Below are 62016 nucleotides of genomic sequence, written 5' to 3'. Positions count from 1 at the left end.
CTGAGGTTAGAACCGGGTCTGAGGTTAGGAACCGGGTCTGATGTTAGGAACCGGGTCTGAGGTTAGAACCAGGTCTGAGGTTAGGAACCGGGTCTGAGGTTAGAACCAGGTCTGAGGTTAGGAACCGGGTCTGAGGTTAGAACCAGGTCTGTTTCTGCTTCATCTGTTAGAGATTCTAAGGGTTTTATTTTATTTCATTTGATTTTTTCCAAACTACTTTGAACTTCTGACCACTGGATCATTTCTCTGCAGGGTCCAACAGAAGAACCCGGTTCTGGTCCGGTCCGGTCTGACGGCAGAACCTCCACTCTGTTAAAGAGAGCAGAAGGTTCTGTGCTGATCGGGGCCTCCTTCCTCCTCTGAATGAGCAGCTAATCCCTGATGTGGAAACATGCCAGAGGATCAGAGCGTCTCTGAGCGCCCTCAGCTCTCACGCTGTCATTGATTGGCTGCAGTCAGCTGATTAGGCTGAGCTGGAAAATTCCACCTGCGATCAACGCAGCGAGGCCCCTTCCAGTCACAGCTCCCAGTTAGAGTTCCTGGTTAGAACTCCCAGTCACAGCTCCCAGTCACAGCTCCCAGTTAGAGTTCCTGGCTAGAACTCCCAGTCACAGCTCCCAGTCACAGCTCCCAGTTAGAGTTCCTGGCTAGAACTCCCAGTCACAGCTCCCAGTCACAGCTCCCAGTTAGAGTTCCTAGTTAGAACTCCCAGTTAGAACTCCCAGTCAGAGTTCCCAGTCAGAGCTTCCAATCTGACCATTAACTTCACGGAGGCTCTCCAGCTGACTGGCTGTGAGATTAAGGCAGCTTAATGCGCTGAAACTGGTTCTCCAGGTTTTAGTCTGATCCCAGTCATGCGGCTATCATGAAGAATATGAGGATTGGGGGGGGGCTGGGGGGGGGGGTTTGGGTGGGGGGAACTGTGACACGAGCAGCAGAGCGGCGGAATGTCACTGGAACCAGAACAGGAAGTTAGATTTCATGTTAGTTTTTATGTGTTTGTAACTGAACTGGTTTGTATATAAATGAACTGGTTTGTACAAAATGAACTGGTTTGTATATAAATGAACTGGTTTGTACAAAATGAACTGGTTTGTATATAAATGAACTGGTTTGTACAAAATGAACTGGTTTGTACAAAATGAACTGGTTTGTATATAAATGAACTGGTTTGTACAAAATGAACTGGTTTGTATATAAATGAACTGGTTTGTACAAAATGAACTGGTTTGTATATAACTGAACTGGTTTGTATATAAATGAACTGGTTTGTATATAAATGAACTGGTTTGTACAAAATGAACTGGTTTGTATATAAATGAACTGGTTTGTATATAACTGAACTGGTTTGTACAAAATGAACTGGTTTGTATATAACTGAACTGGTTTGTATATAAATGAACTGGTTTGTAAATAAATGAACTGGTTTGTACAAAATGAACTGGTTTGTATATAAATGATCTGGTTTGCATATAACTGAACTGGTTTGTATATAAATTAACTGGTTTGTATATAACTGAACTGGTTGCCCTGATCCTAGCTGGATTATCTAGATGTAAACACGAAGTGTAGGAGCTAAATCAGGACACACTTCCTGACTCCTGCTGCTCAGCTTCAGACACCAGGCGGTTCTGATCCGTCGGTCTCTTCCAGTAATAATTGATCATGTTTGCATCACATGCAGCTGCAGAGCACCGTCCCTCCGGCTGCGGAGCTTCAGTATCTCAGCTCGGCTGAACTGTTGAATAAAACTCATAAATCGTGGCTCTGCATCACACTGATAACACCAAACTGCATATTTGCAGCAGATATCTTTGTCTTTGCACGGCTCTGAACTTATCAATGCGCACCATGTGTTTCTCCCACACTGTTTAAATTCAATCACTGCTGCACTTTATGGAATGGAAATGTTCATTTCAGTGCTAAGCTGCTCATTCAGTCTGAAAGCTGTAAAATGTTTTTTTTACAATAAAAGTTGTCTAAGTCTAAGTAAACATTGATCCAGTCAGTCACACAGACTGGGGAACCAATCAGATGGCAGAATTAAACCAAACTAACTACATCATGATGTCCTGTCTGTCATCGTCCCTGATGGGGGGAGCATCTATAAAAGTCCGTCACAGACTGATTCTGTTGTCTACTGTGATGTCATCAACACAAATAAAGTTTTCATTTCTTTCATTGAAATGTGGCTCAGAACAAACCAGCTGGTTTCCGGCTGTAGACCTTCTGCCCAGTCTGCGTGGAAACGCTGCTGGTTGCAGGATGGCGATCAGGCGGGTTTTTCCTTTCAGCCTGTTTCTCTGTCAGGCTTTTGTTAGCAGCAGAATGAAAGGCAGCTGGGCGAGGCAGAGGATCGACTGATTCATTGCGTCAAAGTGATGACAGAGAGTTATTTTTATCAGACGGTGATTGTTGGAAAGGAGAACGGAAGAATGCAGACTTAAATTAGACGTGTTTATTAAATGTCAGATGGTTAAGAATGTTCATTAAAGCATAGAGATTAGATGAAACCAAACATCGAAAGCAAAACAAATCCAGGAAACAGTTTCCGGCCTCGGCCTAAATCCCCCCATCAAGCTGATGCAGATGGAAGAGGAAACAAATAATATTCAGCTAATATAGTGAATGAAGAGGAAACATTAGATATTCAGCTAATATAGTGAATGAAGAGGAAATAATTAGATATTCAGCTAATATAGTGAATGAAGAGGAAATAATTAGATATTCAGCTAATATATTGAATGGATCTACAGTCACTGCAGTGACCTACTTCCAGCTTCAGCGCTGTCCTCTGCAGGGAGTGGAAAATTCCCTCTGCAGGAGCCAAACAAGCAGCGGGGGCTGCAGAAGATTAACCACCTTATCTGAGGAATCCCACAGCTTTGTCTTTACAGGCAGCAGGAGGCAAAAGCTCCTCTGATAGGAGCTCCTCTGATAGGAGCTCCTCGGCCTGCAGCCTCTCCTGCCGCCTCCTCTCACCCAAACAGCCCGCTGTAAAAAAGTCATAAAGGGACAAAGATAAACAGGAAGCTAAAAATAGGACCAGAAGGAGCTATTTATAGTCTGGAAGAAATCCCATCATCCATCCATCCATCCATCATCCATCCATCCATCATCCATCCATCCATCCATCATCCATCCATCCATCATCCATCCATCCATCCATCCATCATCCATCCATCCATCATCCATCCATCCATCCATCCATCCATCATCCATCCATCCATCCATCCATCCATTCATCCATCCATCATCCATCCATCCATCCATCCATCATCCATCCATCCATCCATCATCCATCCATCCATCATCCATCCATCCATCCATCCATCATCCATCCATCCATCCATCCATCCATCCATCCATCCATCCATCCATTCATCCATCCATCATCCATCCATCCATCATCCATCCATCCATCATCCATCCATCCATCATCCATCCATCCATCATCCATCCATCCGTCATGATGGGTTCTCTAATGGAGACCCAATAATGCAGAACACCACTGACGGACACGGGGATGAAAAGTTTAACAAGTTTATTTCGCACAACACACTGAATGTACAGATGACTGGTTCGGGCCTGGGTTCTGGTTTCACCGGAGTCTGCGTGAGAGACAGAGCGGTTATGGACTGCTGACAGGATTTGATTTCCAAGGAAGCACTGATTGTACCTTGAGGGTTCTTGAGGTTCTCTTTGGGAGAGTCACTGTTGGTTCTGGAGAAGAGTTTGTCAGCAGAGTCCGTTTGCTGCTTCAGCGTCTCACGTCTAATTTGAACAGACCTTGGCTTTGGTTTCTCAGCTCTAGTCCAGAGCTGCTTGGAGGTTCTCAGAGAATCTTCAGGGTTTGGCTCAGAGGGTCGGCTCGGCAGGTTAGCTCTTCCTGAGCTTTCACGGAGGAGACACGGGTTTCCTGGAAACACAGAGAAAGTGATTAGAATCCAACCTGGATTCAAAGTCATGGAGATAACACAAAGATCTAGGCTTTAGCGCTGACCAACTGGAACAACACTGCGGCGTTGAGGCAAGGTCTGAAGACAGCTTATATAGTGGATCCTCTGATGATCTTGATGAGCTGCACCTGTGCAGGAGGCTCCCTCAGAGGATCCACGGCGGACTCTGCTGGAGAAAGATGGGATTTTCTCCAGCTCCCAACACCATCAGGACCAGCTGCGGTTTAATGTCTCCAGCCTCCGTTTCCCTTGTTAATCATTATCTGTCAGAATTCATTCCAATGTTAGAAAATGAACTGTCACTGTAGGCAGGTGTGCTTTGACTAGGCCGTTTGGCTTCAGCCAACTGGACATCAGTCTGGTGCTAAATGAGGAGACCAGCGACAGCAGAGATAAATCCTGATCTCTCAGTTGGACCTACTGTTGGTTTTAAATCGCTGTTTGTTTCATTTTCCATTGAAGCTTCTGGGAAAACCAGGATTAACAGACAAGATGGTGGCGCTTTGTTTGCTGAGCTCCCTGCTTTCCATGCAGGTGTCCATAAAATTCATAGTACTTAGATCATTTAGCAGGGTTTCTGACATCAGCAGATATGTGAGCTGATAGCACAGACTATTTACACCATAATACAAACAGTAGAACTTCTGAACAGGATGGAGACACAGGAATATTAGCGGCTAGGAGACAAAGAAGAGTTAATACCTGGAAAATAGGAGCTGGTGCAGAACATCTGATAATGAACAGGATCAGAACAAACAGGTCAGAGGCAGCTGAACTAAATACAATACTTCAACTTTAACCAGGAAAGAAACCTGATCAAATGTGTTTAAACCAGACGAGGCAGAGAAGGAAAGGTTTGCTAAAACGTTTCAGAGGAAAGTTTTCCACTTCCTGGATTACCTCATCTGTATGCAGGCAGGCTGCTTCCTGTCTGATGCTACCATGGTAGCTGTCATGAGCAATGTGTTTCACCCACTGATCTCTGCTGATCGCCTGATTGGTAGTACGGGGTTAATATGAAGCCACCGGCCGCCATATTGGTACTCCCTAGTTAGACCGGTCTCAATGTAAACAATCTGTGCGCTACAGCATCGAACAACCATGATGGTCTCATTTTCAGGGGGAATTAAGACTTTTGAAATAAAGATAAATTCATCCCTTTGACACAGACTGGCTGTTTCATAGCATCAGTAGATTAACTTTAACTTAGAATTAAAAAATAGGCCCATCGCATTGCAGTCATTATGAAGTCAATGACGTCTATAAATCATTTAATCTAACATATTATACAAGTTCATCATAATAAAATGAATGTGTTAATGGAGCAGAATAATAAAAACGCGCTGTCAGGATTTGGTTGTGGTTTGAGGACCCAAATGCAGAGGCAGGGAGGCAGAGGTGAGTTTCTTGTAGATTTAATGAAGTGTTTTCAAACAACTGAGGCAAGAATCCAAAAATCCAAAAAATCAAAACATGAAAATAAAGTCAAACAAACCAGAAACCATGGAGACATCTGGGGAAAACATTCAGGAGGAGGAGGACTCAGCGAGACGGAGTTGGAGGAAGTTAGACGAGGAACCAGCAGCTCCTGCTCCTTTAGTTCGGCCTGGAAGAGTTGGTTTAACCTTGGAGGACTTTAACATCTGTGATGGTAACAAAGTTAAAACCAGGCTTTGTTGGGCTGCTGATAAAACCTGGAACTAAACGCTATTTCTGACATTTTGAATTGAAAAATCTTCCTGGATGGAAGAGAAACGTCTTCAAACTTGGAGACAAAGTCCAGTGGATTGATTTTAACTTTGGTGGAATAACGAAGTCGACTGTATTGCTGTGATTTGACTCTGGTGGAGCAGCGGGTTGACCTTTGACCTCTGGAAGCATTACATGTTGTTAACTTTGAACCTCATTACTCTGCTGCTCCTGGAGGTTCTCAGGGTGTCCCCTGGTCAGAAGGAGATCTTCCTCTGCAGATGGACCTCCAGAGCTGAATTCTCCTCTGAGCTTGAGGAGCAATGGATCCAGCTCCTCCTGGATCATGCAGCTTCTTACCGGATCTCTCAGAGTCCAGCCATCCGTCAGAGGAAGCCTGCTGACATCCAGGAACTGTTGCCTTCAAGGCATGGAGGAAACAGGAGCATAGATGAGGGAGGATGGAGCAGTAGATCCAGAGCTTCACCTTTCCCCTCCACACACTATAGCAGGTGATCCATCCTGCTCCTTCCTGTCATCAATCAGAAACACCTGAGGGATAAAACTGTGAGCTCCGTCCGGTCAGAGCGTTCCTCCAGCTCTGATGATCTGTGGTTTCAAAGTCCTCACAATCTGAGCTCAGTTTCCAGTCCAGCTTATTTCAAACGTCTACCGTCTCTTTATCTCACTGTCCTCTCTTTCCTCGTCCTTCCTGTCATCATGAGGTTCCTCTGACCCTCTGAGATGTTCTGCATCAGCAGCTCTTCAGTCTGAAGCCTTCTAAAGGTTTGCTTTGAAGCTGTGTTGATTCTGTGACTTATTAATCACCCTGACCTCATGGAGGAAGCGGAACAAACACCTTTATAACCTGCAGGTGTGATAAAGCAGGACAGAAAACAAGAACTCTGCAGATCTGACAGTAAAATGCGAACCAGCAGAGACCCATCCCTGCCTTCTGCGCCTGAATGACTCGTTTGATTTGATGCCTCCTGAAGGAGAATTATATAATCAGGAGTGGAGTTATGACAGAGCCTCAGGAGGACTGAGTGCTGGACATGAAGACAGAGCCGAGGCCAAGCCATCCTACAGGACAGTGGTGATTTGATTACTGGGTCAGAGCTGTTATATAAGCAGGAACATGAGCATCTGAGGGAGGAGCTCAGAAGGTGCATTTAATCTGCAAAACATCAGACAGAAGAAAACTTCTGCAGATGAGCTGAACGTGGAGGCGGAGCTGAATCTGTGAGCTCATGAATCAGCGTTAAAACCTGACAGCACACACATGCTGCGACCTTTTCCTGTTACACAACGCAGACACCAAACAGCCCGGTTGTGTAACGCGTTTCATGTCCTGCAGGTTCTGGGATTTACATGTTTAAACAAATGACGCTCCTCCAGGCGCACATCTGTCATCAAACAGTTTATTGGTATTAATAATCAGACAGAGCCGCCCAATGATAAATAAAACTAAAACACAAACAGATCAGCTTCAGCTTCATGGGTCCTAAACAGCAAATACATCCCAGTAACGGTTATTATCTGCTGGAGCAAAAAATATCACTGTTACAATCTTTGTTCTGTTAAGTTTCCTATTGAGTTTTCAGTTCAACTTTGATTCGTGTTTTCTAGTTTTATTGGTTTAATTCCTATTTTGTTGTGTTTTTTGGATGTATTTGAGTTCTTAGGTTTTTCTTTGTTGCCCTCTTTTGTGTTGGTCTCCTTTCCCCTCGCTCCCTTCTAGACTCCTCTGTTCTCACCTGCTCCCAATCAGCTCATTAGTCCCGTCTTTGTTCAGTCTCCCTCTCCCTGTGCCGTTCCTCAGTGCTGCTCCCTCTTCTTTCCTTCATGCTTGTTTTTCCCTGATGTCTCCAAGGTTCTGTTTTTTTTTGTACTTTATGTTGGATTTTTGGATTCCTGCCTCTGTTGCCTGTAAGAACTCTCCATAAAAACTACAAGAACTCACCTCTGTTTGGGTCCTCAAAACCTCAACCAAACCATCACTTGGACAGACAGACGGACGGATGGATGAATATTTAGTTGTTGAAGCTTTTTAAAGTCCAGTCGGCAGGAATAATCATTAGATCATTATTTATACCTAACACTAATATGTTTGTGGTCATTTAATGAATTTAGCTTTATTCAGTAAAAAAAAATAAAAACAATAATATTCGTTTTGATAACTGAGTCTGGGAGCGGCCATTTTTGCCCAAATATAGTAGCCCCTCCCTCCTGCCATCTTCCAGCAGTGACGTCACGGTGCGGTAAGCCTAGCGCCATTCTCCCCGCTTTCCAAGCTAAATCAATGGGAACTACTAGACACATCTGCAATCAACAACAATTATTGAAGATTTCCAGAGGACTTCACCATTGAAATTCACCAGAGCTATAGTGAAACTGACAATGCCCACGTGCATGGCAGCTGGATGCTGGAATACATCGGGTAAAAGGGAAATAAAGAGTTATTCCACCTTTCTGATTCCTGATCCTCCACGGACGGGTTGGTCGTTGGATCGCCAACTTGAAGAGGGAGGATTTGCCATCGAACTTCTGGCCAGAGAAAAAACCCGTAATATGTAGCCAACATTTGGAAGAAGAATGTTTTCAAGATGACTTGGATAATAGCGCGTTGTGACAAACACCAGATACAGCACTGGGACTTGATCAACAGCCGATACCGCACCGTCACTAACCAGTAGGTGGCAGTAGTGTTCTTTGACAAACATGGATGCCTCCAGTAAAGCACATTCACATGAAAATTACTCTGAATTAAAAACACTGATCATTTAGTGAACAGGATGGAATCATTTCAGATTTAAAGAACTTTCAGACGTTTGAATTCTGAATATGAGCGACTTTTCCTTTAAAGGTGATAACCTTTAACTCCTCCCGGCCTGCAGGGGGCAGACTGATGATTGATTGCTTTCATTGTGTTGTTTCCCAGGTTCTGCTAACAAATATTTAGCTTTCCAGGAGGAAAGCAGGAATCCATCTGAGCCGCTTTGCTTCCTAAAATCAGCACCAATTATCTACATTTTTTTGCTCCTTTTTTGTTTTTTGATTTGAATTGAAGTGACTCAGAGAAGAAGCCATTTCTAAGCTCTACCCTGAAGCTGCCTGAGCTCCGTGTCACATGACTCCAACCTAGAGCTCCCATTGGTGCAGAATCCATTGTTGTCAATGTTGGCATTAAAACCATATTATATATTTTGTACGCGTCAGAATTTAGAAAACAATCATTTATAAATATCTTGTAGCCCTGACCTTTGACCTTGTTTACTGTCATTGTGGACTTAATTGATTGACTTTATTGATCTGACAGTGGAGAAATTGACTCATTACATCAGCTCAAACAGTCAAAGAAGAAGAATGTGCCAAAGCAAGAAAAAGGTGTATGGGATATATACAGTATATTCAATTAGATTCTATTCAGTTTATTTCTATAGCTCCAATTCACATCATGTCATCTCAGGTCACTTTATAGATCCAGACCAACCAGATCATCCAGTCAGATTGATTCAAAGTTTTCTATCCAAGGAAAACCAGCTGATTGCATCGACTCATTGACTCTTCAGCAATCCCTCACACTAAGCATGCTTGTAGCGACAGTGGAGAGGAAAAACTCCCTTTTGGATCTATAGTGCGTCCACATGTGACAACTTTTTTTTGATAGTAGGATTTTTACACAGGGTGTTTACATGGGTAATTATATAGATGGATATTTATATGTATAGTTATTGCACAGTGTGTCTAATAGTAATTACTCATTCTCCATTGCAGCAGTTATTGCGGTTGTAGTGTCTCATTGTAGAGTCTGGTTACAGCCGGTAGAGCTTCTTTTTCCAAACAGGCTGTAAAAGTCTCTGACTAAAGGAGCTGCTCAGCTGCTCTCCAGTCTGCTGCAGAGGGTGGAAGGTGGCGTCCTTGGTTCTGGTCTGTTGGGCCTTGGCAATAATTTTCTTTGTAAAAATCTTCTGCACGACCAAAAACCACAAGTCAAACTCAGCACTGAGAGGTAGCTGATGGGACTCGTCAATCTGGAAGAAGAAGAACAAGAAAAAGAAGAACTTCCTTGTTTGCACATGCGCAGCGCTGGAGGTTCTGGTAAATCGGCTCATAGTTCTGCTTCAACAGCACTATTTACCCACGACCGCCTTAAGACGGCCGACTGAATTTCAAACACGTTTGATTTTCTCCTTACAGTTCCTGATGGGGAGGTGGTCGTTAGAGGCTGATCGTCCCTCGTTACCCCCCTACCCCACGCACCATCAGGCTGCCACTTGCACCGATCAAAAAAATCCCCCGACGATTGGAGAATCATAGATACAAATCACACAGATTATGCCCGGAGAAACAGTCTAATTCATGTTCTTCTGTCATAGTTTAAAAATACGTTTTATGGAAGAATCAGAGCCAAAATGTTCTGGACTTGAACTCTGAACCTTTGAGTGCACGGCGTGTTTTTTTAGGTTTCCATCTGGGGATTAATGACATCTGCAGCAACAACAAAAAATCTGGTTCAGAAATCCCCGGCGGACAGACGGCAGCTTTAATCCTGCACTAAAAGCTCCATTAAGACACGTTATTCATGACTCCCATTCATAACCAGGGAACCAAAGTATCATCCATGATCATGTCAGACCTGTACGTCAAACAGGTGAGAAACCTCTGACAGTCAGCAGTAACTGGCCCTGGATCAGCTCCATCTCCTCCTTCATCTCTGAGCTGCAGCAGCATTAACCCAGTTACAGTCAGAGAGAAAAAGCTCTCCTCTTATGCAACCTCTGTCTGCAGAGCGGCGCCTGCAGCCTCCTCTCTCTGCAGAGTCAGGAAGGAGGACGGAGGAGACGAGAATCATCTCAGTCATCCCTGCAGGATGTTTAGATGAGAAAGCCTCATCGTTGAGCGTCAGGCGTCTGAGGTCAAACATGCTGGCAGCTCCGCAGAGAGAAGCTAACGAGGTTTGGCCTGTAAGCAGGATTAATGTTTCCTCGCCTTTATGTAAGAGAAGAGCCTGAAATCAAGCTGCATGACGTCAGAGCTGTGAAATACAGACTGCAGCATCCATGCTGCTGACTGAACCATCAGCGTCTGATGTCCTTCTGAAGCATCTCGTAATCATGAACCTTCTCCTCAGACTTTTATATAACTCAGCGGCTCATTTCTCTCCTTTCATTCTCAAGTCTTTGCAGAAATGATTCCAGTTGCATAACATCCTCCATGTCAGTCGCTGGCGGTTCACTGAGCTCAGCAGGTTCACCAGAACCAGTCAACCTACTGAGCTATTGGCCACTTTCTTTATTTTATCCAACCAGTTTAAACCCAGGATTTCTAGGATTTCTGTTTGGAGATCAGGACAGAAACTGAATGTTTTAAAATTTGTTCACAATTCCATTTATTTATTTATTTATTTACTTATTTATACATTTATTTTCATGTCCTCCTATATACAATCGACTAGCAGATTGGCCTTCCTAAGTAGATATTATTGGTGTTCCCATGAGGCTCTGCTTGGTAATTCAGGATGAGGTTTTATTAGAAATGGTTTAAGGAATAAAATCGTAAGCAAAAGATACAGGGATGAAAAAGGATTTCAGAGAGATGATAAGTTTTAACGGGAGACAGACAGACAGACAGTCAGAGAAATGGGGGGCGTCACGGTCTCTAGGTTTTGCTGTTTTTCTGGAACAAGTGAGCTTCCTGTCACAGAGAGGATCTTTACCTACAGATCCAGGCTAACTATAAGCGTTCTTTCAAGGTGATTCTTTTACCAGACAAAGATAATCTGATCAGGTTTTCAAATATTGACTTCATTCACAAAGGAAAGTAATCGACTCAAGGCCACCTGTTCCTGTGTGAAAAAAGTATTCCCGCCCTGATAACTGTCTCTTCCTTCCTCTCCAGCAGCTGGAAATCTGATGGATTTGAAAAAAAAAAAACCTGTCTGATGCTGAATTAATGTTCCTCGTTATAATTTGATAGAGATTTTAACTGTTCTGAGTCGCTGCAGAAGCTTTGGGGACGAAGGAGGAAAAAAAATTTGATGTGCAGCTCAGGTGCAACAACCAGAGACTGAAAGCTGCATAGAACTGGTTCTACAAACTAAACTAAAACAGAAAGCAACGTAAACCATAAAAGAGACGAAAGAGCAACATTAACCACCTGGAAAAACCCTGGAAAAATGAAACCAGGGCAGGGCATGAAATACACACAGGTTTCTGAAAGGCACACGAGAAACGTCAGAGGATGAAGACAGTGAAAACAAGCGTTTGCATACAGGTTATTGACGTCAGTGTAACCTGAGCAGGACTCGGGTATCTGGGGCAACAGGTGAGTCATGCTGGGTTGACTGTCCTGTCAGCTGTTCAGGTCTGAACCCGGATCTCCAGCTTTTCTTCCCCCGTTTCTCAAATCTAGAGCAGTCAGAGCGTCCGGCCGCGCTGCTGATCCTCATCCAAACTCGTTTCCTTCTGTAAGAATCTACATGTTTACCTAAACCCAGAGGCGCCGTATGGGGGGGGGGCAAAGGAAGATTTCAAGGGCCCTTGACTGGGGGGGCCGCAAAAGAAGAAAACATATGTCCCACTAGAAATAAAGAAAAAATAGGAATATATATTCAAATTCCAAAACCTATTTTCTTTACATGTGTACATAGATAAATCTATTTCTGTTCTAAATAAGCTGCTATTATTTTGAGAGGATTGTTTTTAATGTAAAGTTTAAAGTTAATGTATATTTAACTTGTAATTCGTCTGAGGATAAATCTAAATGTAAATGATGCTCTTCTGTCTTCATGGCAGTTTTAAAGCTTGCCTAATTTTTTTTATTTTGGGGAGAATTTTAAATACTTTTTCTTTCAAGTTCCTGGTCGCGCATCTGCCTAAACATTTCCCATCATATCTATTTATATCTGAAGTACCTGAGCACTGGGAGCAACATGGAAACAAAGGTAAATTCCCTGTCTGAGCAGGACTGGTTCTGACTGGGAGCATCAGCAGGAAGCTGCTGCTGCTGCAGACGTTCTGCTGCTGCAGACGTTCTGCTGCTGCAGGGTCTGAGCTTGTAAGCAGGATTTAAGGCCTTTGTTCAGCTCAGAGGAACTCGTGATCTTTTAGTTTCCCAAACTAAAAGATCACGAGTGATGACTTTCTGTTTGGGAAAACTGCTTCAGGAATGCTGGACTTTAAAGCGGGCAGTTCCAAAGAAGTCATTCCAAAAAAGTTAAAATCAATCCACTGGTCTTTGTTTCCAAGTTTGAAGACGTTTCTCTTCCATCCAGGAAGCTTTTTCAATCCAAAATGTCAGAAATAGCGTTTAGTTCCAGGCTTTATATAGTAGCATTGCAGGTTAATAAAAGAAGCCAAACGACCCCCATTCCAAAGGGGGGGACCCGTTCATCCGTTTCCATTTGCATGTTTTCTAACCTAAAACCAGGCTTTGTTGGGCTGCTGGATAAAACCTGGAACTAAACGCTATTTCTGACATTTTTAATTAAAGTCCAGTGGATTGTTTTTTAACCTTTTTGGAATGACTCTGACCTGGAGGTCTGAGAATCTCCAGCAGCAGATTCATAAAAGTCCAATCTGCAGGAGAATTGGTTCCGGTCACACAGGAAAAAAAATAAAAAATTCAGAAATCTGTGATGAAATGAGAGGTGGAACCGCTCCGACCTGCTTCTATCAGTTTAATGACGTCGGTTCTCCAGCTGCTGGTTTCTGTCCGTTCGCCTGAACTCTGACCTTTAATGTTGCTGAACAGCATCAAAGCTGCTGACAGTCACATGTTCACAGCTGCTGTTGGCAGATTGTTGAAAAGGTCAAAAAGTGTCTGAAGAAGGTCTCCTAAAGCTTTATTCTGAATAACGCTCCCATTCAAAGTAAAAGCAGCTTCTAAGCAGGCGTGACGATGAGGGCCTGAAACACGGGAAGGAGACCAAACACATGCGAAGAGCGCGAGCCTGAATGACGGCGTGAACGTCGCACTCAGGCGTCCTGCTCTTCCTCTTTTCAAGCAGAAACATTTGCAGACAGAAAGCAAAGCTCATCCTGATAATCAGTTCGCTCCGCAGACTGAAGCGCTGACATGTAGAGAAGATGTGGTTTCAACCCAATTAAAGATGTTCTGATGGAGGATCTGAGATTCTGATGTTTATCAGAAGTTCGTCTCAAACTATTGAGAGAAAAACGCTGCAGGAATCAGAAGTTTATTGATTTTATCTTTTACTGGGAAAGTCTGCGGCTTCTTTAGTAAAAACATCCAGGAATCGGATCCTAATCTTTAACCTCAAAACAAACATTTCACATTTTCCTGACGGCGCCAGGAGCAGCGAGCTGATTGGTCCATTAAGCAGACGTCTCTGTCCCAGTTTCTCTCTGAGTTTATTGAAGCCTTTTCATTTCCCAGCTTTGGGTTCTGCTATCAGAGAGGAGCTGCAGGTTCTGATCAGAGTCACTCTGGACTTCGACACGTATTCAAATCCTTTCATGTTTCCTGCTTTGCATCCAGGTTTTAATATGGCTGATCTACTTCTCTGGAAACGTTTCCAGGATTTCCTGAACACAGCAGGAAGGTTAGAATGAGCAAAACCATGAGATGTTTTATTCAGGAGGTCAGGAAGGTTTTCACCACAAGGAGATTCTCGCTCCATGTCACTCTGAGCGGCTCCCAGTCTCTCCAAGTGGCTCTGAGTGGCCCTCAGGTTCTCTTAGTGACTCTGAGTGGCTGCAAGTCGCTTTCAGTGGCTACTGGTCACTCTGAGTGGCTCCAAGTCGCTCGGAGTGGTTCAGAGTCGCTCTTAGTGGCTCAGAGTCTCTGCAAGTGGCTCTGAGTGGCTGCAAGTCGCTTTCAGTGGCTACAAGTCACTCAGAGTCGCTCTGAGTCACTCTGAGCGGCTCCGAGTTGCTAAGTAAGTCAATCCGTTGTTAAGGGGGGCTGGGGGTCCAGTTAGATCCAAGCAGTTCTATAATCATCTCTACCTTCTGATGGAGCCCCTCATCAGTGGTTCATTAAACCAGGAGAGTTGAAGCAGGGAAGCATCTAAACATGGAGGACACCAGACTCCCAGCTTTCAGCCATTTTGTTTTTAACTGTGGTTTAAGGTTTTGGGGTTACTTTGTCCTTCAGTTGATTCCTTTGTTTCCATTTTCACTTATTCTCCCTGTGGTCCTCATAAAGTCCATGTTCTCCCACAGCGGCTGCCTGTCCGCCACCACAACCCATCACCCTGGGATATTTACCACCCAGCTTCCTGATGCAGATCCTCAGCAACAGGAAACAGGCGGTGCTTAGACACCCTGTCCACTTTTAAGGCTAGGCTTAAAACTTTCCTTTTTGATAAAGCTTCTAGTTAGAGTGGCTCAGGTTATCCTGATCTATCTCTATAGTTCTGCTGCTATAGGCTTAGACTGCTGGAGGACATAGGGACCCCTTTTTCATCATTCTGCTTCATTCTATCTCTATTCTCCCACTCTGCAGAATCTGTTAGTTCAATCTCTAACGTTCTGCTCTCTCTGCTTTTTCTCATAGTAGCTTCATCTGGTCTGTTCCTGTTTGGCTGTGACTCCATCCTGGAGAGAAATATCAGCTGTGCTGCTGCCATCAACACCTTTGTTTCTAGATGTTGGAGCTTGGCCTGTTTTCCAGTGTAGTCCTGTTTCTCTGACTGTGACTAACTGGATGTGCTCTCTTCATCCTCTGACATGGGAGCTGGCTCGGAGCTCGTCTGCCTGGCTGTGTGTTTCCTGGACGGGACCTGGGATGACATGATGTGAATTGGAGCTATAGAAATACACTGAATAGAATTGAATTAAACAACAACGTGTTTTCAGTAAAAGGTTCTCCAGACTCACTGACTGAAACGGAGCAATTCCTGCTGCTTCCTTCAGATTTCAATTCACATTTCAAGCCTTGTGTCACATTGGAGACGAGAGAACTTAATGAAAAGGTTTAAGTTTTGGGGAATTTCTTAAAGCTACAAAGTTCTGCATGTCAGGCCTTCTCAGAAATCTCTGTGTTAAATGAAATTTCTCCTGGTTTTAGGATTTTTTCTAGAATGAAACTGAAGCCATTGGAGCAAATGTTCGATGTTAAAGTCCTGATGCAGATCCTGTAAAGATTAAGGATAAAACTGCAGCATCACCCTGCGGAGCGCGGTAATCCATGGTCCAGTTACACGTGGGCTCAGCTGAGGAGGGATTAGTTGGCGTCATGGCGGACAGTCAGGAAGCTGCTGAGAGCTTAGAGGAGGAATATTACATCAGCTGGAGCTGAAGGTTAGAAATGCAGATTGGAGAAGAGGAGCAGGTGTTGACCTGAGGGCAGAACGGTTCACTGAACATCTCCCTCAGAAACACTCTGGAACATTTATATAACGGCTCAATATGCTGATAAGGATGCTCTCATCTCACAGAGATTCCCAGACTTATAAACTCTTCATATCAGTAGCTTTATGCATCTAATTAGGAAATATCAAGAAGAAAAGAAAAAGCTTTTAATGGTAATTCCTGGTTCAGTGAATGTTTGTCTCATTAAATGTGAGGACAGATTTTTTTCCGGGACAGAACGCTGATATTCCTGATTATTTAAATCATCTACTGCGGTTGGTCTTCCAGAATCACTCACAGCCGTTAAACCGAATTAAAAATTAACTCTCTGCCCAGAAAAACCTTTATGAACCAAATGATCCATAGAAACCAGATTTTCACAGCTGAGTTCTGCCTGTTAATCTGAACCGCCTGGGTTCCTCCGCCTGGTTGAACCCAGAGCCATGGCTCCTCCCTGCGGTTGCTACGGCAACATTAAAAAACAGAATCAGCTGGCTCTTCTGAATAAACAATGACATTCAGCCGTTTGACTGTGAGGTCATTTATAAAGGAAATATTTCAATGCCTTAACATGAAGTCATAAATCAGGATTTTTGTTTTTAAACTTTTTGGTTGATGTCTATAGACTTTTAGTCTGGATTCTCTACAGTGTGACTAACGGACAATAACGGGACAGAACCACTGAAAGCATTTTAATTCTATTCAGTGTATTTCTATAGCTCCAATTCACATCATGTCATCTCAGGTCACTTTCCAGTTCACCAGATCATCCAGTCAGATTGATTCAAAGTTTTCTATCTAAGGAAAACCAGCTGATTGCATCGACTCATTGACTCTTCAGCAATCCCTCACACTAAGCATGCTTGTAGCGACAGTGGAGAGGAAAAACTCCCTTTGAACAGGAAGAAACCTCCAGCAGAACCAGGCTCAGTGTGAGCGGCCATCTGCTGAGGCCCACTGGGGTTCAAGGAGACAGAAGCAGACATAGAAAAAGAAGCATAGATACAAAAGGCAACTGTCAACCAGCTCCACAGGCGGCCCCGTCCAGGAAACACACAGCCAGGCAGACGAGCTCCGAGCCAGCTCCCATGTCAGAGGATGAAGAGAGCACATCCAGTTAGTCACAGTCAGAGAAACAGGACTACACTGGAAAACAGGCCAGGCTCCAACATCTAGAAACAAAGGTGTTGATGGCAGCAGCACAGCTGATGTTTCTTTCCAGGATGGAGTCACAGCCAAACAGGAACAGACCAGATGAAGCTACTATGAGAAAAAGCAGAGAGAGCAGAACGTTAGAGATTGAACTAACAGATTCTGCAGAGTGGGAGAATAGAGATAGAATGAAGCAGAATGATGAAAAAGGGGTCCCTATGTCCTCCAGCAGTCTAAGCCTATAGCAGCAGAACTATAGAGATAGATCAGGATAACCTGAGCCACTCTAACTAGAAGCTTTATCAAAAAGGAAAGTTTTAAGCCTAGCCTTAAAAGTAGACAGGGTGTCTGCCTCACGGATACATTTTAACACATTTTCTCATGATGCTCATGATTGCTCCTTTTTTTTTATTTATGAAGAATTTATTGTTTTTCTACATTGTTTCTAGATGAGTTCACCTGAAGCTGACGCTCAATAAGGACAATTTTATGTTTCTTTCAATGATCTGAGTTTATTTCTACATTACGGAGCATCGAGGAGAAACCAGCGAGTTCAGAGAAAATCAAGCAGGAAGTTCTTCCCAAACAGTGGGGTATCTGTTCTGCTCACCGTGCTCACTAGTCTGCACCTCTGCACACAATCATATGCAATAAGAGGAAGCGGTGAAGGAGGGGGGCGGGATAGATCAGATTATCCCTGCTAAGTGCCTGCTGTGATGTCATCTGTTTCATCACTTCTTTGGACCCATTAAAGGATAAACTGAGGCCTTCTGGGAAATGAATACAGATGTTCTTTATTTTCGAAGAAGCTGCTGCAGAACCTGCTGGTCCTGCATTGAATGCTGGGAAGCCTCTTCCCAGAGGGCAGCAGGGAGAACAGTCCATGGTGGGGGGGGTGAGGGGTCATTGATGATGTCACGGGACACGCAGTGCTGGGATTAAATGTCTTTAATGGAGGGAAGAGGAGCCCCCATGATCCTCTCTGCTGTTCTCACCTTCTTCCAGTCTGAGGCGCTGCAGCCTCCACACCACACAGTGAGACAGCTGCTCAGAACGCTCTCTATGGTGCTTCTGGAGAAGGTGGGGAGGATGGGGGGGGCAGGAAGTCCAAGCGCTTCTGGGCCCTTTGGACCAGTGAGGTGGTGTTTCCAGTCCAGGTGAGGGTGTCTGTGATGAATGTGGTGCTGATTCCTCCAGCTTCTCTCCTGACATTTGACCTTATTTTGATTAGAGTTCAGTCGCAGAATGACAGGGAGGTTCAGAAGGAGGAGAAGGTTCTGCTTATCAGCTGGATCCTGTTCCTAAGGAGGGCCTGATGCGTTCGATGAGCCTGATGCGTTCGCTGCTGACAGGAAAACATGTGATTCTCTGCTGGAAAGCCAGGCCCCCCATGTTGGCTGAGTCAGTAAACTCCTCGGATCCTCTCTGTCATGATGTTTGGGTTTTTCTATGAAGTTTCTGTCCTCCTCTTTAGGTTTTGCTTTATTCATTGGTTCCTCTGCGTTGATGTTTTTCTACTTCCTGTGTATTCTAGATGATTTCTTCTTACATTCCAGTCAGATTTCTTTGGACCTTATTAAGCTGCATCATTACTCTCCTCCCTCAGGCTCCCTCCACTCACTCTGCATTCACTTCCTTTCTCCATTTTCTCCCTCGGTATTTTTGCTCACTGGTTCTCGTTGTTCTTTGATGGATTCTTCCGTTAATCTCTCAACCTGACAGCCTCAGTTTATCCAGACTATCCGGTTCTTTCAGAATAACTTCCAGTGCGCTGCTAAAACGATCGAGAAATAATCAAAAATCTCTTAAATTAAGTGTATTTACCTTTGAGTTAAAAAAGATAATTTGCCATTAGTATTTTTACTTTGTGTGTTTCCTGGACGGGGCCGCCTGTGGAGCTGGTTGACAGTTGCCTTTTGTATCTATGCTTCTTTTTCTATGTCTGCTTCTGTCTCCTTGAACCCCAGTGGGCCTCAGCAGATGGCCGCTCACACTGAGCCTGGTTCTGCTGGAGGTTTCTTCCTGTTCAAAGGGAGTTTTTCCTCTCCACTGTCGCTACAAGCATGCTTAGTGTGAGGGATTGCTGAAGAGTCAATGAGTCGATGCAATCAGCTGGTTTTCCTTAGATAGAAAACTTTGAATCAATCTGACTGGATGATCTGGTTGGTCTGGATCTAAAGTGACCTGAGATGACATGATGTGATTTAGAGCTATAGAAATAAAGTGAATAGAATCGACTGGTTAATGGGAACCAACCTGAGAGTCAAACCCTGCAGAAACCGCAAAGGAGAACAGATCTGTCTTTGTGACCTTCTGTTGAAGCCAGCTGTGACTCAACAGTACCGAGGATCACACGCTTCTTAGGACGAGCAAAGCTGGTTTCTATTTCTGCAGCAGGGAGTGATAAGCTGCTCCATGTCTGCAGAGCGTCTCTTCACCCCCCCTCTTCCAACCATGGACCCTTAGTTGGACCCTTTAGGGTCCTGGTTTAGGTTTCTGAACCCGTCATGTAGAGCTCTGCCTCCGGTGGCTCTCTGGGTTTTATTTGATTATTTTACAGGAGCTGCTTCTTTTTCTCAGAGCTCTTTATTTAGCCTGATAAGCCTGTTAATGACAGCAGGAGGTGAGCCGAGGCTGTTCGCAGAGTGACCCACTGTACAGACAGAGTGATCTCAATCCCTAACCTCCGCTGGGCTGTAGGTTGTCCGTCCATCCAGTCCTCAGAGCTGACCTCACTAAGAGGCTGGATGAAGCTGAAGGAGAACGTCCTTCAATTATTTTCAAACCATTCAAAACCTCATTTTACAACTTTATTGACTCTTAGCTAACTCCCTTAAGTCTTTTAATGATTCCAAAACATTTCAAACAAGAGAGAGATTTTAGAAATTACTGCAGAAACACTGTGAGACCAAAGCTGGAGAACCACATTTCACCAACTTCTAACAGAACGCTGATGAATCCAGAACCGAATATTGTTGCTGTTCTGGTCCTGGGAGAAAGTCTATATGCTGTTAAAAAACAATCCACTGGACTTTGCTTTTCAAGTTTTAAGATGTTTTTGCTTCCCATCCAAGCAGTGGCGCCTCCAGAAATGTTTCATAGGGGGGGGCCTGATGGGGGCACTAAAAATCTTGGGGTGGCCACTGAAACTAGAAGCCATATTTCAGGGTTTGAATCTACGATTATGGTAAACCTGCCTGTTGATACAGAGACTTCAGTAACACCAGTGGGTTGGCCAGTAGGTGGTCAGTGGGGTGGCCAGTGGGTTGCCAGTAGGTGGCCAGTAGGTGGTCAGTGGGGTGGCCAGTGGGGTGGCCAGTGGGTTGCCAGTAGGTGGCCAGAAGGTGGCCAGTGGGGTGGCCAGTGGGTTGCCAGTAGGTGGCCAGAAGGTGGCCAGTAGGGTGGCCAGTGGGGTGGCCAGTGGGGTGGCCAGTGGGTTGCCAGTAGGTGGCCAGTAGGTGGCCAGTAGGTGGTCAGTGGGGTGGCCAGTGGGGTGGCCAGTGGGTTGCCAGTAGGTGGCCAGTAGGTGGCCAGTAGGTGGTCAGTGGGGTGGCCAGTGGGGTGGCCAGTGGGTTGCCAGTAGGTGGCCAGTAGGTGGCCAGTAGGTGGTCAGTGGGGTGGCCAGTAGGGTGGCCAGTGGGTTGCCAGTAGGTGGCCAGTAGGTGGCCAGTAGGTGGCCAGTGGGTTGCCAGTAGGTGGCCAGTAGGTGGTCAGTGGGGTGGCCAGTGGGGTGGCCAGTGGGTTGCCAGTAGGTGGCCAGTAGGTGGCCAGTGGGGTGGCCAGTGGGTTGCCAGTAGGTGGCCAGTAGGGTGGCCAGTGGGTTGCCAGTAGGTGGCCAGTAGGTGGCCAGTAGGTGGCCAGTGGGGTGGCCAGTGGGGTGGCCAGTAGGGTGGCCAGTGGGTTGCCAGTAGGGTGGCCAGTAGGTGGCCAGTAGGTGGCCAGTAGGTGGCCAGTAGGGTGGCCAGTAGGGTGGCCAGTGGGTTGCCAGTAGGGTGGCCAGTGGGTTGCCAGTAGGTGGCCAGTAGGTGGCCAGTAGGTGGCCAGTAGGGTGGCCAGTGGGTTGCCAGTAGGGTGGCCAGTGGGGTGGCCAGTGGGGTGGCCAGTAGGGTGGCCAGTAGGGTGGCCAGTGGGGTGGCCAGTGGGGTGGCCAGTAGGGTGGCCAGTAGGGTGGCCAGTAGGGTGTTCAGTAGGGTGGCCAGTGGGGTGGCCAATGGGGTGGCCAGTAGGGTGGCCAGTAGGGTGGCCAGTGGGGTGGCCAGTAGGGTGGCCAGTGGGGTGGCCAGTAGGGTGGCCAGTGGGGTGGCCAGTGGGGTGGCCAGTGGGGTGGCCAGTAGGGTGGCCAGTAGGGTGGCCAGTGGGGTGGCCAGTAGGGTGGCCAGTAGGGTGGCCAGTGGGGTGGCCAGTGGGGTGGCCAGTAGGGTGGCCAGTGGGGTGGCCAGTGGGGTGGCCAGTAGGGTGGCCAGTGGGGTGGCCAGTAGGGTGGCCAGTAGGGTGGCCAGTGGGGTGGCCAGTGGGGTGGCCAGTAGGGTGGCCAGTAGGGTGGCCAGTGGGGTGGCCAGTAGGGTGGCCAGTAGGGTGGCCAGTGGGGTGGCCAATGGGGTGGCCAGTAGGGTGGCCAGTAGGGTGGCCAGTGGGGTGGCCAGTAGGGTGGCCAGTGGGGTGGCCAGTGGGGTGGCCAGTGGGGTGGCCAGTGGGGTGGCCAGTAGGGTGGCCAGTAGGGCGGCCAGTGGGGTGGCCAGTAGGGTGGCCAGTAGGGTGGCCAGTAGGGTGGCCAGTGGGGTGGCCAGTGGGGTGGCCAGTAGGGTGGCCAGTAGGGTGGCCAGTGGGGTGGCCAGTAGGGTGGCCAGTGGGTTGCCAGTAGGTGGCCAGTAGGTGGCCAGTAGGGTGGCCAGTAGGTGGCCAGTGGGTTGCCAGTAGGTGGCCAGTAGGTGGCCAGTAGGTGGCCAGTGGGGTGGCCAGTGGGGTGGCCAGTGGGGTGGCCAGTGGGGTGGCCAGTAGGGTGGCCAGTGGGGTGGCCAGTGGGGTGGCCAGTGGGGTGGCCAGTAGGGTGGCCAGTAGGTGGCCAGTGGGTTGCCAGTAGGTGGCCAGTAGGTGGCCAGTAGGTGGCCAGTAGGGTGGCCAGTGGGGTGGCCAGTGGGTTGCCAGTAGGTGGCCAGTAGGTGGCCAGTGGGGTGGCCAGTGGGGTGGCCAGTGGGGTGGCCAGTGGGGTGGCCAGTGGGGTGGCCAGTAGGGTGGCCAGTGGGGTGGCCAGTGGGTGGCCAGGGCATTGCACCATATAAACAAAGACAAAAAGAATAATACAAAATGGAAATGCAACCAACAAACTAGAAAACACAGAAAGACATGAATCAAAGTTTAGCTGAAAACTCAAAAAGAAAAACTTAAACTGAACCAAAAAGCACAGAATCATGACAGACGTTTGAGGTGAGAAAGCTTCCTGGATGCAGTGCCGCCTTCAGGTAGAACTCCTGCCGGATTCAACCGGTCTGCATCTGTGCGTGTCTGTCTGGGGGGGCTTCTGGACCCGTCTGAATCCAAACCTGCCTTCATGCTCTGAGGGTTCCTGGAAGCCTGGATCCCTCTGTTCCTGTTTAGGTCGGAACCTCTGGTCGATCAGAGGTTTCCTGGATTCCTGAACTGTTCCTCTGACCTGGATCTGCTTCCTACAGGTTCTGCAGCATCAGGGACATTCTGGGCGACGCACGCCATGTCTGATTGGCAGCCCATCGGCTGGATAACACCTCTTAACGGAGGATGGATGGAATAGTGACTCACTCATGTTAGGAGGTTCTTAAAGGATCATCTGACATCATCTGTCAGATCTTCATGGTCACTAACCTGTGTTTCTGCCTCCAGAGTCAATGATGGGTTGCTCTCCGCCCCCTCAGTCGCTGCAGGTCTGCAGCTCCACAGTTTGGCGCTTTTGTTCTGTCCGTTTGATTTTTCTGTTAATTAAAGTTTTGTACTTTCCTACCGGCTGTCTCACCTTGAATAATAGGTCCATCTGTCCCGTTTTATGACAGGAGGGGGCTGAGGTGGAGGCTGTGGATTCATACCAGTACCTTGGGGTGTGGCTAGATAATAACTGGACTGGTCAACACACACCAACACTGCAAAAACCTTCTAGAAATAATTAACAAAATTCTTAAATTAAATGCATTTACCCTTAATTTTAGCAGATAAATAAAATGATCTGCCAATGGAATGAGTATTTTTATGCCTAAAATAAGATAATTAAATAATATGCACTTACAATAAGACAAAGCAATTGGTTTTTTTTTCTTATTTTAAATGTAAATTGTCTTGTTTCATTGGCAAAGTTTCAAACTTACCTCCTCAACTCAATAAAAAATGCACTTAATTTTAGCAAAAAGAACTCATTTAGATTTCCATGTTTTGCAGTGAACCACCTGCACAGGAAGACACAGAGCAGGATGGACGTCCTGAGGAGACGGAGGTCCTTCAACATCTGCATCAACCTGCTGGAGATGTTCTACCAGTCTGTGGTTTCCAGTGTCCTCTTCTACACCGTGGTGCTGGGGGAGCAGCACCTCCATGAAGGACACCTCCAGACTGGTGAGGCCAGCCGGCTCTGTGATTGGCTGGAAGCTGGACCCTCTAGGGACGGTGGCAGAGACAAGGACACTGCTGGACATTATGGACAATGTCCCACTCAGTCTTCAGCACTCAGAGGAGCCTGATCAGTGGGAGATTGCTGCTCCCCACATGCAGGAGCAACAGACTGCTGAACTCCTTTGCTCCTCAGGCCATCAAGCTGTACAACTCCTCACTGGGGGGAAGGAGGAGGTGAGAGGAAGAGGGACGAGGGTCCCCCCCCCCCCTTCTTGGACACCTGATGCTAAACATTAGCTAATGTCCCTCATGCAATATTCTCTCTCTGTGCAATAACTGTCCTCAGCTCTCTACTCTGCAGATATTTTTATATCTAAGGAAACATATTTTTTACATATATTTTTTCTTTTTTATGCTTTTTTGTACTTGATACATTTTTTTTTATATTGTCTGTTATATTTCTATCTTTAATGGCATCTTGCTTTAACTCTTTGTGCTCTATAGAAGCTACTGGAAGCAGAGTTTCCCTGAAGGAATAATCCCAAGGGATTAATAAAGCTGAGTCTAACTATAAGTCTAAAACATTGAAAAAAAACATTTTGTTCACCTGAGAGAATAAAATCCAGCTATAAAGGCATTAATATTCAGAATCTGTCTCCACTAACCAACAAATAGATATCGTGCAGGTTTTAGAGGATCCAGCTTTAACAGCAGCAGTAAACTAAAGCCAACAGGAAAACTAATAAAAGTAGAGTTTAGACTTAAAAAACATAAAGCCTGATGTTTTAAAACATGTTTGTTCTTTGCTGTAAAGCTTAATGATTTCTGCAGAATGGGAATATTTAAAACATCTTCAGATCCTTTTCCTTTTTCAATCAGAAAGTTCTGCTATTTTTTTCTAACATCATGTGAAGTTTTGAAGCCCTGAAAGCAGAAATCATGATTCAGTCCTTTTCCCTGAGTTACTCATCAGCGCCGCTGAGCATCTGCCCACGCAGCATCATCTCAGCATGTTTGCCGTATCCACAGGTCTGCAGCTAAAGGCTAACCAAGCGATCGGCTCTGAACAACGGGGCGTGATGCCCTCAGGACTCCTGAACCAGAGCGCAGTTCAGCACCTCTGCTGGTGACCAATTAAAGCTCCTCTGGAGTCATGGAGACGGTGGGACACCCTCTCCCACAGGAGCTGTAACCAGACACCTGCTTTCGCTAAGCTCCAGGCCCTCCAGGTGGATGAAAGGCCGAGGAGAGGCAGGTGCGTCACAGAGCTCAGAGCCGGCTGGGCGATAAGAGGCAGCAGAAGGAGGAAACTTATTTGCCTGCAAATCGAAGAGTTTTCCAGCTGCAGTGAGTCGGAGAGGAGAGGGAGGACTGCAGCGTTCTCATGCAGCCCATCACCTGGACGCTCTGCAGACAAACACTTCTACATAACAGCCTCTCAAAGCCGCACAGCGGGAGGAGATGAAGACTGGAAAAAAATCCTTAGTAGGTAGGTGCTCCTTTAATTCCAGAAGATTCTCCCTGCAGCACAGAGAGGATGGTGGACCATGAACTTCATCCTGTCTGGCTTCTAATCCGTTCCATCTGTGTCTCTGACAAGTCTGAGGATTCATCAATGAATCCTCAGAGCCTCTCGCCGTCCTGAGAGGACGACAGCCTGCAGAAGATAACCAGGAACTGAGGATTTAGTCTGAGAGCGAATGAAAAGGAAAAGAGTTTTACTTCAGAATGAAAAGCAAAATGCTGTGGTTGGTAAAGCTGAACGACTTCCTGTGTGAAGCAGCCTTCATTCAGAGGAAGAAGTGCAGCAGGCGTCAGACATTATATGTAAAACAAAACTTAAAGATTTAGCAAAGAAAGACTAAAATCAGAAAACTACAGGAATCATTGTTGTTTTCAGTCTTTATAACAAGGAGCCAGAAGTTTCTGAAACCCGAGTCAGGAAACAGTGACTCGGTGACGCAGTGCGCCATAGTCTTATGGTGACGCAGAGATAAAGTTGTAAGTCATCTGCATTTACGGTAAGAAACGTCATGAAGTTAAAAAACCTGAACTTGGGGCAGGATGTAGATATGAAGAAGAAAGAAAGAACAAAGCCCTGAGGAACTCCCTGTGGTGCAGGTTTTATAAACTACTTTAAAATGACTCGCTGACTCCTTTCTGGTTAACAGGTCAAAGTCAGGGTCCATGAACCATGTGAGGTCCCCGATAATCAGGTTTAAAACCTTCAGGAAAGACAGTTAAATTTAACCAAATGTTTATGATGGAACTGCAGAGAACAGCGTCGGCATCTAAGGTATGAACCTATGAAGGAGGAGACAACAGCTTATTGATGTTAATCAGACGGAGGATGATTAAGGACGTGAGTCACTAACCTGGTCTTAAAGTTCAGTCCGAGTCCAGAGGGTGAGGTTGGTTCCAGCCGGTCAGCTACCAACAAGCGAGGCAGGCGCCGCCCAGAGAGTCCCAGACGCTGAAGCCCCAGAGTCCGGAGAACCGGCAGGAGATCAGAACCAAGCAGACGAAGGAAGGCAGGATAATCTAGAGGGCGGAGCCAAAGCCGGTGTGGAGGAAGTGCTCTAGTCAGAGCCAGGAAATCAGAGGTCCAAAGAGTTCCAGGTTCGGCACACAGGAAGAATCCAACAGGAGTCCGAAGACAGGTCAGGAAAACAGATCAGAACGGTAACAGGCTCAGAGGTCGAGAGGCAGAACGGGTCAGGATCAGGCAATCGGAATCAATCAGCTTTCACCAAAGGCTCGAATAATCTGGCACTGATGGCTGGAAGCAGGCAGGATAAATAGAGGCTGGAGCAGTTGGATCAGATGAGAAACTGGGCGGAGCCAGACAGGTGAATGAAATGAGTAATAAGGCAGACATCAGCGCTGAGATCATCACATTTATAGGAAATAATAGACTGTTTCAGGGCTTCTGGGACCCAAACTAGATTCTGAGTCGTTATTATTATATTCAGGACATTTATTTGTAAACTTTAGGTATTTGAAACTTTAAAATACTTTGACATAAAATCTGTTTGCAGCATAATTTATAAACTTTAAATCTGATGTTATTATCCAACAGTTACTCAGGATTCAAGGAGTCTTTCTACCGAATACTCTTTTACTTTCACTTGAGTAAAAAGAAGTTAAAGTAGTTCTACTCTAACTTGGGTTCAATTATTGGGTCCGATACCCGCCTCTGCTGAGCTCCCAGGATTGTACTGCCTGTAATAATCAACCAGGAAGAGACTTTGGGAGCAGATTCCTGTTGGGCTGCTGGTCAGAGGAGCCTAGCGCCATTCTCCCCGCTTTCCAAGCTAAATCAATGGGAACTACTAGACACATCTGCAATCAACAACAATTATTGAAGATTTCCAGAGGACTTCACCATTGAAATTCACCAGAGCTATAGTGAAACTGACAATGCCCACGTGCATGGCAGCTGGATGCTGGAATACATCGGGTAAAAGTGAAAAAAAGAGTTATTCCACCTTTCTGATTCCTGATCCTCCACGGACGGGTTGGTCGTTGGATCGCCAACTTGAAGAGGGAGGATTTGCCATCGAACTTCTGGCCAGAGAAAAAACCCGTAATATGTAGCCAACATTTGGAAGAAGAATGTTTTCAAGATGACTTGGATAATAGCGCGTTGTGACAAACACCAGATACAGCACTGGGACTTGATCAACAGCCGATACCGCACCGTGACAATGTCACTAACCAGTAGGTGGCAGTAGTGTTCTTTGACAAACATGGATGCCTCCAGTAAAGCACATTCACATGAAAATGACTCTGAATTAAAAACACTGATCATTTATTGAACAGGATGGAATCATTTCAGATTTAAAGAACTTTCAGACGTTTGAATTCTGAATATGAGCGACTTTTCCTGCTTCCTAATCTCCACACAGTAACAGAGTGAATAAAAGACTCCAGACCGTCTCTGACTGACGGACAAACCTACAGCGTGTCGTAACTCCTGAGTGGCTTCATCTCTAATTTCAGTTAAACTCATTAAAGTTCATGCTGGGTTTGACTGGGAGGCAGAAACTGGGCCAAACAGTCTATGGGAGCCCAGCTGGGACATTTGATCCTAAGATACTTCTGTCGGGTGACTTCTTGTTTCTGTTTGTTACCAAGGCAACCGAGAGCAGAAAGAGGATCTGATCTGAAACGACCTCAGCCTCCGGGTCATGATGCAGCGGCTGAATGGAAGTTCCTCAGGCTGTTTATAGCAGCTTCTCTGAAACCAAGTCAAGTGAGACAAAACCAACGTCAGTTAGCTCCGGATCCTCCGCCAACATCTCTGTCAGCTTCAGGTGTGGACTTTGACCAGAACTTGGATTATCTGCAGAAACTGGGATTCAACGGTTTCCTTCATCTTTAGTTTGATCTGTGCCTGAAGGTCGCCATTTGATCCCCTGTGGAGAGAAAGAAATTATAAAATAGCAAAAAACTGAAGATGATGAGTGAAGCAGCGCTGAGGTCGACCTGCAGCTGCCTCAGACCTCCACCTCTGGACTGGACCTCTGTGAGACGAAGACAGAAGCTCAGAGCAACTGAACAGACATTCACCTGCTCTGTGTCATTGCCTCAATATCGCTCACAATGAGCATGCATACAGCGACAGTGGAAAGAAAAAACTCCCTTGTAACAGGATGAAAACTCTAGCTGAACCAGAACCAGGCTGGGGTTCGGACAGATAGAAGCAGACATAGAAAATTAACATAGAAGCTCTGATCTATAAATACTAACAATCTTAGAAAAGCTAGCGGTAAACTAGCTACACAGGTGGCTCTGGCTGGGAAAGAAAGAGTTAATCAGATGAGCGCCGAGCCAGTTTATATGTCAAATGATGAAAGAGAGAAGATCCAGTTAGTCCCAGAAAAAGCTGAGCCTGTAGCTATAGGAGAGAAACAGGACTACACTGGAAAACAGGCCAAGCTCCAACATCTAGAAACAAAGGTGTTGATGGCAGCAGCACAGCTGATATTTCTCTCCAGGATGGAGTCACAGCCAAACAGGAACAGACCAGATGAAGCTACTATGAGAAAAAGCAGAGAGAGCAGAACGTTAGAGATTGAACTAACAGATTCTGCAGAGTGGGAGAATAGAGATAGAATGAAGCAGAATGATGAAAAAGGGGTCCCTATGTCCTCCAGCAGTCTAAGCCTATAGCAGCAGAACGACACAGACGCAGATGGCTTCCTCTTTCTGCTCTGAAACACGTAAACATGCAGATCAGTGTCACTTCCTCTAGATCAGGCGTGACTATCACCAGTTTCACTCTGACTCGCCCGAGCTGAGTGGACCTGAACAGGCGACCCGGAAGAACCTCTGAGAGCAGCTAAAACAGAACAACTCAGTCACATCAACTTCAACTGATTCAGTCCAAATTAGCCTGAGTTCTAGTCTAGTTGTGGATCTATAGTCTGATGGTTCATCCAGAGTTTCTAATGAGCTTTCGTCGTGTTTTGCAGAGTTTATTTTGGAAAAAAAGAAAATGGCGAGGATAAATATTTTCCATTTTTTCTTTGTTTAATCGCCTGTAAATCAGATATGGTGACATTTGAAATGGACGTTCCACCTGAAAAATATTCCTCAATGCATTTCTGTCATTAAAATACAAACAATTTTATTTCCAATTTATAGTGTGGGAGCAGAACTTCAACAGATTTAATTCACAGATGGATTTTCAGGTGGAATTTGCTCCAGAGACCCTCTGGGCTTAAATCAAGGCTGAAAGTGGCTCTGATCCAGACTGCAGACCTCCACTGACTGCATCTTCTGTTTCTAATATTGTAGATCTAGGCACAGCCTGCAAATAAGATGCGTTATTATTATTAATAAAGGATCTCAGGTCACTGCTGTCCTTCTTCGTGAAGTCCTGCTGTGCAGAAGGTCACCCTGATGCTTTCCTGTCCTGAAGCGTCTTATTAGAAGGAAGGTTCGATCATCTGGATGTGAGTTTCTGTCTCTCTCTGCTGCTCGGATCAGGAAGCTGCTGCAGTCTGACCTTCATGCTGGACATGGAGCAGAAGCTCAGCGTTGCTCTGCTCCGCTGTCCTGCAGCAGGACCATCATCTGCATTATGACACAGTTATGCAACCTGGAGGTTAGTGGAGCACCTCAGCAGCAGCTGGAGCAGCATGACGTCACCGTTAGACCCTCCTCCACCCATCCTCTCCAGGAGGATGACCTCTGGGCTCAGAGGCTGCAGATGTTGAGGCAGATGTTGATGCGCAGACAGAGAGGATGAGGGGGGCAGAGAGCCCCTTCCTCTTCCTCCTCTTCCTCCTCTCCATCCTTCACGCAAAGTGATGCTGCTGCAGCGGAATCCCGTGACGTCACGGCTCCGGTCTTGTTGCTGCGGTTACCAGTGACGCAGCAGTAGGCGGGTCGGAGGGGGGACCACGTGCCCTGTATAAAGCAGCGCGCACGGGAGCGCGCCTCAGCAGTCTCAGGCGGACCTTCAGAGCGGAGCGGCTGGACTAACGGGACACTGATCCTCTGATCGGACTTTCTGCTTTTAAAGTTGATTATTTTCCTGCTTCTGTTCAAACTGGCTTCCCGCAGCGCGCTGAACATGGCGGTGACTGAGGCTGGATGTGACCTGACCTACTGCAAGATGCGGGGCATCGTTGCGGTTCTCACCGGTGAGCATCAGAATAGCCTCGAACAGCCGACCCACTGGCCGGTTCCGACTGGCCGGTTCCGACTGGCCGGTTCCGACTCGCAGAGCTGACAGAACAATCTGAATACAGACGCGTTTAGATCTGCTTTCTCAGAAAGTGGTTTAAATTTGAAAAAGCGGAGCAGTGCGCATGCGCTGCGGAGGCTGAATGGAAAATACCGCTCGGCTCTGTGAATGGAAACCCGACTGGTTGCGTAACAATCAGCCTGCAGGAGTCTCAGCAGTCAGTCAGTCAGTCAGGCAGCAGGGAGGTCCAGATGCTGAGGTTCCGGTTCGGATGGTTCTGACCCGCTTCTCTTTTCCTCTGCAGCTTTCATCAAGGAGAGGAAAATGGGGCTGAACGACTTCATCCAGAAGCTGGTGTCCACCCCGCACATCTGCCAGCAGTGAGTATCACAGCCTGGGCTGCAGGGGGGGGGGGGGTACTGCGGGGTTATTTCAGCCCATTCATGCGCGGGGCGCGCGGGCCGATCCAATCACCGCAGACTGAGCTAATCTGCTCACCGAGAAGTAAGAATAGATAATCCCTCATGTTCCCTGGAGGATAAATCTGGAGTTAAAGTGTTCCATGATTCGCGGCTCGCTCCCCCCCCCCGTCCAGCTCGGTGCGGTGCGTGGAAAACCACGCATCTGCCCCCCCACCCCGTAGACTGCTGAGCCTGAAGCCTCAGAGGTCACAGCCTGACCCCGGTCTGCAGACATCCTCTCATCCTCTGTCTGTCTGTCCTTCTGTCCTGCAGCTCTGAGGTCAACAACTTCCTGAAGATCGATGAGAATCAGAATGAAGCTGAAGATGGAAATCCAGTAAGTTCACTTTATTTTCTCTTTAACTTCTTTTTTTTCTTAATTTCTTCATTCATGTTCCTCCTGATCTTCCAGATGTGTCTCGGTTCTCGGACCTCCCTGGCAGAAGACACTCAGTGAGTTTTTATCTCTATTCTCAGCTCTTTTTTCAAAAAGGATAAAAAAGTTAAAATCAATCTACTGGACTTTGTTTCCAAGTTTCTCTTCCCATCCAGGAAGCTTTTTCGATTCAAAATGTCAGAATTGTGTTAAAGTAACTAAATGTGATTAAGTCAAAGCCAAAAACGGATGCATTATATTTTCAGTGTATTTCTGACACTTAGAGATGGAAGAGAAACATCTTCAAACTGGGAACCAAAGTCCAGATTGTTTTTACCTTTTTGGAATGACTCTGACCCGGATGACCTGGATGACTGAGAGTCTCCAGCAGCATCTCAGCTCTTCCTTAGTGAACCTAATCTCGCTCTCAGAGAAGGAAGTTCTGATTTTCTCTTTTATTTCTGCTCCAGGATCAAACCTTGTGATTTTGACTACCTTAAAATCATCGGTAAAGGCAGCTTTGGGAAGGTAGGCGCCGCTCGCTCTCATGTTCGCTCTTCATTCATCTGCTTCTAGATCTTTCTGATTCCTTTTGACTTGTTTCTGTTCAGGTCCTGCTGGCCCGACACAAGGAGACCACCAAATACTACGCTGTGAAGGTTCTGCAGAAGAAGATCATCCTGAAGAAGAAAGAGGTGAGTCTACTCTGCACCAACTTTTCTTCCAGCTGTTTTTAGCTCCAAATGAACGGAGACACTAATGGATCCTCTGACTGTCCTGCAGCAAAAGCACATCATGGCGGAGCGCAGCGTGCTGATGAAGAACCTGAAGCACCCCTTCCTGGTGGGGCTGCACTACAGCTTCCAGACTGCTGACAAACTCTACTTCGTGCTGGACTATGTGAACGGAGGCGAGGTGGGTTTGGTCTCCAGCATCTGCTGCAGAGCTGAGATCAGCTGGATCCAGATGTTCACAGATGTTTGTCCTCTGCAGCTCTTCTACCATCTGCAGAGGGAGCGCGTCTTCCTGGAGCCCAGGGCCAGGTTCTACGCTGCTGAAATCGCAAGTGCCCTTGGATACCTTCACTCTCTGCACATCGTTTACAGGTAAGCGGTCATGCGGCGCCCTCTGGTGGACGTCAGGGTGCATCGCATGAAGGGAATAATTAGGAGGGTTTTTTTATTGAATTTTCTCTTTCCTCTCGTACATATAGTTCGTGAATACAAATAAGTATTTACCCAACATTTATCCAACGCTCTACATTCCTGTCGCTGACAGAAATGGAACACATTTTAAAGAAATTAATTAACCTAATTAAGCTGGAGCCTTATTGTACGTTTTGAAATTTACCAGTTGAGTGTTGAAGAGAACATCAAATTGTTTCCAGTTTCAAACGCCACATGAGGTCATATAACCATAATTGGGAGTTTTAATCCGCCCTGCTCTTCCATCTTCCTCAGAGACCTGAAACCTGAGAACATCCTGCTGGACTCGGAGGGCCACATCGTCCTCACAGACTTTGGACTCTGTAAGGAAGGCCTCGATCCCAACGGAACCACCTCCACCTTCTGTGGGACGCCTGAGGTACGTTTCAGCTCCGAAGAAGGAAAGAAGGATGAGAAAATCGGCCTGTTTTTGATGGTCAGTGATGTCTTCACAGTATCTGGCCCCTGAGGTCCTGCAGAAGCAGGCGTACGACCGGACTGTGGACTGGTGGTGCCTTGGATCGGTGCTCTACGAGATGCTTTATGGACTCGTGAGTGTCTCCTTCTGTCCTCTTTCTGCTCTTTTTAATGAGCTCAGGTTGACGTTGCTCCTTTCTCCCCTCCAGCCTCCTTTCTATAGCCGAAACACAGCAGAGATGTACAACAACATCCTCCACAAGGCTCCGGTGCTGAAACCCAACATCTCTAACGCCGGCAGGGAGCTGCTGGAGGGGCTCCTGCAGAAGGAGCGCTCCAAGAGGCTGGGGGCCAAGGATGACTTTGTAAGTCTGTGCAAATTTGCCCCTCATGGCTGCCTCCCAGCAGCAGGCAGGGCCTCCCTCACCGTCTGTCTGTCTCCCTCTGCAGCTGGAGCTAAAGTACCACTGCTTCTTCTCCCCCATCAACTGGGACGACCTGATGGCCAAGAAGATCAGCCCTCCTTTCGTTCCCTCCGTGGTACGTTCAGAACCCACCTCACAGCTGCTTCCGCTGTCTGAACAGAACCAGAACCTTCTGGTTGGGTCCTGATAATCTGGGCTGGTTCTGACTCTATGGAGGGAATATCGTTCTGTTTCATTTGGAAATAACTTTCCGTTCATCCAAATTTGAAAGAAAAATGCAGTTCAGACATGAAGGTTTGGGAAATTAAATATTTAAAAAAGTATTTGAGAGAAAAATTGCTCCTTTGTTAGATGCGATTTTTCCTCTTTCAAAAAAATCTTTTCCTGATTTTATAATTTCAAAATGTTATTTATCCTTTTTTCAGATTTTATATTTAAAAGCAGATCTATTAAGCTGATTTTTTTCCCAAATATGTTGAGATTCAGTTTATTGAGTTGTTTTCTTTTCAAATTGCATTTTCCAGATCCTATTGTCTAACCTTCAGCCTATTCAAACTCCTGACCAATAAAAAAGCTTCTAACATCCAGTAGACCAATAGAAATGCATCTTGACTCCAGAGGAAGTCCCGCCCCCAATTATTATTTTTTTTTTCAAATTCCAAAAAGTTCACTCCATAGACTCCCAGCCTGTGGTCCAGAACCAGAGTTTAACTGGTTCTGACCGGGGTTCTGTTAGCTAGCTTTGGGTCCGCTCAGTGTTAGCAGTTAGCCGTGAGCGACCGGGTCCGTTTCAGGTTCTGATTCCTTGTCCTCTGTCCTGCAGTCCGGCCCCACTGACCTGCGGTACTTTGACCCAGAGTTCACCCACCTGCCGGTGTCGTCCTCCCTGTGCAGCGACACGGTGATGGTGACCAGCAGCATGAAGGAGGCGGCCGGGGCCTTCCCGGGCTTTTCCTACGGACCCCCAGCGGACCACTCCTTCATGTGACCGCTCTGTTCTGGGAGAGGACTGGAAGTGGTTCTGGTTCTGACTGAGAGGACTGGAAGTGGTTCTGGTTCTGACTGAGAGGACTGGAAGTGGTTCTGACTCATAAGCAGATGAGATGGAAGGACTCATGTCGCAGCACTGCCGGCCCAACCACCATAAACATGTGCCATGTGTGGGAACGGGTCAGAATCCAAACCTCTGCGGACCGGTTCTGGAGCTGCTGGTGATGTGCCTGGTGTTGGATAGTGAGAGCGTTGGAAAGCGTCCGCATGAAACCAGCCTCAGTGGTTTGGATCTCAGAGGTGATGCCTTGGTTCTGTTCACCAGGATCCGGTTCATGTTTTCACCATGAAGCTGAAACGCATTCCAGGAAGGAAGGTGAAGAAGAACCCAAGCAGCTTTACATCAGAACAGTCCAAATATCTCCAGAAAGTTCTAACAGAACTAAACCTTCTGGGACCAAACAGAACAATCTGATCCGTTTGTTCTGGACCTCACAGCTTCTCTCTACCATTTATTATCTGTAACAACTTCTGTTTACTTTGAGGAACGTCCTGCTATGATCTGAAGCATCTCGCAGCTCCTTCATCTGTTCGCATTGATGGAGAATCAGCAGTAGGTGACTGGGAGTCTGATTGATCATAGGACTCCTCTGATTGGTCGCAGGGCTCCTCTGATTGGTCGTAGGGCTCCTCTGATTGGTCGCAGGGCTCCTCTGATTGGTCGTAGGGCTCCTCTGATTGGTCGTAGGGCTCCTCTGATTGGTCATAGGACTCCTCTGATTGGCCGCAGGACTCCTCTGATTGGTCATAGGACTCCTCTGATTGGTCGTAGGACTCCTGAAGGACTCCTCTGATTGATCATAGGACTCCTCTGATTGGTCGCAGGGCTCCTCTGATTGGTCATAGGACTCCTCTGATTGGTCATAGGACTCCTCTGATTGGTCGCAGGGCTCCTCTGATTGGTCATAGGACTCCTCTGATTGGCCGCAGGACTCCTCTGATTGGTCATAGGACTCCTCTGATTGGTCGCAGGACTCCTCTGATTGGTCGCAGGACTCCTCTGATTATTCGTAGGACTCCTCTGATTGGTCGTAGGACTCCTCTGATTGGTCGTAGGACTCCTCTGATTGGTCGCAGGACTCCTCTGATTGGTCGTAGGACTCCTCTGATTGGTCGTAGGACTCCTCTGATTGGTCGTAGGACTCCTGAAGGACTCCTCTGATTGGTCGTAGCGCTCCTCTGAAGGACTCCTCTGATTGGTCGTAGGACTCCTGAAGGACTCCTCTGATTGGTCGTAGCGCTCCTCTGAAGGACTCCTCTGATTGGTCATAGGACTCCTCTGATTGGCCGCAGGACTCCTCTGATTGGTCGTAGGACTCCTGAAGGACTCCTCTGATTGGTCGTAGCGCTCCTCTGAAGGACTCCTCTGATTGGTCACTGATACCGTACTGTATATCCATTCTACTGTTTCAACTGTTTGTTGTTTTCTTGCAAACAGCAGAGAATCTTTAAACATTGTTGTATTTATTCACGTAGAGCAGAGCTGTAAACGTCTCGTGCCTGATCCGTGTTCCAGACATATCTCCGTTCACCAAGAAGTGGTTGCCCCCCCCCTTTTTTTTTCATTTTACGTTGAAGTGCTTCATTAAGTTGGATCCGAGCCGCTGGGCGGAGCAGGTGCTGCCTCTGTGGGGTCCAGCATTCCCGCCCGACCCGGTTATGGAAAGTGCAATAAATGTTCCCACATATCTTCTGATCACACGTGTGAAAGATTGTTTCTGATTAAATTGGAGAACGTCGTCACTCGGTGAGGAACTGTTCATGAAATGAAAAGAGACACGCAGTTCTGGATCAAGTTCTTCCATATTTGGAAGTTTTGTTTATTCTGTATTTATGTTCCTGCAACATGTAAAACAGATCATTTACATGATGAGATGAGATCTGTGTCAGAAATATTAATAAAACTTTTAAAACTCAATCTGAGCTGGTTGTTGTGTTTCCAGGAGAAACTTTCTCCTCATTTCACGTGGAACAAACAGGAACACGGTGACCTCCAGGTTTATTATCATCTACCAACTGAAAGTCTATCGCTATGTTTGCGTTTCCTTAAACTTCTATAATTGCTAAGGAGCGTAGAATATATCTGCATCTAGCAGCCTGTAGAACCTCTATTTGTTTAGAGCTGCTTTTAGGCATTACTAGTTGGAGTTCCAACTGGTTTATTTGTCTTTAGACTGCAAAAAACGATCTAGAAATAAGTATGGATTTCTTAAATTAAGTGCATTTATCCTTACTTTTTTACTCTGAAAATAAGATAATTAGATAATATTGCACTTAAAATAAAACATCTAATAAATCTAAATTGTTTCGTTCCATTGGCAAAATGTCTCTTTTACCTCCTCAATTCAAGAACAAATGCACTCACAGTCTCACAGTCATGTTTTTGGACTGTGAGAGGAAGTCGGAGTACCCGGAGAGAACCCACGGATGCGCAGAGAGAACATGTTAACTCCATGCAGAAAGACCCTGGGCCAGGAATCGAACCCACAACCTTCTGGCTGCAAGGCAGCCCTAACATCAAGTGTATTTAGCATTAATTTTAGTAAGCTAATTAGATGATTAGTGAGTATTTTTACTCTTAAAATAAGATAATTAGATCATATGTATTTGTAATGGGGCAAAGCAGTTACTTTTTCTTATTTTAAATGTAGTGTCTCACTCACCTCATATTCAAGAAAAACACTTATTTAAGAAAAAAATAACTTATTTAGATTTCAATTTTTTGCAGTGTCCTACCTGCCTTTATCGTGTTTTTATTCTGTTTTTATCTTTACTTCTATTTTATTGTTTAATTCATGGAAATCCCTTTGATGGTTCCATAAAAATGGTAAAAATAAACCTGCCTTGCGTTGAACCTGCTGACTAAGGAGATGGAGCTTCTGTGGTTGTTCTCTCAGCTTCACCGCCATCTGTCCCCTGACATCATGGGACGTCCATCCCTGTGCAGACCTGCAGCTGCTGAGATCTTCTCCTCCTGGGAATCATCTCTGCAGTACATACTGTATATACAGCGCCTGCTTGTTTATTCTTAATGCACCTTTTCCTCCTTGTTTGCACCTTCTTTAATTACTTTCCCAATATTTTTGTGATTTTTATTTCTGTGATGTTTTAGTGTGTAATTTGTTCTGTTGTTTCCTGTGTACAGTCACTGTGTTTTGTTTAAAAGCCTAACTGGGGACAGGCACTGAGAATTAGCCTTAGCTAAAATGTTGTAGTGTGTGACATAATTCATGAAACATACTTGTCCCTATCAAATAAACGAATTAATAAATATGTGACCTGGGAATTTCTCCGCTGTGAGATCAACAAAGCTAATCTAATCTAATCTAAGATGGGCTTGAGATTAAGGCTGTAGTGACAGCATGTCTGGGTCCTCTAGAAAGGCTAACTCAGCAGCAGTGACGTCATTCCGTGTGTCGGCTGATGGAGAATCAACAGCAGTGACGTCATTCCGTGTGTCTGCTGATGGAGCATCCAGTGATGGTTTAGTTTATCCCGGTTTTCCTTCCTGGATTGATGAGCAGCAGCAGTTGCTCCCCCCTCCCCCTCCTGTTTCCTCTCACCTGTCATCTCTCCTCGCGCCTGCGGGCCGCTATAAACCAGCCTTCTGCGCATGCGCAGGGATCCTTGCGGAGCAGCTTCCTGCCAGATAGTGCTCCTTAACAACAGACAAAGCTTTCCTGCGGATTCCCGGGAATAGTTTGGATAAAGGCTCCTGGACCCCCCTCCTTTCCATGGTAAGGCCGGACTAAGGGCTGCCCCTCCCGGGCTGGGTGCTGTCTGGAGGCCGTGGGAGGGGGGGCTGCTTCTCTGGGGCAGAGAGTTTAACACGATGCCTGCTGGGTCCGTCTAATGTCTGGATTGGAAAACTTTCCCAGCCTGGTTGCGCTTCGATCAGCCCGATGTTCCGCTCATTCCCCCCGAAATAACGAACCCAGACATCAGCAGCTAGCGGCGCTGTCTAATGCCTGGGTGGGAGTTAGCTTCTGTTGCTAACGGGGGAACTTAGCGTCCCTGTTGTTGGGTGCAGACTAACTCCTGGTGCGGACAGCTGTGCGACTTTAAATTAGGTTTTCTGCTCTAATTCTGTCTGCATGTTTAATATTTTCATTGAAGATCAAATTAGCGTCCGTCTCCCAGGAATTATCCGCGTCCATTGCTTCATCATCGCAGCACTAACCGGGGCCGGTGGGGTCTATGTGCTGGAATCGGCTGTCCATCAGAAGCAGGATGTTTACCTGTGGCCAGGTGTGCAGAGCCGGTTGCGGAGCGGAAGCTTTATTCCCGCCTTCCATCGCTGGTCTGGAGGAGGTTCCCAGGAGGTGCCCGGGTCCATCCTGCAGCTCTGCTGCAACACCTGGGGCCCATGGAGGGTTTGCATGAGGCTGATGGAGCAGAACCACCATGTTCTACCAAACACCCCCTGGTCTCTTTCCACTTCCACCCAGACTAGTGGATTAATTCCCCCCCTAAATCACTCCTTTGTTATAATCGGACAGACTGGGACAGGTGTTCCATCTAACCGCTGCCGAATCTTTTGGGGGCCGTTTATTAATTCTATTCACTTTATTTCTATAGCTCCAATTCACATCATGTCATCTCAGGTCACATTATAGACCCAGATCATCCAGTCAGATTGATTCAAAGTTTTCTATCTAAGGAAAACCAGCTGATTGCATCGACTCATTGACTCTTCAGCAATCCCTCACACTAAGCATGCTTGTAGCGACAGTGGAGAGGAAAAACTCCCTTTGAACAGGAAGAAACCTCCAGCAGAACCAGGCTCAGTGTGAGCGGCCATCTGCTGAGGCCCACTGGGGTTCAAGGAGACAGAAGCAGACATAGAAAAAGAAGCATAGATACAAAAGGCAACTGTCAACCAGCTCCACAGGCGGCCCCGTCCAGGAAACACACAGCCAGGCAGACGAGCTCCGAGCCAGCTCCCATGTCAGAGGATGAAGAGAGCACATCCAGTTAGTCACAGTCAGAGAAACAGGACTACACTGGAAAACAGGCCAAGCTCCAACATCTAGAAACAAAGGTGTTGATGGCAGCAGCACAGCTGATATTTCTCTCCAGGATGGAGTCACAGCCAAACAGGAACAGACCAGATGAAGCTACTATGAGAAAAAGCAGAGAGAGCAGAACGTTAGAGATTATTATTAAAAGCCAATATTTATTTTTCTTATGTTTACATGATGAAAATGAACCAAATAGAAAAAATAAATGTCAAACTAGCATCAAATTAAACAAAGAGAAACATTTATTGACAAATCAAATTAAACTAGGATGGAGATTCATGTTGGTGCACCAATGAACACGTTGCTGTGAAAATGAGGATATTGGTGCAAAATATCACGTTGGCTGATGGTTCGACTGTCTTCTAAAGTTAATTCACCGTTTTAATTTAGAAGCTGGAGATCATTTATCTGGGATTAACCCTTTATAGGGCGCTCAGTGCAGTACTTTGAAAATCCACATTTCCAGCCAATAGTGTTGGAACCCAGGACCTTATTACCTTTGGAACGTTCAGAAATATCATCAGGGTTTCCACGGGTCATTAAATCATTCAATTGGCATTAAAATTCATTAGATGTGATTATAGGGGCATTTAAAATGATTTATTTACAAAAAAGAAAAACTTATAAAAACAATTTGGTCAGATATATCGGACTATATTTGCGAGGAACTGTTTCCGATTGATCGTAAAGCCGTATGTTCGGAAAAGAAGCTGGAGGCGGAGAGGAAGCTAGAGAACGGAGAAATTATAACAAAAGTTGCTGAAAAACGAGGAGTTCTGGACACGGCTGCAGCCTGTCGACGGGATTTACTGATGGCAGTAAAATGATTTCTAAGAGCATTAAATTAGAGTTACTCATTCCTGTATAAACCCTGAATATGGATAGTTTGATGGTATAAATTAATGTCAATGTTATAACAAGAAACACCAACTTTCCCGAAATTATTAAGAAAAATCACTAAAGTGCTTCTAGAAGAAATTCATGGAAAACACTCAGAGGGAAAGAAAAACATTATCCTGGTCCAACTTAACTTAGAGGCATTAATGCTGATACTGGAATATACATGTTTTAGTTTATAAACCTAAATATAATTGTTAACAAGGCTTATTAACTTTTTTCTGGACTTGTTTACCCTTTTTTTCAATTTCATTTACAGTAGGTAATAAATTATTCAAGTATGGAGGGGGATTAGGGCCGCTGGAAAATAAAAAAGTTAAGTTTCAGTTTATTCTGGGATTAAAGTCAGAATTCTGAATATTCTCTTAATTCTGACTTTTTCTCTCAGAATTCTGACTTTAATCTCTGAATTCTGACTTTTTAATCTCAGAATTCTGACTTTAATCCCTGAATTGTGGATCTTAATGTAGATGGTCGCCATGAAGGCAGAGATGTGCAGCGCTCAGCTTCAGTTCTTTGGGAGAAACAGGAACACATTGGTGGAAAATGATGGAATTAGGAGACTTTTTCCGTCCCTGAGGTTCCCTGCTGATGCTGTTTGATTAATGGAAGAGAAGAAGGAGATTAAAACAAGAGAGATAGACTCTAAAACAGACATGGCTACGGCTGGATGCTAACATGTTTGTTAGCTGACAGATTAAAGTCAGAATCCTGAGTTAAAGGGAAACTCTGTTTTTTTTCCATTGGATCCTTGATTTTCCATTATTCCATCATGTTCTAATCAGTCATATGACTTTAGTGTCATTTGGAGCCGTTCTGAAGATATTCTGAACAGTTTAGTTTGTGCCTTCAAGTCGTTGCCCATAGGAAGACGTTACTGGATATAACCTAACGGAATATCTTCAGAACGGCTCCAAATGACACTAAACTCATATGGGTGAGTAGAACATGATGGAATAACGGAAAATCAAGGGACCAATGGGAAAAAAAAAAAAACGAAAACGGTATTCTCCTTTAAAATTTAGAATTCGGACTTTTTTCCCATATTAAACTGAAATAATATTTAAAAATTAGTAAACATTTTTTTTCAGTGGCCCTCATCCTCTTCTGTATCCAAAGGCTCATCTGATTGGTTAAATGCCAAAATAAGACGTTCAGCCATGCAGCAGGATCTGAATAGCTGAATATAGATCTAGTGCTTCTAGACCTGACTGAGGGATGCAGGTGATCTTTGGCTACGTTCAAACAGCAGCCTGAAATGACCTAAAATCTGTTTTTATTTTTTCCATATGCGACCTGGATCTGATCTTTTCAGGCAGTCTGAACAACAGATCTGATTTTTTTCCAATGCGATCCAGGCCCCTTGGCTCTATGGTCCTGAATCCGATACGAATCCGATCTTTTCAAATGCGACCTGCGTCTGAACGGCCAGGTCATCCGACCTGAACGCCATTAATACAAAGGTCACTATTCTGGGTCTTGCTATGAAGAAGCAGCATCAAAGTCACTAACCATGGCGGACGATGATGCAGAGAGCAGCATTTATGTTTAACCATATTGAAAAGTTTGAGTTTTTATGGTTGGAAAAGATCGCTAGATGCGCGACGGTGCTACCGTCCATGTTTACGTCCATCACAGGCCATAAACATGGAGCCTCTTCAAGATGCTGTGAGGGCTGCCACCCCCACAGCATCGTCATCATCGTCCTCTTCCTCCCCTGAGCCAGGAGAAGCGAGCGCTGCAGGAGCTGGAGGCAGCAGCTCAACAACTACTGCTGCTGACCTCATCAAGGCTGCACTTTAAAAAATGAAATGTTCTAAACCAAATTTCTTTTTGTTTACACTTGTGTAAAAAATGACAAAATAAATCTAGATCTAAAGTCTAAGTTTAAAACATGACAGACGGCCCTAAGAAGACTGTAGAGAAGCAGCTGCAAGTGTCTGCTAACGAGGATGATAGAATTATCTTTAGATTTAGCGCTTTTATCTGTTTTTAGACACTTTTTTTTGCATAAATCATCTTCTGCAGAAGAACGGAGCCGGCGGTCTCCTCCTGCAGCGCTGAGCGGCACCAGTAGAACCAGAGGGCGGGACGTTTTTGGCTGTTTTAATGATAAATCTCCTCCATCAGGTTGATTTAGTGAACCTGTTGCTTCGGCCTCTAAAACTGGAGTTCTTAGAGTTGATTTTAGGTTCGTTTATCATCTCTGGCCTCGTTTCTCTTCAAATGTCTTACTTCTTTTTTTGGTTCACTTGTATAAAATCTTGCATAAGCTGTTTTATTGCGCCTGAGTGGCGTGAACGGGTTCACGTGTCACGTTTGTGTCTCAGAGCGCGCTCGGCGGGGAGCGGCCCGACACATCCGTGTGGTTTTAAATTAGCCGTCTGACCCACTTTCTGCGCCCGCTCTGCGTTATGTCAGTTAGATAAACGCTGCATCTCTCCAGCTGTGGCCGCTGGACGAAGCGAGGGAAGATCTTATCCCCCCCCCGAAGCATCTATTGATACGGCCGCTCGCACCCGAGCGCATAATGCTTTGGAGGAGATGTTTTCCCTGAATGTAGGTTAGGCCTCATGTAAGGCGGCCCGCAGCCCTAATCCACAGATAAAGGCAGTGATGGAGACAATGGGCCGCCTCAGGCCCACACCTGCCTCACCTGCAGGTCTTGTGCCGGGGATTAGACCAAGGTGCCCCACTTCCTCCGTCCCCCCCTCCCCGCGCATGCACCCACACTACGAAGGAATGGGGGGGTGGGAGAGTATTTATGTGGCAGAGGAGGGAGAGGAGCCAGAAAGCTGTTGCTCACCGCGCTGCTGTTTGTGTGAAGCAGGGTCCTGCCAGGCGCTGCGACTGAGCGTGGAGAGGTGCCGGCTCGCCCCGCCGCGGACATGGACGAGTCGCAGGAGCTGCCGGTGAGTCGCACACGCCTCTCAGCTTCTGTTCACACCGAACGGGGGGCGCCTTCAAAATAAAGTCCGACTCCAGAGTTAAATATGAGGCTTTGCTTCTGTTTTCATTTCTGACTAAATGAGTTTCTCTGATCTCCAAACTGCTGAAGAGTTTCTGTTCATCTTCAGACGCAGCAGGAGGCAGGAAGTCCAAACGTTCCTTCATCTGTTCGCTGCTTTTCTCTGCAGACAGAATCAGGCTTTTTACCGACTTCACTTTGATTAAACATTAAAACTGCAAAGATTAAGAAAATTTTCAAGCATTTAGAGCAAAGAAACGACTGCAGGAGATCCTAGAAACCAGAAGGTTTTGTTTTTGGCTGACGGCTTCGGTTGAGGATCAGATGTGTTTGTTTGCAGGCGAAGAAGGCAAAGATGGCCGCAGACGGCGATCAGCAGACCGAGCAGAGGTCCGTTCTGTTGATTACATCTCATTTCCTCATCAGTTGTTCCTGCATCCATGAAACGGATCCTGTTTTCTCTTCTCAGTCGTCTAAACGCTGACCGGACTCCAGCAGCTGTTCTGGCTTCATCAGAGGAGGACGCCTCCTACCCGCCTCTGTCTATAACCCGCCTCGAAGCAGGTGAGCAGAACCAGAACCTCCGGTCATTGTTTAGGTTTCTCTCTTTGGTCTGGGTCTAGCTCTGATCAGGTTTTAACTGGAGCAGAAGAAGACGTTCTCTCTCTGAGGAAGTTCCTCCATCAGAGGCCGGAGCTGAGAGGAGCTCGCTGGTTTCTGGTTGACCTTCAGGTGTTTGTGTCTCCAGCTGCAGGTGAGCAGAAGCAGCCAGGCAGCGACGGAGGAGAAGCGACCCAACCCATCGGCGACACGGTGAACTCCTACCAACATGCAGGTACGAACGGCGTTTTCAGCAGAACCTCAGATCAGGAACTAGTCGTAAAACCAGAACCTGCTCTGTGTTCCAGAGTCCGACTCGGCCCAGTCCGACTACAGCCAGCAGGTCTACCAGGAGGCCAAGTGAGTATGAACCATCAGTGACATCATCCACCTTCAGCAGCTCAGTGCTGCCCTCTACTGGTGTTACTGTTTAAAATTAACATAATCAGGAGTAAAAAAAAAATGTTTTTACGCAGAACGCAGAACTTCAGGTTCTCAGTATTTCAGGCTCTTTGCCCTAACCTAACCAGGTCAGAGGTCACCAATCCAAACTGTTCAAAGAGCCATATTGGACCAAATAAACAGAAAATAAATCTGTCTGCAGCTGCAAAAATATAAAAGTCTTCTATCAGCCTCTGATGGCAACACGGCTCTCTAAGTGTTTTATTTCCGTAAAAGTTAAAAAAAATCCACTGGACTTGGTTTCCAACATTTGAAGACGTTTTTCCACCTCTCCAGGAAGCTTTCTCAATTCAAACCAATCCAAACTGAGCTTTGGGACCAGGTTTAAAAAAATCAGTCTTAGTCTCAGCCTGTAGAACCGTGTTTTATTTTTCTGATGGTGAACATTTAGACTCTCAATCCGTTCTGCAGCTTTTAGAAACGATTTACTTGTTGGTTCTGGTGACCAAATCCGTGTCTTAAATCTGTCCCTTTATTCTAGATTATTCTTCTCCAGATTAAAGGATTTGTTCAAACTCTGGCTCAGGGTTGCCCCCTGGTGGAGGAATGAGTTATTGGAAATTTAGCTTTTTTAAATTTTACCTCAACTTTGGTGCTAATATGAGGATGCAAACGTAGTGTCTCTAGTCCCATCGTGTCTAGTCTCATCACCACTACTCCCATAGTCTTTAGTCCCATCGTGTCTAGTCCCATAGTCTCTACTCCCATAGTCTCTAGTCCCATAGTCTCTAGTCCCATAGTCTCTAGTCCCATCGTGTCTAGTCCCATAGTCTCTACTCCCATAGTCTCTAGTCCCATAGTCTCTAGTCCCATAGTCTCTAGTCCCATCGTGTCTAGTCCCATAGTCTCTAGTCCCATCACCACTACTCCCATAGTCTCTAGTCCCATCGTGTCTAGTCCCATAGTCTCTAGTCCCATCGTGTCTAGTCTCATCACCACTACTCCCATAGTCTCTAGTCCCATAGTCTCTAGTCCCATAGTCTCTAGTCCCATCGTGTCTAGTCCCATAGTCTCTAGTCCCATCGTGTCTAGTCCCATAGTCTCTAGTCCCATCGTGTCTAGTCCCATAGTCTCTAGTCCCATCACCACTACTCCCATAGTCTCTAGTCCCATCGTGTCTAGTCCCATAGTCTCTAGTCCCATCGTGTCTAGTCTCATCACCACTACTCCCATTGACCTTATTCCCATAGTCTCTAGTCCCATAGTCTCTAGTCCCATCGTGTCTAGTCTCATCACCACTACTCCCATTGACCTTATTCCCATAGTCTCTAGTCCCATAGTCTCTAGTCCCATCGTGTCTAGTCTCATCACCACTACTCCCATAGTCTCTAGTCCCATCGTGTCTAGTCTTATCACCACTACTCCCATCGTGTCTAGTCCCATCGTGTCTAGTCCCATCGTGTCTAGTCCCATCGTGTCTAGTCCCATAGTCTCTAGTCCCATCGTGTCTAGTCTCATCACCACTACTCCCATAGTCTCTAGTCCCGTCATGTCTAGTCTCATCACCACTACTCCCATAGTCTCTAGTCCCATCGTGTCTAGTCTAATCACCACTACTCCCATAGTCTCTAGTCCCATAGTCTCTAGTCCCATCGTGTCTAGTCTCATCACCACTACTCCCATAGTCTCTAGTCCCATCGTGTCTAGTCTTATCACCACTACTCCCATCGTGTCTAGTCCCATCGTGTCTAGTCCCATCGTGTCTAGTCCCATCGTGTCTAGTCCCATAGTCTCTAGTCCCATAGTCTCTAGTCCCATCGTGTCTAGTCTCATCACCACTACTCCCATAGTCTCTAGTCCCGTCATGTCTAGTCTCATCACCACTACTCCCATAGTCTCTAGTCCCATCGTGTCTAGTCTAATCACCACTACTCCCATAGTCTCTAGTCCCATAGTCTCTAGTCCCATCGTGTCTAGTCTCATCACCACTACTCCCATAGTCTCTAGTCCCATAGTCTCTAGTCCAATCACCACTACTCCCATAGTCTCTAGTCCCATAGTCTCTAGTCCCATCGTGTCTAGTCTCATCACCACTACTCCCATAGTCTCTAGTCCCATCGTGTCTAGTCTTATCACCACTACTCCCATAGTCTCTAGTCCCATAGTCTCTAGTCCCATCGTGTCTAGTCTCATCACCACTACTCCCATAGTCTCTAGTCCCGTCATGTCTAGTCTCATCACCACTACTCCCATAGTCTCTAGTCCCATCGTGTCTAGTCTAATCACCACTACTCCCATAGTCTCTAGTCCCATAGTCTCTAGTCCCATCGTGTCTAGTCTCATCACCACTACTCCCATAGTCTCTAGTCCCATCGTGTCTAGTCTTATCACCACTACTCCCATCGTGTCTAGTCCCATCGTGTCTAGTCCCATCGTGTCTAGTCCCATCGTGTCTAGTCCCATCGTGTCTAGTCCCATAGTCTCTAGTCCCATAGTCTCTAGTCCCATCGTGTCTAGTCTCATCACCACTACTCCCATAGTCTCTAGTCCCGTCATGTCTAGTCTCATCACCACTACTCCCATAGTCTCTAGTCCCATCGTGTCTAGTCTAATCACCACTACTCCCATAGTCTCTAGTCCCATAGTCTCTAGTCCCATCGTGTCTAGTCTCATCACCACTACTCCCATAGTCTCTAGTCCCATCGTGTCTACTTCCATCACCACTACTCCCATAGTCTCTAGTCCCATCGTGTCTAGTCTCATCACCACTACTCCCATAGTCTCTAGTCCCATCGTGTCTACTTCCATCACCACTACTCCCATAGTCTCTAGTCCCATCGTGTCTACTTCCATCACCACTACTCCCATAGTCTCTAGTCCCATCGTGTCTAGTCTCATCACCACTACTCCCATAGTCTCTAGTCCCATCGTGTCTACTTCCATCACCACTACTCCCATAGTCTCTAGTCCCATCGTGTCTAGTCTCATCACCACTACTCCCATAGTCTCTAGTCCCATCGTGTCTAGTCTCATCACCACTACTCCCATAGTCTCTAGTCCCATCGTGTCTAGTCTTATCACCACTACTCCCATAGTCTCTAGTCCCATCGTGTCTACTTCCATCACCACTACTCCCATAGTCTCTAGTCCCATCGTGTCTAGTCCCATCGTGTCTAGTCCCATCGTGTCTACTCCCATAGTCTCTAGTCCCATCGTGTCTAGTCCCATCGTGTCTACTTCCATCACCACTACTCCCATAGTCTCTAGTCCCATCGTGTCTAGTCCCATAGTCTCTAGTCCCATAGTCTCTAGTCCCATAGTCTCTAGTCCCATAGTCTCTAGTCCCATCGTGTCTAGTCCCATAGTCTCTAGTCCCATAGTCTCTAGTCCCATAGTCTCTAGTCCCATAGTCTCTAGTCCCATAGTCTCTAGTCCCATAGTCTCTAGTCCCATCGTCTCTGGTCCCATAGTCTCTAGTCCCATCCTCCCTAGTCTCATTGTTTCTAGTCTCATCTTCTCTGTTCTCTAGTCCCAAACTGAAGGTTGACGTTCTGCAGGCGTGTGGGATTCTCATGATCAGGATGAAAATGATTAATTAAAGCTCATCCAATGATCATGCTTAGGGCTGTAACTGTGATCCTTGTTTCCATGACGACGGCCATATTTAACTCTTCTTCCTCTTCCAGCCCTGCAGTGACGACCTTCACCAGCCAGGTGGCGTTCCCTGCTCTGGCCCAGTCCACGGTGTACTCGTCCTTCCCGCAGACCGGACAGACCTACGGCCTTCCTCCCTTCGGTTAGTCCCGCCCCCCCCTCCCAGCGCCGCGTCTTTTGCTTCGCTCTGCTTTCACCTGCAGCCTGTTAACTTTCCACTCCTCCTCCTCTGGTCCTCTGATTTCCTGCTTCCTCAGGTGCTCTGTGGCCCGGTATAAAAACTGAGACAGGGCTGCCTGAGGCGCCCTCCGGTGGCCAGCCGGGGTTCCTAAGCTTCAGCACGGCATACACCTCCACCCAGTCAGGCCAGCTGCACTACTCTTACCCGAGCCAAGGCAAGCTGCACCCCCCCCACCCCGCCTGGACTCGGCCCGGCAGCCGGTTTAATCTGCTCTCTGATCTTGTCTGCAGGGTCCAGCTTCACCACGTCCAGCGTTTACTCCAACATCCCGCCTGCTACGGCCGTCAGCACCGCCTCTGCAACCGCTGGACAGCAGGTGAGGAGGAGAGACGCCCGCACTAGAACCCGGTCTGGGTTTCTGGTTCCCAGACCAGAACCAGATGGAGCCTGTTGGTGGCGCTGTAAGCTTTTAGATCGTCCCAGTAAACCCAGCATCAACAGTGGGTCATGACAGAAATGCAATGAGGAAAATAAGCATTTTAACTTCCTGCTATTTTGGAAGTTCTCCCACTTTGAAATCATGAAGGATCTCAGATTGAAATAATCTAAAAATCACAAAATATAGTTTTAACTATTTATTTATATGATTCAGTTGGAAATAATAATTTGAACACCTAAGAAAATAAATTTAAATATTTGGTACATTAGCCTTTGTTTAAAAAAGGGTCAAAAGATTCCTGTAGTTTTTTATCAGATTTGCACACCGTAGAAGGGAGTGGGGCGCGGGTGGCCCCAGATGGGCGAGGGCGGCCCCGGATGGGCGAGGGCGGGCCCCCCCCTGATGGGCGAGGGCGGCGACGGATGAGCGAGGGCGGCCCCAGATGGGCGAGGGATGGGCGCGGGCGCTGCGGTTCAGTTGATAGAATAAAAACCAAAGGATAACGGCGGCCTTCTGATTCATTGATCTACCAGTTACTAACTGGTTAAACTGGAAGGAGCGGTTTTGCTCCCTAACCGGGTCCAACAGACCCAGATCATCTTCTCTATTATTTCAGGGATCACTGACCCAGGTGGTCTCCTAAGAACCTGGCCTTAGACCTGCTGGTCCCGCCTGTTCGCCCCTCATTGTTCTCATGTTTCCTTTCAGGACTTCAGCAGCTACAGCTCTCTGGGACAGGCCCAGTTCTCCCAGTACTACCAACTACCTACCAGTTACACTCCTGCTGGGCTGACCAGCGCAGACGAGCACGGAACCGGAGCCGGCGTGGGCGGATTCTCAGCGGTGAAGTCTGAGGAGGCCGCCTCGGCCGGACTTCCTCCTCGAGGTTTTTATCCTTCATCAATGTTCTGCTGCTGTTTGATCCAAACGGGTAAAACATTCCAGGCTGGTTCTGGTTCTGGTTCTGCTGACTAGAGGGTCGGCTTCTGTTGTCATCTAGAAGACAGGAAGTCCTCAGCGGTTGTCTCTGACCTGGACCTGAAGGAACCATCTGGCAACTTCCTGGTTCTCTTCTTCTCTGGTTCCTTAAAGCTGTCCACTCTGGCAGACTGGGAACCAGTTTTAGCTCCATTAGCATCGCTACCCTAGAAATCTGCAAACAGAGTGGCCATCCAGGGAGGTGGAGACCTGTTAGACCATTGGTGCCATCATCCTGGGGTTCTGGTTCTAATGGACCCGATACCAGAGCGCCAACAGCTGGGTAGAACCAGTCTGGACACCACAGAAGAAGAAAACAGGAACTCAGCTCAGCTGGACGTTCTACTGAGGGTTCGATGGTGGAGAACCATAAATGGAGGAGATTCCAGGCGATTCCAGGTCATTCCAGGTCTCTCCAGGTCTCTCCTTGTCATTCCAGGTCTCTCCAGGTCTCTCCTTGTCATTCCAGGTCTCTCCAGGTCTCTCCTTGTCATTCCAGGTCTCTCCAGGTGATTCCAGGTCTCTCCAGGTGATCAGTGGTCCCTTTTCAGAGAGTAGAAGGTTTAACAGAATGTATTTCAGTCAGAAAGCTTCAGGGTTCCAGTCGGGTCGAGTTACATTTATCTTTATGGAAACCAGAACCAGAGGTGGTTCTGACCCACAGGAACCAGAACCGGTCCTGTTCTGAGGAAACCAGTCAGTAATTCTGGTGTCGTCGCTGTTCATCAGACTGACCCGGCTGCCTCTCTGTTCTGATCCAGATGCGTCTCCACCAGAGAACCTTCCTGCAGCGGCGGCTCTGCCCACAGGGGGCGCCAGAGACCAGGAGGACGTTGCTCCGAGGAATTCGGTGGGAAAGTCTAAAGCCAAGGCCAAGAAGTCGGAGAACTCGGCGCCAGCCGGCGGTGACCTGGAGGTAAGCGGCTCCTAACCCCTGCAGAGGGAGACGGACCCGGTCAGAACCTCACGGTCCAATTCTGCTGCTTTCAGCGGATCTTCCTGTGGGATCTGGACGAGACCATCATCATCTTCCACTCGCTGCTCACCGGAACCTACGCTCAGAAGTTTGGCAAGGTTAGGCTCTGCGCCGAGACCCTAGTCTAGAACCAGGACGGTACCACGTGGTTCTGGTTCTGTACTGTGTTTGTCCAGGACCCGGCGACCATGCTGAACCTGGGTCTGCAGATGGAGGAGCTGATCTTCGAGCTGGCGGACACTCATCTGTTCTTCAACGACCTGGAGGAATGCGATCAGGTCCATATCGAGGACGTGGCGTCTGACGACAACGGACAAGACCTGAGGTGAGTCCGTCACACGCCCAGAACCTCCTCGCCGTCGGCCGGGTTTGACTGTTTTCTCCTTCATCTCAGCAACTACAACTTCTTGGCGGACGGCTTCAGCGGTTCCGGTGGCGCCGGGGGAGCGGCCGGCGGCGCCGCCGGGGTCCAGGGCGGGGTGGAATGGATGCGGAAACTGGCCTTCCGCTACCGCCGGCTAAAAGAGATCTACAGCAGCTTCAAAGGGAACGTTGGGGGTGAGTTAGGATCACAGGAACCTTCAGAACCGAGACAGGAGACCCGTTGGACCAGCGGTGTTCTGGTGTTCTTTAGGTCTGCTGAATCCGGGGAAGAGAGACCTTCTCCTTCGGCTTCAGTCCGACATCGAGAACGTCACGGACTCGTGGCTCACCACGGCGCTGAAGTCTCTGCTGCTCATTCAGTCCAGGTCCGACCCAGACGGCTGCCCATGGTTCTGGTTCTGTTCTGGCTCGTGTTTAACCCGTCTGTGTGTGTGACAGAGGGAAGTGCGTGAACGTGTTGGTCACCACCACTCAGCTGGTCCCGGCGCTGGCCAAAGTTTTGCTGTACGGCCTGGGAGACGTCTTCCCCGTGGAGAACATCTACAGCGCCACAAAGATCGGTGCGTATGAAAGTCCGGCGGGCCGCGCCGCTGCAGGTCGGCCGCGCCCGGACTGACCGTGCGTCTCCACAGGGAAGGAGAGCTGCTTCGAGAGGATCGTTTCTCGCTTCGGGAAGAAGGTGACGTACGTGGTGATCGGCGATGGGCGGGATGAGGAGTTTGCAGCAAAGCAGGTAGGATGGGAGGTTCTGGTGACGTTCTGGACCGCCGGAAGGTCCACGGCCTGGAGAGACGCAGAGTCTAACCACAAATCAATAAATAAATGGAACAAAGAGAGGAATCACTGTAGACATTTAAAAACTGCTCAATCAGCCAACTTTGGAGAACTAGGAGGGAATTAATTTTCAGGGATCTAGAGCAGAGCAATAAACAAACTAAAACAGGAAAAAACATGGAGGATTAAGATAATCTGAATTATAGGTCTGAATCATGAACATGTTTAATATGGAGGGAAAATGGACGAAGCGTCGTGCTGCAGGCCGTTTATGATCCAAAATAATCAAAGATCAGGAAGGAACTGAATGACATCATCTTCAGCCAAAACACGAGCAGATTAAACGAAAATCAAATAAACATTTTGCCAAATAAAACAATCAAACCTCCATCAGAGCCAGCGGTGATTCAAACGCGACTATGCAGAGAGAGGGCCGCCGCAGACGGGCTGCCGTTAGCCCTGGCCGCCGCAGACGGGCTGCCGTTAGCCCTGGCCGCCGCAGACGGGCTGCCGTTAGCCCTGGCCGCCGCAGACGGGCTGCCGTTAGCCCTGGCCGCCGGTGTCTGTGGTTAGCCGTTTTTTTCTTTTTGTTTTTTGACTTTTTACGGCATTGGTGTCTCGTTTTCGGACAGTAGGCTGATGTGAGGGGGAGAGACATGCAGCCACAGGTCGGATTCAAACCTGGGTCGGCCGCATCGAGGACTAAGACCTGGTTTATGCTCAGAAACCAGGTCGTCTGCGTGTGCGTCGCAGTTAACGCAGATATGCCCCGCCCCCTTCCGCAGACACTCTGCTGCTCCTCTCTAAAATTGTAGGTGAGCGCAGACAGGAGGCCTCTGATTGGTCAGATCTCCATCCGCTCTACTCTATGCGTATTTCCTGTTTGGTTACCGGCTGGTTTTGTTTGTCTGGCCGCCATATTGGAAAACGACTGGTGAAGATGGAGCAGCTAGCAGAGCGAGGTGAGAACGCTGGGACCCTTATTCCTCCTGGATTCCCGCTCTTTTTGGCCCTCATGTCCCTCCGTTGTCGCGCAAACTTGCCTCCACTTCCTCACCGCCTCGGCCGTATCTAGACCCACAGCTAGTTCCTGATTGGCGTCGTGGCGTGGAATAACAGCGCAGACCACGCTTCAATATTCAATACCAAATATCTGGTCATACCTGCGACACGCTGCTGCGGGAGGATAATCAGGCCTCCAGGCCTCCGTACATGGTTTCTGCACGCTAACCGCGGCGCCACAGCTGCACGCCACTAGCCGTTGTGTTTTGCTCTGAGCTGCAGTCAGAACCAGTGATTTGATGACTGCTGTAGATGAAGGTTATTGACCAGGCTGCTCCTCTTCCTCCTCTGCAGCACAACATGCCCTTCTGGAGGATCTCCACCCACGGCGACCTCGTCTCCCTCCACCAGGCGCTGGAACTGGACTTCTTGTAACCGACCCACGTTGGAAGCGGTGCACCAGAAGGGTGGTGCACCTGGGTCTGGGTCGACCCCGCCCTATACGGCAGCTAAACTGTGACTGGGACCCGGTTCACTGCTCCTGCCGGGCTTCATGTCTCTATCTGGACTGGAGCGCTGGTAGAACCTCCCTGTTGGTTCTGTTTGTTTTATTCGGACCCAGAAATCCTCCTGAGACTCTTCTGGACGGTTCTGTTGACTTTGGGTTGAAACCTGTTGATCCAGACTGGATCGCCGCCGCGCTCTGTGTGCGCAGGTCGGTCCGGTTCTGCTGCATGCTAACCTGGTTCTGTCTGGTCTCCAGCAGAACCGGTTCAAACAGACTCTCAGTGTTCAGGAAGACTTTCCACCCAAAGAACCAGAACCGGTCCTGCTGCATCCCAAAAACTCCTCATCAGGACTGGCGGAAGCTGTCACCATGGTAACCAGAACCAGTATCTGAGCGACTCTGGTTGTTTGGGAGGAAGTCCGGGTTCTGGTGTTGAAAGAGGAGCGTTTTTCAGACCCGATGGGGTCTGATGAACCGGAGGAGGTTCCTCTGCATGCGGTGGACCGCTGAACCATCTGACTCGGACCTGGACTGGGTCAGAACCAGTTCCTGTAGTTCGTGCCTTTAATCTCCGCCTGAAGCGTCTCTCATCCAAAGTGTTTGTTTGGTTCTGTTTCATGTTCTACCTGCACTGTGATCCACAGGTGTCCGGCCCGTCCGGGACCGACCCAGACGGCTCCTGTTTGATCGGTTCTGTTGGGTCCGTCTCGGTGGTTTGTTTGTTTTTTTTAGTTGCCCTGACAATCAGAGGTCCGATCAGGCTGCAGGAAAACGGTTCTGGAGAACAGAGGCAGACGGACCTGACCAGAACCAGTGGGATGATGTCTGACGTTCTGACCCGTCCTGCTGGTTCTGGAGTCGCTCCATCGGTCTGAATGAAGCAGCCTGCTTCCTCCAGCCGATGAGCTCGGCTGGTTTCTCTGTTCCTGCTCTGATCTACGGAACCAGAACCGGATCCGGATCCATCCCTAGAACCTGCACGGTCCTCCTGAGTGTGGGAAGCACTCGGGTCTGTAAATACAGTTTAAACATTTCAGCCTCATGTTTGTCTTTTCTGAAATGAAGTCACTGATGTCACTCAGTCCACAAACGGATTCATTTCATAAAGTTAGAACTCGCTTCTTTTCGGCCATTTTGAATAATAAACTTTGGTTTATGTGCGAAGATGAAGGTCTGATTCAGAGATGATTGGGATTAAAATTCATGAAGTGTCTGATTCTGCTGGATCTACGTTCAACTGAACGGCAGGGAGGAGATTAATACGGAGCTCAGCTGAAGCCAGAACGTTTCTAAAAACGTTGAAATAAATGAAACTTTAAAAAAAAGAAAAAAATTGTAAAAGATTTTAGACTTTTTCTAGTTTCAGATTTTCTCCTCTCAGCCTGCTGTCGTCTCTGTGGGGGCGGAGCTTGGACGGCATCGGGTCCGAGTTTTCCCAGCTGCTGCATACAGGAACCGGAGGAACTGGAAATTACTTTATGTTTGTAAAATTCGCTTTTCTTCATCATCAGTCCAGCAGTTCGTCCACTTCGGCTTAGATCCATAAAGTGAACGAATCCCATCGACTGAATATCAGCAGGAAGAATCAATGGATGATTATTTATACATAAAACTAACATGTTTGCAGAGATTTAATAAATTTAGCGTTAATCAGTAAAATGAATAAAAATAATTTTCATTGTGATCACTGAGTCTGGGAGCGGCCATTTTTGCCCAAATATAATAGCCCCTCCCTCCTGCCATCTTCCAGCAGTGACATCACTAACCAGTAGGTGGCAGTAGTGTTCTTTGACAAACATGGATGCCTCTAGTAAAGCACATTCACATGAAAATGACTCTGAATTAAAAACACTGATCATTTATTGAACAGGATGGAATCATTTCAGATTTAAAGAACTTTCAGAAGTTTGGATTCTGAATATGAGCGACTTTTCCTTTAAAGAGGTTTCTAGTTCCCACGGTTCCTGAATGCAGCAGCTGGAAACATATTTTTTCTGTCATCTTCAGTGTCCAACTTTGTTAATCTCTGATCTAATTTTTTTTCCATGTCTGTATTAATTGTTCAGAACAAACTTTATGGCTTCAATTTAGCTCCATAGATTTGAAGTAGAGTTCTGCAGAACTTCAAGGCTTCAGCCAATCAAAGCTGTTTTCACTCCCAGAAACTCAGCAGAAGATCTGAGGCGCCTTCGCATCAATGAATCCTCTGCTGTCCTGGAAGCAGCCATGGTTGTCATGGTAACCCTCCACACGTTTATTGTTTATAGCAGAAACCTACAGGAGGTTCCTGCAAACCTATTGAACCAAATGAAACCCTGAAGGAAAGAAGTTTTAGAAATGAAATGAGTGACAATCAAACGGACCGACCTCTGGGTTCTGCCGGGTTCTGCTAACCGTCTCATTATGAGATTTGGACTCTGGACACATCTGGAAGCTGCAGGATGACGAGCGGAGCTGGAATCCTGTGCATCCAGCAGACAGGAGCTACAAACAGCAGCTGGATCCATTGTGTGAATCGTGCTGCAACATTTCTAAATGGAAGAACTTCTGAACGTCCGTAAAGCTCATTTATATTTATAAACCATGACCAGTAATAATTTACTACCTTTGATTTCAATCAGAAACCTGCTTTGCTACTTATCAACACTAGGCCAATTATTACGATAATAAAATCAAACATTTCTGGAAATAATCAGTTTTCCTCTTTTTTTTCTGACTTTAAACACACACTTTATGAGACAAGACCACTAGGGGCGCTAGACCTGTAACTGCATTTTGCTTCTACTTAAAATGGAAAATAATAAAGATTTATGACTGTATACTAGGAGCAAAGTGTTACTCTGCAGTCTAATAAAGTTGAGAAAAGAGAATCGGTTTTACATCCTTCTTTCATTCTGTGCTGACGAACCAACTCCTTTCCAAGATCCACTCCATGTTTTTCTTTGATCTCTTTCCCGTTTTTTTAGCCTCGGAAGATTTAAACTTTTCCTTGCCTCAGCCGTGACCAGCAGTAGAGCTAAAGCCTTAGCTCCATGACGATATAACAGCCTGTGTCTGTGAAGCCATATGTTCCTCCAGGTCACATGACCTGGCCAACGACGGTGGGTCTTCTCAACTTACATGGTCGGTATTTGAAGGGGGGGGCTGCTAGTAGCATTGATAGTCGCCCCATTTCCACTACCCTTTTGAAACCGTGCCGAGATCGGTCCGAGCACGCTGACCCAGATAACCGAACCGCGCTAACATGGTGCTAGTTCATCAGTAGGACTCGGCGCGGTTTAGTTCTGGTTCGGTTCTCAGATAACAAAGAGGTCATGAGCAGAACGCGTCACCTCCTCACAGTCAGCGTAATCATGTAATTTGAGACGTTCATAAAAATCCTAGCTTCCCCGCCGCGCCGCACGATTTCCAGCGATGATTCTGCTTAGCAGTGCGATGAACCTCAACGTCTGTCGTTGTTTCCTGCGTCTGGAAGCCCTGATCGGACCATCGTTTGTCGTATCCACTTCCCTAAAACCGACTGTCAAGTAAATTCACCAAAGGCTGCCTTCTTGGCCTGACACTCCGCAAACTTCCTGTTACGGGCACCGCCATGTTGGTTTGCTCGTTTCCCTCTAGAGAGCAGTAGTACCCTAGATTGTCACCAGGAGGCGAGGAACCGTGCTAGCGTGGCGTGGAAATGGTCATAAGGAACCGAGGTCGCCGTGATTAACTGATCCGAACTCAGCACGGATCGGATTCGGAGGGGAGTGGAAATGGGGCTACTATCAATGCTACTAGCAGAACTCCCCCCTTCAAATGCCGACTATGGAAGTTAAGAGAAGACGCACCTTCATTGGCCGGGTCATGTGACCTGGAAGTATGGTTTTACGGACACAGTGTGAAGTGCTGTATAATAGCCTAAGTTACCATTTAAAATAACTCATGCATCAAAGTGTTTAGGTCACAAAGTCGGCGCTGCGCCTTTAACTGGAGCCACGGTGACATGAAGAAGGTAATGTATCTTTAGGAATGTCCTGAATTGGCAATAAAAACTGGTTTCTGGTCCCATGGCCCTCATGAAGACAAACCTCTGGACAACAGACCGGACTGGAGACGCCGTCTGCAGGAAGCTTGGCTTCTTCAGATGCTGCAGATCAGATCATCTGCAGAACCTGATCTCTGTAGCTGGTTAAGGTCGGCTCTGTTCCAGGAAGTCCTCTGGAGACGAAGAAGGTCTAGAGACCAGCTCTTCATTATTCTTTTTATAAGAAGTTTAAACAGCAGCTGAGCATCTTTGATCAGAAGCTTCTCTGCAGTCGCTGTAGAACAGGCTGCTACAGGAAAAAACCCTTAAAGAGGCACCAGATTTAAATTCTCCTCCGAGATCAAAGTATGTTTCCAGTTTTCCATCAGCAAAGGTTGTAAAATATAAAACCATGAATGAAGGGTTGGAGGTGGCCAAATAGAACAAATAACCTTCATCCCTAAGTTGGGGAAATGTTAAATTTAGGTCTAGTTCATGATGAAGGAGCGATGGAGGAGTTTCATTTAAGGCTTTAAAAACAAGCTGCTCCTTTAGACTCATGACTCATCAGGACAGGTTCTGCTCCTGTTCTCTGAAAACCTGTTTTTCGGCTCTTCACTGTCGTTTCTGCTGTGGCAGCGGAGACGTTTTCTCCAAGAAGAGACCAGAATCAGAGCTTTTACTCGTGAAAAGGTGAGACTTTAAGCTCAGGAAGGAGGTCAGCCTGCTGGGAGTAAATCCCACAGCTGGAGAAAGGTGGGTGGAGTTTCAGCTCTTCAGAAGCTTCAGCTTCTGCCTTCAGGTGTTCCTGGTTTATCTGCCGTGGAAATGGAGGAGTCCGGCTCTGCTGGTGAAGGAGGGGTTAAGAATGATTCTAAGGTCCTGCCTAAGAAAATCTGGACTTTTTTCACCACTTTTCTGAGTCTGAACTTGTTTGTCCTGGACATTGGTCTGGACATCTGGGCTGCAGTGAAGTTATTCGAGGAGGGGTCCTACTGGAGCCTCAGTGTTCTGCTGGTGCTGCTCATCGGCTCGGCGGTGCTCACACACATCTACAGCTGGCTCTGGTACACCTATGATGAGTTTGAAATTTTAACCTACCTGGAAGAAACCCTGCGTTCCTACCTCAGAGGTTTCCACTTCTTCCTGTTTGGAATCCATGTCAGGTACGTCCAGGGCCGTACCAAGGGCCCACAAAATTCTGAGGTCAAGAGTCAAAACTTCTAGGCGGGTTCAGTTCCACCCGAAAGTTTTTTTAATTTATTTTATTATTTAAATCTGGCCATTTGGAGTAAATACATAACTGTGACTTTTAAGGCTGTGTATTTCTCCTTGTGACGTTATAAACCTTATTTTAATGTCAACTTTCTGCTGCAGCTTCTTTCTAAAACTGCTAAGAAATGTTTCACTAAAGACATTCCAGCATAACTAAATGAGTTGCTTCATATTTACTTTTAAAATAGAGAATGTTGTGAATAACTTGTTCTATTCAATGCCCGGCCAGCCGGGACTTCATTTTATGTTCTGATACTTTAAGATGTTTATTGACTGAGGGTATAGGTGGCAAATATCTTATTTAATCAGGTATTATTTGGGCTATTATATATTTTCTAGAAACACACGCCTTACTAGCTGTGTGTTGGAACAATAACTAAAAGTGTGAATCAAGCTCAGATCATGGTCAGATAATTCTGCACAGATATGGAATAAATTTACAACAACTTCTGTTCAAAACACAGAGTTTAACAAAAATCTGTCAGCTCCAAGTCAAACATATTTCAGTAAAAAAAACTAAACTAAAACTAAAGTGAAACTCAACTAAACTATGTACAAAGAGGAAGGGAAACATGGTTGAAACCATATTACAGTTTAAGGAGAATTTTTGTGTTTGAAACCAAAGCTTATCTGGAAGAATTTGGGATCTGATCAAATTAGATATAAAACATGTTATGAAATAATCCCTGAGAAACAGTCTAGATGTTATTTGAACTATTTATTTTATCCCAAACACTCCCTAATAGCATAAACGTTAGCTCCGGCTGCTGCAGACAGGGCTAATGTTAGCCTTGGCTGCAATAAGCTTCGGAGCTCCGCTGGTTGCCACGGTCCTCTCAACATCAGAACTTTTTTTTTTATTTCACACTAAATCAGTGAATATATAATAATAATAATAATAATATAATATAGTGAAGCTTAAAGTATAAAGTTTTCGTCTCAGATGATCTTTAAACGTACTTTTGTAGAACAATGGCAATAGAAAAGTGCAATTTTAACTTAATACGCTAACCTGGAAGCTGCTGCCGCAGTGCATGCTGGGACAGCTGTAAGTCTGTAGAACGACCAAGTCTGCTCTGATGCATGCTGGGTAAAGAGGGAGGGGGTGAGAACAACATCTGGGGACTTTGCCCGTTCTTTGTCTTCATATTCTTATGAATTGTAAGAGCACTAGTGCTGAGGATGAACATGTTTCACCAGATCATCCAGTCAGATTGGTTCAAAGTTTTCTTTGGAAAACCAGCTGATTGCATCGACTCAATAAAATGAAAAGCGCTAAGTTGGTGTAACCTTTCTGTTCCAGGCATGCAGCCATTGTGACGGCTTCAGTGCAGAACTTCTACCATAAATCCAGTGGGTTGGAAAGCGTCATCAGATACCGGAAACAGGACCTGCGGATTCTGCGGATCTTTGAGTCCTACTCAGAAAGCGCTCCTCAGGTCGTCCTCATGCTCACCTTGGCTCTGAGGCAGGAACGCTGGATCCCAAAGCTCCTCACAGGTGCAGACTCTCCTCATTAACCCATTAACAGAAGCCTCCTGGAAGTCAGTTTCTGATGGGGAGATTGACTCCAGCTAATGATGATGTGTGAATGTTCTAATGACTTCTGTCTTTGTCCTCAGCGCTGAAGACGCTCGTCTCATTGGCGAGCATCGCTTTGTCTGAGCTCAGATACTACCACTCACTGACGTCCTACATCCCCAAGGACACCGAGGACACGTGCTGCTTTTGTTTTGTGAAAGGGTTCCAGTATTTCTTCTACTTCATGTGGAAGTTGCTCCTTGTTTCCTGCCGCCTTGTCGCCCTCGCCCTCTTTGCCTCAGTGGAGCCCTGCTTCATCTTCACCCACTTCCTCTGCTTCTGGCTGGTCCTCTTCTACTTTGCTTCCTACTCAGAGACCCATTTCATGAAGTCCCCGAGAGGAAAGTGGCTTTTCCGAAGCACCTTGGGCCTCATCTGGTACTTCAGCTGGTTCAGTGGTGTGGTGAAGGGGAAGACGACCAAACGGATGCTGTTCTACCACTTCTTCATGCTACTGGACGTCTGTGCCCTCTGTGGAATGTGGTACTGGAGAATGAGCTTAGATCCTCCCAGCATTGAGATCTCCTGTGTGAAGGTTGCCGTCACAGCTGCAGTTATTCCAGCTTGTTATGTCTGTGGGTTGTTGTTGAAAGCTTATTATTTTCTTGCCCTTCATCCAAAATGTGATCTGAACTCAGAGTCCGATGAGGTTGAAGGCAATACGACAGGAACGCAGACTGGGAACAAGGGGAAATCAAACTTTAAGGAAAAGCAAAAGTATCTTAGGTATCTGCTCACAGGTGATGAGAAGTATGCAGACTGTCTTAAACTGGATGACGGGGAATCATCGCAAAAACAAGTCGAGAACTTGAGAATGAAGGAGCTGGCCCAAAGCTTTTACACATAACTTACGGCAGAGACTGCTGACGGTAGCAATCGGCCTCCTGGTGCTGCGTTCAATGGCTGTTTCTTTGATGCTCCAAAGACAATGAACCGGATTAAACAGGCTTCCATCCAGCATCTGTTCATCCGACAGACGGCAGGCTAAGAGAAATCAAAAGTTTGAGCGATGATCCGATTAGCAGAGTTCATTCAGGTCGTGTTTTTATGCCACGGATGCTTTCACACACTTTGAAAATAGATAATGATAAAAATATATATATCTATGTTAGACAATCTACATCCATCCATCCATTATCTGACACGCTTGTCCCGAGCGGGGGGGCGAGGGGTGCTGGTGCCTATCTCCAGCAGTCAATGGGACGAGAGGCGGGTCCATCCTGGACAGGTCTCCAGTCCATCGCAGGGAAACACAGAAACATTCACACCTAAGGACAATGTAGAGAAGCCAATCAACCTAACAGTCGTGTTTTTGGGCTGTGGGAGGAAGCCGGAGTACCCGGAGAGAACCCACGGATGCTCCATGCAGAAAGACCCCGGGCCGAGAACCGAACCCAGAACCTTCTTGCTGCAAGGCAGCAGTGCTACCCAATGCATCGCTGAGCAGCCCAGACCGTCTACAATCTGCTTTTAGCGGAACATCGTCCATCAGAGGACGGTCATTCTCTGTTACTACGGTGAAGGTGTGTTTCTGCTTCTTCTTGTCATTCTGATAACATTCCAGCTGCACCAGATATGAATGAATTTGATCCAAGATGTAAAAGAAATAGAAGCTAGATATTAGATAAATCCCTGAGGCTGTGGCTGCCATAGAGCTGTGACCTAGAGAAGGTCATCATCGAACATGGTCTATTTTACTCTCAGTGACGAGTTTCGTCTGTAATCAGCCTGTCTGCGTTTGTCCTGCTGAGCTTTAAGAAGCTGTTAAAATGTTTCGTTCCTTTTTCCACGACGCTAACAGGGGCGCAGCGCTGGAGTCTGAGTCCAGGTGTAGGTGTAGGTGGAGGAACCGGGGAACACGTCCCCACATGTCCCTCCTTTCCCGCCAAGAAAGACGAGGGAAAAAAATGATTAACATTTTTACGTCACATGCTTTTAGTTTGAAAGGACAGTGCAGTCTGACGTCACTGGTCCCGCCCCCTCCCTCAGCTGCTCTGAGTGTTTGGGAAGATGATAGACAGGGAGGCCGACCTCTCAGCTCTCAGCA

The 62016-nt window shown here is 46.8% G+C and overlaps 3 protein-coding genes across 8 annotated transcripts; all 3 read left to right on the top strand.

Moving 5' to 3' along the window:
• The first annotated feature begins 24998 nt into the window (after positions 1 to 24998).
• On the top strand, positions 24999 to 34995 carry si:ch211-195b13.1 (STKc_SGK domain-containing protein). Of its 3 annotated transcripts, XM_038299341.1 has the most exons (14): positions 30126 to 30345; positions 30694 to 30769; positions 31124 to 31187; positions 31263 to 31303; positions 31697 to 31754; positions 31838 to 31921; positions 32010 to 32141; positions 32220 to 32332; positions 32687 to 32810; positions 32887 to 32982; positions 33058 to 33213; positions 33299 to 33388; positions 34097 to 34297; positions 34354 to 34993. In XM_038299341.1, exons 1-13 carry the CDS (start codon positions 30276 to 30278, stop codon positions 34259 to 34261), a joined length of 1269 nt encoding a protein of 422 aa, XP_038155269.1. In that variant the 5' UTR covers positions 30126 to 30275; the 3' UTR covers positions 34262 to 34297; positions 34354 to 34993. The 3 variants fall into 3 exon arrangements, with proteins under 3 accessions (XP_038155278.1, XP_038155269.1, XP_038155260.1); XM_038299350.1 differs by lacking the exon at positions 30126 to 30345 and adding an exon at positions 24999 to 25181 and having other exon boundaries at positions 34097 to 34995; XM_038299332.1 differs by having other exon boundaries at positions 34097 to 34993.
• Positions 34996 to 37904: 2909 nt separating this feature from the next.
• Positions 37905 to 54271, top strand: eya3 (EYA transcriptional coactivator and phosphatase 3). 4 transcript variants are annotated; one of them, XM_038299310.1, is made up of 18 exons: positions 37905 to 38060; positions 43072 to 43153; positions 43550 to 43599; positions 43679 to 43773; positions 43964 to 44044; positions 44118 to 44169; positions 47898 to 48007; positions 48123 to 48260; positions 48337 to 48422; positions 49194 to 49371; positions 50225 to 50379; positions 50454 to 50537; positions 50616 to 50764; positions 50834 to 50997; positions 51074 to 51188; positions 51262 to 51383; positions 51456 to 51556; positions 52954 to 54271. In XM_038299310.1, the coding sequence occupies exons 2-18, from the start codon at positions 43130 to 43132 to the stop codon at positions 53032 to 53034; spliced, it is 1785 nt and encodes a 594-aa protein (XP_038155238.1). In that variant the 5' UTR covers positions 37905 to 38060; positions 43072 to 43129; the 3' UTR covers positions 53035 to 54271. The 4 variants fall into 4 exon arrangements, with proteins under 4 accessions (XP_038155238.1, XP_038155226.1, XP_038155248.1 ...); XM_038299298.1 differs by having other exon boundaries at positions 43958 to 44044; XM_038299301.1 differs by having other exon boundaries at positions 37919 to 38060; positions 43069 to 43153; positions 43958 to 44044.
• A 3448-nt stretch (positions 54272 to 57719) lies between these two features.
• On the top strand, positions 57720 to 60874 carry LOC119792580 (XK-related protein 8-like). Its single transcript, XM_038299287.1, has 3 exons — positions 57720 to 58279; positions 59692 to 59888; positions 60011 to 60874. The coding sequence occupies exons 1-3, from the start codon at positions 57942 to 57944 to the stop codon at positions 60814 to 60816; spliced, it is 1341 nt and encodes a 446-aa protein (XP_038155215.1). The 5' UTR covers positions 57720 to 57941; the 3' UTR covers positions 60817 to 60874.
• The last annotated feature ends 1142 nt before the right edge of the window (positions 60875 to 62016 follow it).

Source organism: Cyprinodon tularosa, unplaced genomic scaffold (assembly GCF_016077235.1).
Source record: "Cyprinodon tularosa strain WSP-4 unplaced genomic scaffold, ASM1607723v1 ctg1118, whole genome shotgun sequence".
NCBI classification, from domain to species: Eukaryota; Metazoa; Chordata; class Actinopteri; order Cyprinodontiformes; family Cyprinodontidae; genus Cyprinodon; species Cyprinodon tularosa.
Note: the sequence above shows the minus strand (reverse complement) of the source record. Positions and strands in the feature narration are given on the sequence as shown.

What these genes read in the sequence shown, in the direction of transcription:
- si:ch211-195b13.1 (XM_038299341.1), top strand. Translation starts at nt 30,276, where the DNA reads ATGGCGGTGACTGAGGCTGGATGTGACCTGACCTACTGCAAGATGCGG. An exon ending in CATCGTTGCGGTTCTCACCG is followed by an intron (nt 30,346 to 30,693) that starts GTGAGCATCAGA and finishes TTTCCTCTGCAG; the next exon opens with CTTTCATCAAGGAGAGGAAA. An exon ending in ACGAGATGCTTTATGGACTC is followed by an intron (nt 32,983 to 33,057) that starts GTGAGTGTCTCC and finishes TCTCCCCTCCAG; the next exon opens with CCTCCTTTCTATAGCCGAAA.
- eya3 (XM_038299298.1), top strand. Translation starts at nt 43,130, where the DNA reads ATGGACGAGTCGCAGGAGCTGCCG. An exon ending in ACGAGTCGCAGGAGCTGCCG is followed by an intron (nt 43,154 to 43,549) that starts GTGAGTCGCACA and finishes GTTTGTTTGCAG; the next exon opens with GCGAAGAAGGCAAAGATGGC. An exon ending in ACGCTCAGAAGTTTGGCAAG is followed by an intron (nt 50,538 to 50,615) that starts GTTAGGCTCTGC and finishes GTGTTTGTCCAG; the next exon opens with GACCCGGCGACCATGCTGAA.
- LOC119792580 (XM_038299287.1), top strand. Translation starts at nt 57,942, where the DNA reads ATGGAGGAGTCCGGCTCTGCTGGTGAAGGAGGGGTTAAGAATGATTCT. An exon ending in CTGTTTGGAATCCATGTCAG is followed by an intron (nt 58,280 to 59,691) that starts GTACGTCCAGGG and finishes TTTCTGTTCCAG; the next exon opens with GCATGCAGCCATTGTGACGG. An exon ending in GATCCCAAAGCTCCTCACAG is followed by an intron (nt 59,889 to 60,010) that starts GTGCAGACTCTC and finishes CTTTGTCCTCAG; the next exon opens with CGCTGAAGACGCTCGTCTCA.